We start from the raw sequence: 72,089 nt of genomic DNA on the forward strand, positions 1-72,089 counted from the left end.
GACATCATCGCTAGGTGCAGGCCATGAAGGGCGTGTCCTAGAGACGCATCATGTATGCTCTGGTGGTAACTACACACAGGTGTGTTTAATTAATTTTAGAGGATATATAAGTATGTTTTTGTTGCTTTGCACTTTATGTCTATTTGGGCCTTCACTGAGGAAAGCTCCTGTGCGAAACTGTACGTTTATATATATATATATATATATATATATATATATACAGTATATATATATATATATGTGTGTGTGTGTGTGTATGTGTGCGTGTGTCTGTGTGCTTGTGACCGTGTGTATGTGTATAACTCTGTGTGTGTATGTGTCTTTGACTATGTGTGTGTGTGCCTGTGTATGTGTTTATGCAAGTGTTTTGCAAACCGTAGTGAACATTTACTTTGGAAATGCCTCTGGGGAGTAAGGGGGCCACAGAATTTTGAGCACCTAGGGCAGCACAAAACCTAAATACCCACTGTGCAGTACTGATTTAATTTTGATCTGGCATTTCTAAAGTTAGAATAATTGATGATAATTTTGAAACTTGACATAATACTCTTGGGCTTACATTATCACAATACATATATTTGTAATAATCAGAAAATAACCTGATTTCAATGCATGAAAACACCACTGTTAAATGTATTATACCTTGAAAAACAAAACTTGAAAATCTTTTTTTTTCTTCTAGTTCTATACCCAATAGTTTTGAATATTTTATCATTCTAAACTTTCTACGACAAATATCACACAGTTTCTATTACTCTCTAGGTACTGGAGTTAAAGGGCCACTAAACCCAAAATCTTTCTTTCACGATTCAGATAGAGAATAGAAATTTAAACAACATTACAATTTACTGCCATTATTTATTTTGCTTCATTTTTTAAATATCCGTAGTTGAAGAAAAAGCAATGCACATGGTGAGCCAATCACACGATGCTTCTATGTGCAGCAACCAATCAGCAGCTAGTGAGCATATCTAGATATGCTTTTCATCAAAGAATATCAAGAGAATAAAACAAATTAGATAATATAAATAAATTAGAAAGATGTTTAAAATTGCATTCACTTTCTAAATCATAAAAGAAAAAATGTGGGTGGCATGTCCCTTTAATGATTTGGTGGAATGCTCTGTAAAAACACTGCTAACTTACTCTGTTGGACTAAAAATTTTATAATTTGCAAACATTTCAATTAATATTCCAAATAGTTACATAACCAATGGAGGACCTTCTATGTATCATTATATTGTATCGTCAATCTTACTTTCTTCCTAAAAAAAACAAACAAATAAACTTACACCAGAAAAGCATGCCTAGGGAATGTTCAAACATATTGGTATATGCATAGTAAATGGAAAATAATGTTTTGAAATGTATTGAAAAATACTCATTTGGTACTTTCTAACAATAAAGACCAAAATAAACCAATTTCCAAATTCCCATAAAGCTTTTTAAAAAAACAGTCCTCTTGTGGCACCTTTAGTAACTGAAAATGCTAGCAATTTGAAGTAAATTGGTTAAGCATGTTGTCATTAATCAATGTTGAAAAAATGCACAAAAAAACGGAAAAAAATAGCAAAACCTACATCAGAAACATTTGAACCAGCCTTTATATTCGACATGCAGTAAGATTGTGTTGTCTATTAAATGCTTATTTTGGTAATAAAATCAAGAATAGATGATATATATATATATATATATATTTATATATATATATATATATATATATATATATATATATATATACAGTATATATACATTATATATATATATAAAAGTATATATAGGATTCTAAATTTTTAGGCACACTCAGCAGAATTAAATAGATGAAAAAATAAATGAAGGGGGCGGAGCCTAGCCAAGCAGGGAGATGGCCGCACTCTAGTTAGGCTCTGTAGCTGCATTCCTCCCTAGGGGGTCTTATAGACCAGTTCCCGGCATCAACCCTACCTCATCGGTCATCCTGATCATCTTAGGTGGCCTGGGATCCTTGCTACACAGTTTGCACAGACACGGTGCACAGGAGAGACTAGTCGGGAGATCCACAGATCACTCCTTAACACAGGTCATCTGGGGACATAGCTGTAAAAACAGCCGAAGGCATCGGAGGGACAACACTTGGAGGATCCACACGGAGGACAGCACAGGGACCTTCTACTCCCCCAAAAGATGCACGGGGGTCATGAACAGGGTAATGCCGCAATCCTATCAGGTACGAACTGATGCATAATGGTTATAAGCTAGCAGATAACTGGCTTTTACTTATTATTAAAAATTAGAGACAGAGAGCAGAGGGAGTATTATCCTCATAGTGTTGTAGGTACAGAGCACACAAGAAAGACGGGGGCGGCCTGTTCCAGCTATTGAGCCGGTTGCACATTCTGTTAAGGGGGTATACACGCAGCCATTTGGGAGAGCTGCTGGCAGCACTTGAACCCTTCTGATGCATTTTTTGCACATCCCAAGCAGGAACAACTTATAATTTATTGGGATGCTTTTTAGCCCTGAGGCTAGGGTCCACATAGACTGTATGCTCTTCCTTGATGTGGTGGGGAAGACAGGAAATTACTAGTTAACAAAGCCATTTGCACACCTATTCTAAATCCTGACGCCCCCCATGTCACAAGTAGTGAGATTATCTGGCCCTGCACGTCCACAACAGGATTCCTGACCTTCTACTCCCACAAGGAAGTCACAGTGATAGCTGCTGGGTGCTCTGTGATGCCTTGCAAGAGAGCATCCAAAATGGAGAGACCCTTAAAATCTACAACTCTCAACCAGTATCTGAAAACTGCAGATCCTGCAGATCCTCAGAGGGATATAGGGTCTGATTCCCTTAAAAAGCTGACGCAGACATCGACAAATGAATCACCCCCAGACGCTGGAGCATTCATTACCAGAGAAGACCTTAAAACACTGCCATCTAAAGATGATATACAAGAAGTTCTCAAGGAGGTCAGCGGCCTATTTGGTGAATTGCGCAAAGATATCACAAAGGTTAAGCAAAAAATGTCAAAACTTGAAAGTATGCAAACAATGCTGTGTGATGACGTGCAACAACCAACTAAGCAACTACACAATCATGAAGAAACCATCAGCTTCCTCCTGGACAAGGTTGAAGACCTTGACAACCGTAATAAAAGAAACAATCTGTGTCTGCGGCGTATCCCAGAATCCGTACAACCTTCTGGCTGCCTACAGGACCTGTTCCGCACAATTAAAGGTACCCCAACGGCACCAGAGATGATATTGGAAAGAGCCCACAGGGCCTTGAGGCCAAAACCTACAGCTAAAGTGCCACCCCGAGATGTTATCATCCGTTTCCTAAACTTCCTAGACAAAGAAGAGGTGTTGAAGAACAATAGGGCGAAATCCCCCATTACCCATGCGGGTTTCACCATCCAAATATTCTCAGATATCAGCCCAGCCACCCTTCCCTTCAGAAATGATGGGAACTCAGGTTTATTACTGATGCACTTAGAGCTGCAGGGATCCAATACCACTGGGGCTTCCCGGTGAGCATCATTATCACGAAAAATGGGGAAACCATAATGTACCACTCTCCTGAGGATCTCCACAAGCTTAACGACAAATTGGGCTTAAAAATCACCCTTCCTGATACAGTCCCTGAAAATACAAGACCTACCCTTCAACTCCAGAACAACGGTAACCAGCCCTCCACTTCCACGCCAGGATGAGGTATCGTATAACACCCACTAATTTATCACATTGCTTCTGGCCATTATCTGGGTCCCGCACCAAAGACTCTACCCTGAGGGACTTTTGAACATAGTAAAACTTTGTTCTATTTACATGCTTTCTACCCTTCTAGAGACTGGTTCAAGAGACTCATGATATATGGCACCTGGGTGTAATTTTATGTATGTTACATGTTCATATAAATTTTCCTTAGGCACCTATGTTTGTGGCCTACCAAAAGGTCAGGCTAACTCATGCAACATTGTTATAACATAGTTAAACTATTTAAAATACTTAACCTGTTCTTGAATTTGAATGTTCTATGGTTTCTACATTTATCATTTGTTTATTTGTTCAGTGTGTCAATGTGCAGACCACTAACATAAAAGTGTTAACACCACCCTAAAACTTTGTAGTTTTTGAGGTATATTATCACCTGAACAGCCCCTAGACACTCTGCTGACACACACTCCTGTGCACCAGTTAGTAATATCACCACTTAGCCTAGATTCACAATTAGAGTGATGACTACACTACTTTTACGTTCTCTGGGCCCTCACCAAGGACTCCATTCTGAGGGACTCTTGACAATAGTAAAATTCTGTTCTATTTTTGATCGTAGTAAAACTTTGCTCTACCTACACACTTTCTCCCCTTCTAGAGACTGGCCCAAGAGACTCATGGTATATGGCACATATGTCTAATGTTATGTAGGTTACATACTCATATAGATTTACTTTAGGCTCCTATGTATGTGGCCTACCATAAGGCCAGGCTAACTCAGGCAACAATGTTAAAGCATAGTTAAACTACTCTAACTAATTTACCTGTTCTTGAATTTAAACGTTTCATGGTTCCTACATTCATCATTTGTTCAGTATGCATATGGGCAGACTACTTATATAAAAATGTTAACACTACTCCAAAACTTTGTAGCTTTTGAGGCATATTATCACCTGGATGGCCCCTGCTGACTCGCACTCCTGTGCACCAGTTTGTGATGCAACCACTTAGCCTAGAACCACAACTAAAGTAATGACCACACCACCTTTAATCATTCTATGGGTCCCACACCAGGGAATCTTCCTTGAAGGTCTTTTGACAACAATAGAACTTTTTTCTATGTCCATGCGTTTTCCCCTTCCAGGGGGCGACCTGAGAGACTCATGGGATTTGGCACATGCGTGTAATGTTATGCTTGCTATATATTTCTATGGACTTACCTTAGGCGTCCATGCTCGTGGCCTATCAAAATGGCTAGGTTGAGCCATGTAATACTGCTAAGACGTATCTAAACTAATTAACCCGTTGTTGAATTTAAATGTTTTATGGTTTCTATATTCATTACTTGTTTAGTAAGTATATGTTCGCATAAAAAGGTTAACACTATTCCAAAAATTTGTAGCTTTTTTAACCTCACCACCACCTGGATGGCCCCACGACATATTACTGAAGCGCACTCATGTACTTCAGAGACGGACATGACCACTTAACCTAGATTTACAATTAGAGTAATGTGTAAATGCTTTGCCCTTCACTTGTCCTCCTTTCCTACCCTATAACAGGACATCTTGAATAGTAGACCATGCCCAATATTGATAGGAGTGGAGTAATTTTATTCCATAATGGGGAAAAGGATTAACCATATAGCCTATGGGTGCCGCATCTACCCCCCCCCCCACCCACTCTTACATGCCCTGCCTATGGCTCTCCATATCTACCCAAGTAGCTAGTTACATAACCTACATAAGGGGAAACTATTAGTATCACACCCTGTCCACCCATAATTACAACTACCTAAACCTCAAGAACACAGGGTTAGATCACAGTGTGGTGATTGAGTGCCCATCAATTACCGAATGACACATGTACTATAGATACATATTCCTATATGTCTAGGAACTAGAAATTATTACCCCAATATTTAAATTCAGTTCAAATGACCCCATAGGGATGAAAGGCTCACTCCTCCTTTGTTTTGCAAGCTACCCCACTTGTTCTCTCCTTTCTTGGGTTCCTAATCCCTTCTCTATTCTCCACTCCTTTACTTCCTTCTCTCTCTTCCACTCCTCCACTCCTCTCCCCTCTCCTCTTCTACTTTCTCTCTACTTTCTTCCACTCCCCCCCCTTTTTTTCCCCCCCAATCTCACCCTACCCTCCCACTCATGGCATTCAAAACACTCAAATTTATAACCATAAACGCCAAAGGCTTGAACAGTCCAGCAAAACGCAATATGGTTTTGAAGGACCTTCAGAGACAAGGGGGAGACATAGTCTTTATTCAAGAATCCCATTTCAAAAGAGGACACGAACCAAAAGGGCACTACAGGGAATAGCCACTTGCTTTTTTGGCTCAGCACCAAACAAAACAAATGGGATGGGCGTTCTGTTCAAACACTCCATTCCATTTCAACCAAGTCATATAGATAGGGACCTAGACGGCATATTCTTCATTTTACAGGGGTTACTGTATGGGCACCCCATTACGATTGCCAACAGGCCCCAAAGGCCCTTCATGAAAACGCTATCAAACCACATCCTGGACCATAGAAAAGATTTGTTTATCATGGGCGAAGATTTTAACATCCCTATGGACCCTCGCGTTGGACACCTCGGGGGGTACCTCGATGATACCTAAAAGAGATCTTAAAACCATTAATCCCCTCCTCAGAGACCTAGCCATTTATGACATTTGGCGACTAATTAATCCGACCAGAAGGGACTACACCTTTTTTTCACATCCCCATCGAGTCCACTCCCGCTTAAACTATTTTCTTGTTGACCCCACAAACTTATCTACAATAAAATCTGCCAAGATCTTGCCAATAACTTGGTCAGATCACGCACCGGTAATGTGTACCCTAGAGTGTACCCTAGAGTGGCCGGAGACCCCCCTTTCCAGTGGCGACTAGACGACCACCTTTTGGACGACCCAGTAGTTAAACTGGAAGTGGGGAAAACTGTCACTAAATACTTCCAACTTAATACTGTAGACGAGACCTCAGAGGCGATAGTTTGGGAAGCCCATAAATGTGTGGTCAGAGGCATACTGATTAAGCATAAGGCAAGGCTACATAAAATATACTGGAAAAATATACCAATCTACTACAAACATCCGCGCACGCTCCATAAGCATGCTACATAAGCAACATCCAGAGGACTCTGATCTCACAGACTCACTGACCCACGCTCGTACAGATTTGAGGGACTTCCTGTGCTTAGACCAACAAAAACAGGTTATGGCACTTAAGCAGCACTATTACACGCATGGGAATAAGGCTGGGCGCCTTTTAGCTAGACCACTCATAAGCGTCTGAAGTCTTACATACATTCACTAACAGATAATGAAGGTAACACAAAATCTGACAGTTTCACCATTGCCGAAACCATCAGGAAATATTATGAGACCCTTTATAACATAAAGCACTCAATAGGTGGCACTAACCGAGGTTCGGACCTTCCTGCCCTGCTTGACCCGCTTGCCTACACTTCTGACCTGGACTTGCCCCGTCTTGACACACTTGACTCTTCGGCACTTGACAACCCCATCTCTACGGAAGAGATATCACTTGCTATCAAAAACACCCCTTCCGGGAAGAGCCCGGGCCTGGACGGGTTCGGAATTAAATACTACAAATTGTTCGCCGCAAATTTGATCCCCAATCTTACACAGTTATTTAATACCATTGATGATATTGGCGGTTTCTCCAAACAAATGCTGGAAGCATACATCACTGTCCTTCCTAAACCAGGCAAACCCCCTACAAAGCCTGACAATTTCAGGCCCATATCCTTGCTCAAGGTGGACATAAAATTGTATGCAAAAATCCTCTCAGATAGACTCAATAAAATCCTTACCAAACTAGTGGCTCTGGACCAAGTCGGATTTGTGCCAGGGAGAGAGGCAAAGGATAACACGCTTCGCATCTTGCAATTAATCTCATATGCCCGAAATACCCGAACCCCCATGATATTGGTCTCTACGGACGCCGAGAAGGCCTTTGATAGGGTGAACTGGGACTTTCTCGGCTCTGTACTACGACAGATGGATATTAGTAATGCATTCATCTCTAAAATCTTCGCCCTGTACTCTAACCCCACCGCCAAAGTAAAGGTAAATGATATTCTATCTGAGCCCTTCTCTATTACCAAGGGCTGCCCACTGTCCCCAATTCTTTTTGCCCTGTCTGTCAAAGCACTGGCCCACAAGATCAGACAGAACCCCTAAATCACTGGCATCAAAATAAAAAATTCAGAACATAAATTGGCGCTATATGCCAATTATATCTTATTCACCCTAACAGATCCTGAGCATTCCCTACCAGCCTTACTAAACGAGTTTACAGAATACGGTAGGTTCTCTTGCTTTCACCTAAATGTTTCCAAATCAGAAATTCTAAATATCACAGCATCCCCTGAAACCTTAACAGGGCTGAGAGCTTCTAATTCTCTAGTCATTCAACCCCACAAAATGAAGTATCTGGGACCCCCAAGACTTATTTTTAGCTAATTATAAACATTACTGCTGATTTGTCCATCTGGGGCAACAAACAGATTTCCTGGCTGGGCAGATTGCAGGTCATCAAGATGAACATCCTTCCCTGTATCCTCTACATATTACAGACATTACCCATCCTGCTACCTAGACATTATGTCATGAACCTTCAAAAAACTATAGGGCAATATATTTGGCAAAAGCTCAGGCCACGTATCCCAAAAAGCACAATGTTCCTACCAAGACTCAGGGGGGAATGCGTTTTCTGAATATTGAACTTTACAGACAGGCATCGCTGCTACAGCATTTAGTGGAATTGTGCTACAACTCAGTCGATAAAAAATGGATACAGTTAAATAGGCCAATCACACACTCGGAGAACATGGGTGTTTGGGCATGGGTCTCCCCGGGGTTGCGACCTGTTGAGATCTCTCAGTACCCACTATGGTCTGAGTTCTTCGCAGTTTGGGACAAGATCCTCAAAATGTCTACCCACATATCCACTATACACTCTCCCATGACGCCCTACAGAGGCAACCCCGACCTCCTTCTGTTCATTATATGGACAGAAGGAGAAAAAAGAATTTAGTAAAATAACCAGGTAATATAACAAAAGAAACTTTTTAGTTGCTATTTTATTTTATCAAAAAAATATATACATATACATTTAAAATACACATTAAAACCATATATATGTCTTTACTTCAAAAATGTGGGGTATACGAAAGGCCCTGTATATAGTGTGTAATTATGTTTAGTTGTTGGGTCTTTATGCAGTTTCAATGGTTGTACTATTTATTTCTAGGTTGATATATTTGGCTGATATATTCTGTTCCGTTGTGCGGGGAATCTAAGTGTAAACAGCTAATTTAAGAGTTTGTACCTAGTACATAGAATACCTAGTTCAATTTCCTAAGATAGTCTAGAAACACGAAAGATAATTATGTTAATGCTTGCATTGGGAACGTGTGCGTTTGTCTAGCAGAATTTTGTGTTGTGAGTGTGCTCTGAAGAGCTATGCAGAGCTTTTGGGAGTAAATCAGAGGATAAAATGACAAATATATTTCATACAATAAAGCGATGGAAATGCAAATTAAAATGAAAGGTAGATAATTAAGCCTAAAATAGATAAAAAAAGGCTATAATGATAATATTATGCAGGAATATAGTTGGAGGGTAAAAAATATACTCCTTATACTGGTCGGCCGACACTTTACAAAAAGGTATATTTAAAAGTATTTTTCCCAAACTTTGGGTTTTTTTGAAAAACCACCGGTGGATTTTTGTGATTAAAATGTTCAGGACGATTTTTGACAGTGTTCGTCAATATTTGCAACTTGTATTTATACTTTGTTGAAAAAGATTTGTTGCAAAGAAAACTTGTGTTGCAAAGTCTGTTATTATGTCTTTCTTTTTTTGATGTGGATGTGAGGTCCGTGTATAATTCAAATGTTGCCAGAGCTCTACGGTCTACAGAGGTGTTGCAGTAAGGGGCGGTTTTTTACTTACTGTACTCTTTAGCCGATGGTGGAGCCTGGATGTTGCCGCCCAGGGTGGTCTTCTTTATCCGGTTTTTGAATCTTCTGTTGACGGTGGTTGGAAAAGGTTAATCACCTCTGGAGTTCCAGTCCTCAGTTCAGAGAGCAGTTTTCGGAGGGGGCAAGATAAAACTGCCAATGTATTTTCTTTTCTCTGGTCTTTTCTTCCGCTTAAAGTTAGAAGCGTGTGTAGGATGAACAGTTTAAAATCCAATGTTGCTTATATCGGAAGATTTGAAGTTCTTTTTTTGTCACATTGGGTTTATTTGTGACCCAGTGGTGAATTAAAAGAGTTTTTCACAGTAGTTCGCTACGCGTTTCGGCCGTTACATTGGCCTTTTTCAAGCTGTACTACTGTTAGGGAGTTTGGCGGTCTTTTTATTTGTTTTAGAATTCCAATTTGATTAGGTCAATTATTCAATTTGCCTATAATCCTTGCCTATAATACTTGCACGGATATTTGTGTTCATATATTTTTCTTGTTTTTTATATATTGCAGGCTTTATTGTGTCAATAATAATCAAAATATTAAAACATAAAAGTTTATAAGAGTTCATAGTTCCCAAAGTTTTTCATTTGCAGACAATATTGTTCATAAAAAATTCATAGTACATAGCATAAGTTTATAATAAATATAAGTGAATAAGAAATATGAGTGAAAAACTTCATAAAATGTATTACATAAGAAATATAGCTCAAAAACTTCATAGGATACATTGTATATATGAGAATCAATTTAGGTAGAGAAGTGTAAAATAATGGTGCTAAAAAAATTTGATGGTGCTAAAAAATTGCGATTATGTTTGTTCTTATAAGATCGTTTGTTAACCCGGTTTAGAGATTTTTTAGTACTATATCTACTTGATTTCATTATTTGTGGGATACTACTCTTTGTGTTTAATTTGGGCAAAAACTTCTTGATAGTACATTGTTGGGTAGAAAAAGATAAATAAAATAAAATAAAGTTGTGTTTGTTCTTCTAAGATCGTTTGTTGAAAAAGTTTAGGCGATTTTTGTTTTTTTAATACATCTATTTAGTTTCTATTTTTGGGATGTATATGTCCTCGTGGTTGAGTTTAAAAGAGTGTTTATTTTCTTTTAGTTGCTTTAGGGGATTAATTTTCTAGACAATTTAGTGTTTACTACTTGGGTATAGTGTTCTTAGGGAAGATCTATGAAAAAATTGTAGATATAAAAAAATAAAAAATAGTAGATATAAAAAATAGGAGATATAAAAAATAGTAGATATAAAAATAGTAAATATAAAAAAATATTAGATATTAAAAAATAATAAAAAATAATAATAATCATAATAATAAATAATAAATAAAAATAATAATAATAATAATAATAATAATAATAATATTTTTTATTATTTATTATTTATTATTTATTATTTATTATTATTATTTTTTATGATATTTATTATTTATTATTTATTTATTATTTATTATTTATTATTATGATTATTATTATTTTTTATTATTTTTTAATATCTAATATTTTTTTATATTTTTTTATATTTACTATTTTTATATCTACTATTTTTTATATCTCCTATTTTTTATATCTACTATTTTTTATTTTTTTATATCTACAAAAGCAACTAAAAGAAAATAAACACTCTTTCAAACTCAACCACGAGGACATATACATCCCAAAAATAGAAACTAAATAGATGTATTAAAAAAACAAAAATCGCCTAAACTTTTTCAACAAACGATCTTAGAAGAACAAACACAACTTTATTTTATTTTATTTATCTTTTTCTACCCAACAATGTACTATCAAGAAGTTTTTGCCCAAATTAAACACAAAGAGTAGTATCCCACAAATAATGAAATCAAGTAGATATAGTACTAAAAAATCTCTAAACCGGGTTAACAAACGATCTTATAAGAACAAACATAATCGCAATTTTTTAGCACCATCAAATTTTTTTAGCACCATTATTTTACACTTCTCTACCTAAATTGATTCTCATATATACAATGTATCCTATGAAGTTTTTGAGCTATATTTCTTATGTAATACATTTTATGAAGTTTTTCACTCATATTTCTTATTCACTTATATTTATTATAAACTTATGCTATGTACTATGAATTTTTTATGAACAATATTGTCTGCAAATGAAAAACTTTGGGAACTATGAACTCTTATAAACTTTTATGTTTTAATATTTTGATTATTATTGACACAATAAAGCCTGCAATATATAAAAAACAAGAAAAATATATGAACACAAATATCCGTGCAAGTATTATAGGCAAGGATTATAGGCAAATTGAATAATTGACCTAATCAAATTGGAATTCTAAAACAAATAAAAAGACCGCCAAACTCCCTAACAGTAGTACAGCTTGAAAAAGGCCAATGTAACGGCCGAAACGCGTAGCGAACTACTGTGAAAAACTCTTTTAATTCACCACTGGGTCACAAATAAACCCAATGTGACAAAAAAAGAACTTCAAATCTTCCGATATAAGCAACATTGGATTTTAAACTGTTCATCCTACACACGCTTCTAACTTTAAGCGGAAGAAAAGACCGGAGAAAAGAAAATACATTGGCAGTTTTATCTTGCCCCCTCCGAAAACTGCTCTCTGAACTGAGGACTGGAACTCCAGAGGTGATTAACCTTTTCCAACCACCGTCAACAGAAGATTCAAAAACCGGATAAAGAAGACCACCCTGGGCGGCAACATCCAGGCTCCACCATCGGCTAAAGAGTACAGTAAGTAAAAAACCGCCCCTTACTGCAACACCTCTGTAGACCGTAGAGCTCTGGCAACATTTGAATTATACACGGACCTCACATCCACATCAAAAAAAGAAAGACATAATAACAGACTTTGCAACACAAGTTTTCTTTGCAACAAATCTTTTTCAACAAAGTATAAATACAAGTTGCAAATATTGACGAACACTGTCAAAAATCGTCCTGAACATTTTAATCACAAAAATCCACCGGTGGTTTTTCAAAAAAACCCAAAGTTTGGGAAAAATACTTTTAAATATACCTTTTTGTAAAGTGTCGGCCGACCAGTATAAGGAGTATATTTTTTAACCTCCAACTATATTCCTGCATAATATTATCATTATAGCCTTTTTTTATCTATTTTAGGCTTAATTATCTACCTTTCATTTTAATTTGCATTTCCATCGCTTTATTGTATGAAATATATTTGTCATTTTATCCTCTGATTTACTCCCAAAAGCTCTGCATAGCTCTTCAGAGCACACTCACAACACAAAATTCTGCTAGACAAACGCACACGTTCCCAATGCAAGCATTAACATAATTATCTTTCGTGTTTCTAGACTATCTTAGGAAATTGAACTAGGTATTCTATGTACTAGGTACAAACTCTTAAATTAGCTGTTTACACTTAGATTCCCAGCACAACGGAACAGAATATATCAGCCAAATATATCAACCTAGAAATAAATAGTACAACCATTGAAACTGCATAAAGACCCAACAACTAAACATAATTACACACTATATACAGGGCCTTTCGTATACCCCACATTTTTGAAGTAAAGACATATATATGGTTTTAATGTGTATTTTAAATGTATATGTATATATTTTTTTGATAAAATAAAATAGCAACTAAAAAGTTTCTTTTGTTATATTACCTGGTCATTTTACTAAATTCTATTCTGTAATCATCTCTGTTCAATCAAAAACATAAGGGTATAAGCATTGAATTGCGCCACTCACTCCTTAAACCCACACCCCTCCTGTACACCACAACCAGATATTTTTTGGGGAAAATATCTTAGGAGTTAGGGCATACCCGCAACAAGGCAGCGCAAAAAAGTTTTAAAACTATCCTACACAGAAGGAGAAAAAAACCTTGAACATGTTCATAAATCATTTAATATATTTCATGCATCAATCAAGCTTAAAATGAACTTTTCTAGAGACTGTATCAGCTTCCTGGATACAACAATATCTATCACAAATGGCAACCTGCACTCATCTGTATACAGGAAACCAACAGATAGATGCAGGTACCTCCACAGCTCCAGCTCCCACCACAATCACATTAAAGAATCCATAATCTACAGTCAGGCTACAAGATACCACAGAATTTGCTCAGATACAAAGGACCGTGACAAACACCTTATCACACTGTCCCAATCATTCAGAGAAAAAGGTTACAAAACAAGGATTATAAATTAAAAAAATTAACTCAATACTCCACGTGAACACTTACTACAATACAGGGAGAAGAAAAACATATCACGTATCTCACTAGTAGTCAAATACAACCCTGCTGTGGAAGGGATACAAAAAATCTTAAAAGACTTACAGCCACTACTCCTAGAGGATCCCACACTCAAAAAAATCTTTCCAAAACCACCAATCCTGGCATACAGACAACCACCTAACCTAAAGCAGAAACTGGTACATAGGAAGCTACCCCTTGAGAAAAAGAACACTCAGAATGGAACCAAGTGCTGCTATAAAGCTCTCTGCAAACTGTGTCAACACATTTGTGAAAGCAGCACAGCAAATCACAATAATAAATTATATAACATTAAAGGGGCATATTCATGTATATCTGCAAATGTGGTATACATGATACATTGCACTGCATGTGAAGTGGGATGCTATATTGGAGAAACAAGCCAAAAACTGCACCTTCGGATGATGAACTTACACAGACACTCAATCAAAAACCACTATGAAACAAAATACTGCACCCCTATTGGTCACCATTTCACCCAACCTGACCACTCCATCCAAAACCTCAAAATCAAAATTCTCAGAAGCAACTTCAAAAACACCAGGGAAAGAAAAACCTTTGAAATGAAAATGATAATGCACTTCAACTTGTTTAATTCTGGACTAAATGTGGACTCTGGATTAATGAACACATTATCAAATTTTTTTGTAATGTACTTTCATTTATTACATTGTATATTCCACATTCTTTATACATAGGTAAACAGGTAAGCCTATGTCTACACTTTTGTATTTTTTTAACTTTTGTATTCCCCCTGTATATACAATTTCATATCTTTATAGATATTTATTCAATGTTGATATATAACTTTATGTCAGTATATGTTCTATGTATAGCTATATATTTCCCCTGTCTGTTCTCCTACACTGGACACTGTCTGCCTGTTACCTAAGCCCCCCTCATGATTTTAACAACACCTCCTCCTCTCCCTGCACTTTCTGTCTTCTTAGATATTTTGTGTTTTAAGATATAATCTGTAAATTCCATCGAATTGGTCAGTATTGCTTTAGACTTGATAAAGGAAGGAACTCTTCCGAAAGCTTGTCAACTTATAAATGTATAGTTAGTCCAATAAAAAAGTATCATTGCTCAATGCAATACTCTTGTTATTTTGATATATATATATATATATATATATATATATATATATATATATATATATATATATATATAAATTAAACCTAATTTTGTTTTCTTTCATGATTCAGATAGACCATACAATTTTAAACAATTTTCTAATTTACTTCTATTATATATTTTGCTTAGTTCTTTTGTTATTCTTTGTTTAAAATCATACTCAGATCGGCTCCGAAGATAGAAGCTAGCTGCTGATTGTGGGCTGCTCATATATACCCCTTGCCATTGGCTTACAGTGTGTTCAGCTAGATCCCAGTAGTGCATTACTGCTCCTTTAACAAAGGATACTAACAGAATAAAAAGCAAAATTTAATATAGAAGTAAATTGGGAAGTTGTTTAAAAAAATACATGCTCTATCTGAATCATAAAAGAAACAAATTGTTTTCCATGTCACTTTAACTAAAATGGCCCCCACTGCTGAGGCAATCTTACTTAAAGTCGCCTGCACAACAGCGAATGGTAACCACATAGGGCGCTTCAGATTTTTGTACCTATAGGCACCTGGAATGTAAAACTGACCCTGCAACTCACCAGATCTGGGATGAACCAAAATCTCCATACACACTTCAAGGCTGTGCTACTGAGGGAAGAAGGCAGGGCCAGCAGCAACAGGGCAACAATCTCCTTATCACAGCTGGAAATGCCACATATTATGAGCAGCACTACCAGCAGTAGTCAAGACAGGGGACACGTTATTGATGGAATTCAACAGAATCAGGTAACGCCTACAACATCACGACTTGTTCAGTCCACCCTAAAGGATTTAGGGGGGTTTCATTCCAGGCATAAGGGGAGACTTCCAAGTAGTTGATAAAACTGGTTGCTCCTCACTACCCACTCCCTTCATGCAGCACTTTCAGCAGGAGAATAATCCCCTCACTCTACCATTCATGCATCGCAGTATTGAAGGAGGAGTTGGCAAACACGGCTGGAAAGTCGGTGCATTTTGCCAGTGACTTGTAGCCATCATGTCTTCCTATTCTTGATGGCACACTGATGGCAACGCAGGGCTTGTGATGAGGGTAGTGCTACTGCAAGTGGTGGTGCCGCAGCAGATAGATCTGGTCATGGAGGAGTGGGTCGGGATATCAGCAGGGCTACAATTCATTACTCTTCCATGTTGACATGTTGGATGAGCAGCATACCACTGACAAATACAGTATATGATGGCAGAGTGGACAGGAGAGCCGGTGGGGTCCAAATTTTTCAAAGACTCTCCGTGAGGGTGACTTTATCATTTTGCATTGTTAGGCTCACATCCTCCACCTTGTAGTAAAGGTACTAAAGGCTTCTATTCCTATATCTATTTTAGCAACTTTACTTGAACAGTGGAGAAGGATTGCAGGCCACTTCCACCACAGTGTTGAAGCCATTCAGCTCCTTAGGCTGGAAGTGAAGACAAGTCTTCCCTAGCACCATCTTGGCAAGACATAAATACTAGGTGGAACTTGTCTTCATATGTATCGCAGCAGGCTATTCATGCTATGACTTCCGAGCAATATATTGGCATCGGGAGTCCATTAGGCAGAGATAAGTGGACCATGACTGGTCATTTAGTGGCAGTCCTAAAGCCTTTTAGGGATGTCACTGAGAACTTGAGCCAAAACACTGCCAATCTGGGTTACGTCATACTCTTGTTCACTCACCTATTGAGCAAGATGAATGTCTTTTTAGAACATTGTGAAGTGTTTCTTTGTGGAGTAATTGTCAGGAGGCTAAAGGCACAGCTGAAAGGTTGTGGTCACCTGGATAAATGATCTGAACTTATGCTGGTCACCTTGTATGATCCCAGAATTTAATATTTCTCCAAACTGATTTGCAGGGTATGTGCAGTCCAAGAAAATGGGCATGCTTCATGAGAGAGAAGTGCAGCAGCAGGAGGCAGACATAATTTTTTAATCTCTTATCAGCAGCAGCACAACACAGCTGAGAGGAGCTATTAGGATGAAAAAGTATTGTGGGGTCTGTCCTGGCTACATTAGCTCAGGAGCTCCTCTCTTGTACCCCAAACACTGTGCAAAGTGAGTGAGTGTTTTCATTTACTGGTAATATACTGAACCCTCATTTCTCACAAATGATATTTCTCAAATTTAGCATTCAAAATCTAGATTACTTTGCCCTTCGATTTTGCACAATTGATTTTGTAATGTTTTCCTGCTCTGTGGTTATTATCTGTTATTTTCAAATCCTCAGGGAACTTCTGGTAGCTGTGTCCAAGGGCTCTATGCATAAGATTATCCTCCTCCCTTGGAAGTGTATTTTTGAGGTTTATGTACTGTGAGGCCTACCTAGTTCAGTCACTCTGCTGCCTGCTGCTGCCACTCCTGCTCCATGGTGGTCATCATCCCTCAATGCCAAATTCCCAGGGAATTGCTGGCCATTGTGTCCAAGGGGCTCTAAGTGCATGTTTGTCCTACTAACTTGGAGGTGTACTGTTAGGCCTACCTAGTTCAGTAAGTCTGATGCTGCTCCCAGTCCTTGTCCTTCCCTGCTCAGTTGTGGTTACCATCCTTAAATGCCAAATCATCAGGTAACTGCTAGAAGTTGTGTCCAAGGGGCTCTAGGCATTTTTAAGGTTTATGTACTGTGAGGCCTACCTAGTTAAGTAAGTCTGCTGCCTCTCCTGCTCTTCCTGCTCTGTGGTGGCCATCATCAAATAAAGTAAAAATATCATAGCAAACTGTTGGCCACTGTGTTTGTCCTCCTCATCATGCATTTTGGGGCTCTGTGTACCTGTGGCCTACCTATTTTATCAATTAAGCTTCTTGCTACTTCCTCTTCTGCTCCTGCCCCTCCTGTTCTGTGGTTGTCATCATCAGTTAAAATTAAAAAATCTTAGTAAACTGGCTGCTGTGTCCATGGGTCTCTACCTAGTTCATTAAGTCTGCTGCCTACTGATTCTGCCATTCATGCTTCTGCCCTTCCTGCCCTTCCTACTCTGTGGTGGTCATCATCCCTCAATGTCAAATTGTATGACTGCTATGTTCAAGGGCTTCTAGGCACGTATTTGTCCTCTTCCTCCTCTCTTGGAGGTACATTTTTGAGGTTTATGTTCTGTGAGGCCTACCTACCTTTTTTTAGTAAGTCTGCTGCCTGCTGCTGCTGCTGCCACTTCTCCTACATCTCTTTCTGCTCTCTGGTGGTCATCATCCCTCATTTCCAAATCCTCAGGGAACCGTTGGCTGCTGTGTCCAAGGGGCTCTAGGCACCTGTTTGTTCTCCTCTGTTGTAGGTGTATTTTTTGTGTTTCTGTATCATAGACCTATCTAGTTCAGTAAATCTGCTACCTGCTGCTTTATTATCTCTCAATGCCAAATTCACAGTGAACTGCTGGCGCTGTGTCCAAGAAGCTCTAGGCACATGTTTGTTCTCCTCATCCCTTAGATGTGTATTGTTGAAGTTTATGTACTGTGAGACCTACCTAGTTCAAAAAGTCTGCAGCCAGCTGCCATTCCTGCTCCTGCCCTACCTGCTCTAGTGTTTATCACCACACAATGCCAAATCCTCAGTGAACTGCTGGTTATTGTGTATAAGCAGCACATGTTTGTCCTCATCCCTTGGAGGTGAATATTTTAAGGTTTATTTACTATTATTATCATAAGCCTAATTCAGTGACTCTTCTACCTACAGCCACTGCCTCTACTGATCCTGATCTTCCCTGAATTAAGTCTCCAAGTATACCTAACTACAAACTTATTATGGAGCAGGTGTGTGAGAAAGTGAGCAATGTGGGTACTTTAGCATGAGAGATTTGAAAAAGAATGAGAGAGTTGTAAAAAAAAAAAGTAAGATGGTAAGGAGATGATGGGAAAAGGTAGTACTAGTGAATAATTGATATTACTGTATTAATGAAATGCTTTTAATTTATTGTTTGAACTTGCTTTGTACAAATTGTTTTAGTTACTGTATGTTCTCTTTCCTAGGTAGCATTGAATCTTTCAATTGTTGGCATTTCCTAGCAGTGTAATTTTGCCGCTAAAAGGATTTTTTTGTGGGCTTCCATTGGCGTTAATGCAATTGAACGTATTTTGTTTTGAACTAATTTTAATTCCAAATATTCGGAAGAACCAATTACGACCACAAATATAATTCTGTTGACCCGAATTGGGCGAAAATTCCAAACTGAATCGTTTGCATGAACTGAATGTTTTCTCCGTATGAACAGAAAGACATTTGTAATAATAAAATTAATCAGGGACAAGTACTGATTTAAATGTTGATGTAGTTTCTGTTTGCATTACTCTGCAAACCTTAAAATTTATTTTTAATTGTATTATGTCTCTGTAATATTGTACCACAGTCTATAACACAAATCTGATTTTATTGTAATACTGTCTGCCATTTGCAGCTGGTGAAATTTTAAGATGGGGAGGTTGCTAGACTCTGCCCCTTGAAATTGACCCCACCCATACACATGTAAGCCACACCGCTTGAAAAATTTAACTTCACTAACTTAAATCCATTAAAAGAACATTCCAGATATTACACTGTATATAAGTCACAGACAATGTGTTATGTTTATAGATAATCTACATATAATTCTCCAACAATGTCTTCTCTTGGTAGGTAATCTAGATTTCTTTCATGCAATTGGCAAGAGTCCATGAGCTAGTGACATATGGGATACACAATCCCACCAGGAGGGGCAAAGTTTCCCAAACCCCAAAATGCCCACAAACACACCCCTCACCACACCCACAACTCAGTTTTACAAACTTTGCCTCCTATGAAGGTGGTGAAGTAATTTTGTGCTAAGATTTCTATGTTGATATGCGCTTCTCAGCATTGTTAAAGCCCGATTCCTCTCAGAGTACAGCGAATGTCAGAGGGACGTGAAGGGAGTATCACCTATTGAATACGATGATTTCTCTAACGGGGGTCTTTTTCATGGGTTCTCTGTTATCGGTCGTAGAGATTCATCTCCTGCCTCCCTTTTCAGATCGATGATATACTCTCAAATTTACCATTACCTCTACTAAGAACTGTTTTAGTACTGGTTTGGCTATCTGCTATATGTGGATGGGTGTCTTTTGGTAAGTATGTTTTCATTTACTTAAGACACTCTCAGCTATGGTTTGGCACTTTATGCAATTATATAAAGTTCTAAATATGTAAATGTATTGTACTTATATTTGCCATGAGTCAGGTTCATGTATTTCCTTCTGCAGACTGTCAGTTTCATATTTGGGAATATAAACACTTTAAGAAATGTATTTCTTACCTTGGGTTTAGTCTTTTTCAGTTTGACTACTTTTTGCATTTGCGGGTATTAGGCCCGTGGGTGCGTCAAATGTTAGACTTTATTGCGTCATTTTTGGCACAAACTTTTTTGGCGCGGAAAAATACGTTTTTGACGCAACTTCATCATTTCCGGCGTCATATGTGATGCCGAGACCTTTCACATGGCGGCGTCATTAGTGACGCAAGTGTGTCATTTCCGGTCATTTTTGGCGCCAAAAAAGTTTACGTTACGTTGTGCGTCATACTTGCCGCCAATTTTTCTTCATTATTTCAATACCCCATTGTTGTTTGCCTCCTGCTTTCATTTCTATCAAGAGGCATATGCTTTTGCATTTTTTCCCATTCCTGAAACTGTCATTTAAGGAAATAGATAATTTTGCTTTATATGTTGTTTTTTCTCTTACATTGAGCAAGATGTCCCAATCTGATCCTGCCTCTGAAGTTTCTGCTGGAACATTGCTGCCTGACATCGGCTCTACCAAAGCTAAGTGCATTTGTTGTAAAATTGTAGAAATTATTCCACCGATTGTCATTTGTAATAGTTGTCATGATAAACTTTTACATGCAGATAGTGTTTCTATCAGTAATAGTACATTGCCAGTTGCAGTTCCTTCAACTTCTAATGTGCATGATATACCTGTAAATTTTAAAGAATTTGTTTCTGATTCTATTATGAAGGCTTTGTCTGCATTTCCACCTTCTAATAAACGTAAAAGGTCTTTTAAAACTTCTCATTTAGCTGATGAAATTTCAAATGACCAACAACATAATAATTCATCCTCTTCTGATGAGGATCTATCTGAAACAGAAGATCCTTCCTCAGATATTGACACTGACAAATCTACTTATTTATTTAAAATAGAGTATATGCGTTCTTTATTAAAAGAAGTGTTAATTACTTTGGATATTGAGGTAACCAGTCCTCTTGACGTTCAGTCTAATATACATTTAAATGCTGTTTTTAAACCTCCTGTGGTTTCCCCAGGTGTTTTCCCCATTCCTGAGGATATTTCTGATATGATTTCTAGGGAATGGAATAAGCCAGGTACTTCCTTTATTCCTTCTTCAAGGTTTAAAAGATTGTATCCTTTACCAGCAAAATCTATAGAGATTTGGGAAAAGGTCCCCAAAGTTGATGGGGCTATTTCTACTCTTGCTAAACGTACCACTATTCCTATGGAAGATAGCACTTCCTTTAGGGATCCTTTAGATAGGAAACTTGAATCTTATCTAAGGAAGGCCTATTTATATTCAGGTCATCTTCTCAGACCTGCTATTTGTTTGGGTGATGTTGCGGCTGCATCAACTTTCTGGTTGGAAAATTTAGCGCAACATGAATTGGATTCTGGCATATCTAGCATTGTTCACTTACTGCAACATGCTAATCATTTTATTTGTGATGCAATTTTTGATATTATCAAAATTGATATTAGATCCATGTCTTTAGCTGTATTAGCTAGAAGAGCTTTGTGGCTTAAATCTTGGAATGCTGATATGACATCTAAATCTAGATTACTATCTCTTTCTTTCCAAGGTAATAATTTATTTGGTTCTCAGTTGGATTCTATTATTTCAACTATCACTGGAGGAAAAGGAGTTTTTTGCCTCAGGATAAAAAACCTAAGGGTAAATCTAAGGCTTCTCACCGTTTTCGTTCCTTTCATCAGAATAAGGAATAAAAACTCAATCCTCCTCCCAAGGAATCTGCTTCCAGTTGGAAGCCTTCCTCAAATTGGAATAAATCCAAGCCATTTAGGAAACCAAAGTCTGCCCCTAAGTCCGCATGAAGGTGCGGCCCTCATTCCAGCTCAGCTGGTAGGGGCAGATTAAGGTTTTTCAAGGATTGTTGGATAAAATCTGTCCAAAATCATTGGATTCAGAGCATTGTCTCTCAAGGGTATCGAATAGGATTCAAAGTAAGACCTCCTGTGAGAAGATTTTTTTCTCTCACGCATCCCTGTAAATCCAGTAAAAGCTCAGGCTTTTCTGAAATGTATTTCAGACCTGGAGTCTTCAGGGGTAATCATGCCAGTTCCTCTTCAGGAACAAGGTTTGGGGTTTTATTCAAACCTATTCATTGTACCAAAGAAAGAAAATTTGTTCAGACCAGTTCTGTATCTGAAAATTTTGAATCGTTATGTAAGAGTACCAACTTTCAAGATGGTGACTATAAGGACTATTCTGCCTTTTGTTCAGCAAGGACTTTATATGTCCACAATAGACTTGCAGGATGCATACCTTCATATTCCGATTCATCCAGAACACTTTCAGTTTCTGAGATTCTCTTTTCTAAACAAGCACTACCAATTTGTTGCTCTTCCATTTGGCCTAGCAACAGCTCCAAGAATCTTTTCAAAGGTTCTGGGTGCCCTACTATCTGTAATCAGAGAACAGGGTATTGCAGTGTTTCCTTATTTGGACGATATCTTGGTACTAGCTCAGTCTTTACATACTGCAGAATCTCACACGAATCAACTAGTGTTGTTTCTTCGGAAACATGGTTGGAGTATCAATTTACCAAAAAGTTTCTTGATACCTCAGACAAGGGTCACCTTTTTAGACTTCCAGATAGATTCATTGTCCATGACTCTGTCTCTAACAGACAAGAGACGTTTAAAATTGGTTGCAGCCTGCCGGCACCTTCAGTCTCCGTCATTCCCTTCAGAGACCTCTACAGCTTTGTATGCTGAATCAATGGTGCAGGGATTATACAAAGATATCACAATTAATATCCTTGAATCCCAATGTACGACACTCTCTGACATGGTGGATAGATCACCATCGTTTGGTTGAAGGGGCTTCTTTTGTTCGCCCAATCTGGACTGTGATCACAACAGATGCGAGTCTTTCAGGTTGGGGAGCTGTTTGGGTATCTCTGACAGCACAAGGGGTTTGGAAATCTCAAGAGGCGAGATTACCAATAAATATTTTAGAACTCCGTACAATTCTCAGGGCTCTTCAATTCTGGCCTCTACTAAAGAGAGAACCGTTCATTTGTTTTCAGACGGACAATATCACAACTGTGGCTTATGTCAATCATCAGGGTGGGACTCACAGTCCCCAAGCTATGAAAGAAGTATCTTGGATACTTGCCTGGGTGGAATCCAGCTCCTGTCTAATCTCTGCGGTGCATATCCCAGGCGTAGACAATTGGGAGGTGGATTATCTCAGCCGCCAGACTTTACATCCAGGGGAGTGGTCTCTCCATCCAGATGTGTTTTCTCAGATTGTTAAGATGTGGGGGCTTCCAGAGATAGATCTCATGGCCTCTCATCTAAACAAGAAACTTCCCAGATACCTGTCCAGGTTCAGGGATATTCAGGCGGAAGCAGTGGATGCGCTGACACTTCCTTGGTGTTATCAACCTGCTTACATCTTTCCGCTTCTAGTTCTCCTTCCAAGAGTGATCTCCAAAATCATCATGGAACAGTCTTTTGTGTTGCTGGTGGTTCCAGCATGGCCACACAGGTTTTGGTATGCGGATCTGGTTCGGATGTCCAGTTGCCCGCCTTGGCCACTTCCGTTACGGCCGGACCTACTATCTCAAGGTCCGTTTTTCCATCAGGATCTCAAATTATTAAATTTGAAGGTATGGAAATTGAACGCTTAGTTCTAAGTCATAGAGGTTTCTCTGACTCAGAGATTAATACTATGTTACAAGCTCGTAAATCTGTTTCTAGAAAGATTTATTATAGAGTTTGGAAGACTTACATTTCATGGTGTTCTTCTCATAAATTCTCCTGGCATTCTTTTAGAATTCCTAGAATTTTACAGTTTCTTCAGGATGGTTTGGATAAGGGTTTGTCTGCAAGTTCCTTGAAAGGACAAATCTCCGCTCTTTCTGTTTTATTTCACAGAAAGATTGCTATTCTTCCTGATATTCACTGTTTTGTACAGGCTTTAGTTCGTATTAAGCCTGTCATTAAATCAATTTCTCCTCCTTGGAGTCTTAATTTGGTTCTGAAGGCTTTACAGGCTCCTCCATTTGAGCCTATGCATTCTTTGGACATTAAACTACTTTCCTGGAAAGTGTTGTTCCTTTTGGCTATTTCTTCTGCTAGAAGAGTTTCTGAGCTATCTGCTCTTTCTTGTGAGTCTCCTATTCTGATTTTTCATCAGGGTAAGGCAATTTTGTGGACTTCTTTTCAATTTTTACCTAAGATTGTGAATTCTAACAACATTAATAGAGAAATTGTTGTTCCTTCCTTGTGTCCTAATCCTAAGAATTCTTTGGAGAGATCCTTACATTCTTTGGATGTGGTAAGAGCTTTGAAATATTATTCGGAAGCTACTAAAAATTTCAGGAAGACTTCCAGTTTATTTGTTTTATTTTCTGGTCCTAGGAAAGGTCAGAAAGCTTCTGCTATTTCCTTGGCTTCTTGGTTGAAACTTTTGATTCATCAAGCTTATTTGGAGTCGGGTCAAACCCCGCCTCAGAGAATTACAGCTCATTCTACTAGATCAGTCTCCACTTCGTGGGCTTTTAAGAATGAAGCTTCAGTTGATCAGATTTGCAAAGCAGCAACTTGGTCCATTTTGCATACATTTACTAAATTCTACCATTTTTATGTATTTGCTTCTTCTGAAACAGTTTTTGGTAGAAAAGTTCTTCAAGCAGCTGTTTCAGTTAGATTCTTCTGCTTTTTGATTTAAGTTTTTTTCTTTCAAAGTGAAAATAACTTATTTTTTGGGTTGTGGATTATTTTTTCAGCGGAATATGGCTGTTTTTATTTTATTCCCTCCCTCTCTAGTGACTCTTGAGTGGAAGACTCCACATCTTGGGTATTGATATACCATATGTCACTAGCACATGGACTCTTGCCAATTACATGAAAGAAAACATAATTTATGTAAGAACTTACCTGATAAATTCATTTCTTTCATATTGAGTCCATGAGGCCCACCCTTTTTATGGTGGTTATGATTTTTTGTATAAAGCACAATTATTTCCAAATTTCCTTTGTTGATGCTTTCTACTCCTTTCTTTATCACCCCACTGCTTGGCTATTCGTTGAACTGAGTTGTGGGTGTGGTGAGGGGTGTGTTTGTGGGCATTTTGGTGTTTGGGAAACTTTGCCCCTCCTGGTGGGATTGTGTATCCCATATGTCACTAGCTCATGGACTCTTGCCAATATGAAAGAAATTAATTTATCAGGTAAGTTCTTACATAAATTATGTTATCACACTGTATATAAATCTCAAACATTTCATTCTGTTGATTCAATAATCCAGATATCACACTATTTTTAAATCTCCAACAATACATTCTATTTATAGATAATCAAGATATCACACTATTTTTAAATCTCCAACAATACATTCTATTTATAGATAATCAAGATATCACACTGTATATAAATTTCTAAAAATAAATTTTATTTATAGATAATCCAGAAATCACATTGTATATACATTATCAGCACTGCATACTATTCACATATAATCCTGTTTAGCTGGGTGTCTGTGTCTGATGTTAGTATGTAGAGTTGTATGTGTTTGATGTGAGTGTTTGCAGAAAGAGGCGCAGATAGATTCCTAGTCCAGGAAATTTACTCATTAAAACTGTAAATTCATTAAAAAAAATGTAAAAAATCTGACCCTGCATCACCACACCAATTACTGTTTAAATGGCTGTTAGTGCTGTTATAATATAAATTAAGGACTTTTATAATGTCCAACAGGAGGTACATTTCTGTTTATAATTGGATGAAGACTTCTCCCCGCTTCGTTGAGGACTTCTTGCTGCTTCGATGAGGACTTCTCCCGGCTTCGTTGAGGATGGATGTCGGATCTTCAAAACTGTAAATGGATCTTCAGGGGTTAGTGTTAGGTTTTTTTAAGGGTTTATTGGGTGGGTTTTATTTTTAGGTTAGGGCTTTGGGCTGCAATTGAGCTAAATGCCCTTTTAAAGGCAATGCCCATCCAAATGCCCTTTTCAGGGCAATGGGGAGCTTGTTTTTTTTTTTAGTTAGGGTTTTATTTGGGGGGTTGGTTGTGTGGGTGGTGGGTTTTACTGTTGGGCGGGTTGTTTGTATTTTGTTTTTCAGGTAAAAGAACTGATTTCTTTGGGGCAATGCCCTGCAAAAGGCCCTTTTAAGGGCTATTGGTAGTTTAGTTTAGGCTAGGGTTTTTTTTTAATTTTGGGGGGGCTTTTTTATTTTGATAGGGCTATTAGATTAGGTGTAATTAGTTTAAATATCTTGTAATTTGTTTTTTATTTTGTGTAATTTAGTGGGGGGTTTTTGTAATTTAGGTAATTGTATTTAATTTATTTAATTGTAGTGTAGTGTTAGGTGTTAGTGTAACTTAGGTTAGGTTTTATTTTACAGGTCAATTTGTATTTATTTTAGCTAGGTAGTTAGTAAATAGTTAATACCCCCTAATAACTGTTACTGTTACTATTCTACCTAGTTAAAATAAATACAAACTTGCTTGTAAAATAAAAATATACCCTAAGCTAGATACAATGTAACTGTTAGTTATATTTTAGATAGCTTAGGGTTTATTTTACAGGTAAATATTTAGTTTTAAATCGGAATTATTTAGTTATTAATTGTAGGTTTTCTTTAGATTTATTTGAATTATATTTAAGTTAGGGGGTGTTAGGGTTAGGGTTATACTTAGGTTTAGGGGTTAATAAATTTAGTATAGTGGCGGCAACGTTGGGGGCAGCAGATTTTGGGTTAATAAATGTAGATAGGTGGCGGCAATATTAGGGACAGCAGATTAGGGGTTAATATTATTTAACTAATGTTTTCAAGGTGGGAGTATGGCAGTTTAGGGGTTAATATGTTTATTATAGTGGCGGCGATGTTGAGAGCGGCAGATTAGGGGTTAATAATTTTATTATAGTGTTTGCAATGAGGGAGGGCCTCGGTGTAGGGGTTAATAGGTAGTTTATGGGTGATAGTGTTAGCACTTTAGTTATGAGTTACAGTGTTGTAGTGTAAAACTCATAGCTACTGACTTTAGAATGCGTTATGAATCTTGACGGGATAGGCTGTACCGCTCACTTTTTGGCCTCCCAAGACAAGCTTGTAATACCGGCGCTATGGAAGTCCCATTGAAAAAAGACTATACGCAATTTGCGTAAGTTGATTTGTAGTAAGGCCAAAAAAGTGTGCGGTGCCCCTAAATCTGCAAGACTCGTAATACCAGCGGTAGTAAAAAAAAGCAGCGTTATGAAGCTTAACGCTGCTTTTTTACTCATAACGCAAGACTTGTAATATAGCCATTTGTATTTATTTTAACTAGGTAGTTAGTAAATAGTTAGTAAATAGTTAATAACTATTTACTAACTACTTTACCTAGTTAAAATAAATACAAACTTACCTGTGAAATAAAAATAAAACCTAAGCTAGCTACAATGTAACTATTAGTTATTTTGTAGCTAGCATAGGTTTTATTTTACAGGTAAGTTTGTATTTAGTTTTAAATAGTTTATTTAGGTAATAATTGTAAGTTTTATTTAGATTTATTTTAATTATATTAAAGTTAGAGGGTGTTAGTATTAGGGTAACGTTAGGGTTAGGGTTAGATTTAGGCTTAGGGTTACATTAGGGTTAGGGTTAGGTTTAGGGGTTAATATTTTGATGTATTGATGCAGAAGGGCAGTGGTTATGGGTTAATAGGTTTATTATAGTGGCGACGATGTCGGGGAGCGGTGGAATAGGGGTTAATACATTTTTTAAGTGGCGGCGATGTCCAGAGCAGCAGATTAGGGGTTAATCATTTTATTTTAGTGTTTGCGATGTGGGAGGGCCTCAGTTTAGGGGTTAATAGGTAGTTTATGGGTGTTTAGTGTAATTTTGTAACAGTTTCGTTATGAGTTTTATGGTACAGCTTTGTAACGTAAAACTCATAACTACTGACTTTAGATGGAAGTAAGGATCTTGTGGTTATAGGGTGTACCACTCACTTTTTGGCCTCCCAGGCAAACTCGTAATACCAGCGCTATGGAAGTCCCATTGAAAAAGGACTTTTTTAAAAAGTGCAGGTCTGACGTTGCGTGATGGCCAAAAAGGTGTGCAGTACACCTATACCTGCAAGACTTGTAATAGCTGCGTTAGGGAAAAAGCATCGTTATGAAGCATAACGATGCTTTTTCACTCATAACGCCAAACTCGTAATCTAGGTGTATGTGTTTTTGGGGTTTTTTTGGCCACAAAACTTTATGGGGCACTGCCCCGACTGTCCTTTGGACAAACCTCAATTGTTGCCTGCTGTTAAAACATAATGGAATTGTAGTTCTAATAATTCTACAAAACACACAAATCCACACATTGAAAATAATATGCACATGAAATTGAAAAAGATAAAACAAAGTGTTCTTATGCACAATATAGTATTAAGAATGCTGAGAATAATGAGACAGATAGTTAATTCTAAAGCAATTTAACATATTCTAAAGATTTCATGAACATTGTTTATAGAAATAATTGAATTACATTAAATTTAACAATAATCTTTATTCTGTTCAAAGTCATGTATCAATGAGATTTTATCAAGGACATAAAGGGAAAAATGTTTTCAAATATATATATATATATATATATATATATATATATATATATATATAAAAGGGGCACAAAACCGAGAATTTTTCTTCCATGATTCAGACAGAGCATGTAATTTTAAACATCTTTCAAATTTACTTCTAATATCTAATTTGTTTTATTTTATTTGAATCTTTTTTTGAACAGCATCCCTTGGTAGGTTAAGGAGCAAAAATGTATTTCTGGGTGCTAGCTGCTGATTGGTGGTGGCACACATCTGCCTCACACCATTTGCACACCTGTTCTGTTCAGCTAGATCTCAGTAGGGCATTGCTGCTCCTTCAATAAAGGACACCAAGAGACTGAAGCACATTTTATAATAGAAGTAAAAAAAGAATTTTTTTAAAATGGTATGCTTTGTCTGAATCAAAACAGAAAACAATTAGATTTTATGTCCCTTTAATACTTTTCACGTTCTGAATACCTGTGTCCCATATACATGCTATATGAATCAATTAGATGTTCGTTTTACAAATGCCTACAATAAATGTGCTTAAAAAAATCATTTTTTAAAATGCAATATACACAGGCATAGATTCAATAAAATTTGTTCCTGAAACTAATATCTATCAGAAAAACAACTGCAACATTACAACTAAAAAGCTATGCAATTAAAGGAAATGTGTGCCCATTTTCTTGTCACAACTCCATTTAAAAGCTGCAAATGCTGCTCAGAGTGCCTTCGACTGCAGGCTTGCATGGGTGAGCCTGCAGATGAGAGTTAAGAAGCAGCGGTCATCAGACTACTGTTCTTCATATACTACACCAACTGTAAAGAGGCATTTCTCAATCCCCACAGACTTCTCCATCTGGGGATTTGGACAGCCGCTGCTTGTGTGCAAATAGCTGCTCTCAATCAGGGGACTGCATTGTAGACACAGTGAATTGAAAAATGATAAATGTGGGTAGCGTATTGCTGTCTGCTAGCTGCAATGCCAGGCAGATAATGGCGGAGATGTCTTTCTCTGTCTGTCTGGCCCTTCTTAAATGGAGCTTGTAATAATAAAATTATTTATCTTGGAACTGGGAACATGGCACAATCACCACTGTGAACAATACTAGCATCACAAGAATACCTTTAAAAGATTACACAACTAACGGATTTATATTGGAAAATACTCCCTCAATAACAGTCCTCTCTAATATATGTTTGAAACAGTAGAGACGTTATGAATTCTACATGGTTGGTGTTAATGTAGGTGAAAAATCATGACACCCCCACACAGAAAGTTCTGCAATGCATGCATGCCAGCCCCTCATTGATGTCTCCAAGACACCTCTTGTTCTATTCAGTGGAAAACTACTTTTATATCACAAAAGATATAGTTTGCACTTACAAGCATTAACATTTACTGTAGTGTGCTGATATCTATAAAACATGAAGACAGTATAACACATCTAAACAACTTCCAAAAATAAAAATGCTCAGGCTCTATATGCCTATGCTGGGCTATTATTGGTTCCCAGGCTTAATCAACTTTCTTCATCAGATGCATGATTCATTTGGCATCTATGAATCTAGATGATAAACTGAACCTTAATACAGCAAAATGTATTTATTGCATGTTTATTTTATTGCCTAGGCTGAGTGAGGGAAACTTGTGGGCAGAGCCAATGATGTTGTGGTTGGAGTCAAAACTATAAAGTTTGGAGTCAAGGGTGTTTCAATAGCAGAATTTGGCATGTTATAGACAGGATTGGGCATGAAAGAAGTGTATGTGGTCCCTGGTCTAGCATTGATAACTGGGGTATTATTGTAAAGGGAAATCTACTGAAGAGACAGCTGACCAGACCTTCAAAACCAAAACAATCTCACAGTATTTGGAGCAATTAAGAGATCTGGTCTTAAACCAGTTAGATTAGAAGTGATAGCAAAAGCATTAAATAAATATTTTAATCTAAATTCCGTAAAGTGTCATCTGGTCTGTGATTATGACAGTTATTGATTCTCTCTGAGATTTAAACTCATCATTACTCTTAAATTCACAAAGAAAACTGACTAAACCCGAGAGCGACAATTAGTAATAGGCCAGATATTCTTCATGACGAAGTGCAGCTGGTGCAACACACCTTAAACCACTTAATTGGTTGTTGTCATCTGCACAATGTTTTAAGTGTGGATGACAACCAAATGTTATCACCACAGGTGAGGGTGCTTTTGGGGATCATCAAGCCCCCCCCACACACATTTTTGATGACCAAGTAAATTGCCAGGGGAATTCATGGATGTTAGTGACATCACCATGTATGGACTTGGTAACATCACCAAGCCACACACATCCTGGAATTGCTGGAAGCTACACAGAGGAATCTGAATGGGTGTAAGTATTTTAATTCCCTCAATCTTAGCTCCCTTAAGCTGTAGGAGCCCCCAAGACCCATATACAATTGTGTGCAATTATACAGTACAGCACTAACATTTTGTGTAGAGTGTTGTGCTTATTACAGTATCAATGTTCATTGTCATCACTATACAGTGACACATCCACAATAAGTGTGAGTTGTACTGGTCCCCTGGCCAAAACTTGCAAGTACTCCACTAGAAGCTAATGTTATCTATTGTAGGGCTTTACAAATAAAATGGGAACATTTATGAAGATGCATTCACAGCTTCTAAAAATGTGTGAATCAGGCTTGCAAAATTGAGTTTGCAACCACAAATTTAAAAACATTCTTTTCTTCTTATCCTGGTAGGCTGAGCTAAATCACCTCAAACTTATTTGTTTGGGGTAATTGACAGGCCCTGCTCTCACGCAATTGGTTACTCAAAAACAGGGGGCAGGATTGAAAAACAGACCTCTTCTGCAGTCTTAAATTGTGCCATGTGGAGATTGTAAGTAGACAAGTTCTCTTCTAGAGAACTTGTCCATCTGCAGCTTGATAAAATTTCCTGTTAAACATGCTAGTATCAGTCTAGGTATAATTGGGAAAAAGAAAATGGGTAATCCTTCCTTCAGGTTTATGTGTTTTATATATTCACCACTATTTGGTTCATTATTTAGAGCCACCACTGATTTGCCATGTTGCGCAGCCGCCACTTTGGTACATTATGTCATGCAGAAATCATACATTATAGCTATTATAGCTTTAATAAATCAGATTAACAGTTAATAATTTTATGTGATAACATAAATCTATTTTCTCTATCATTATAGATAAAATGGCTATAGCTGCTTAACACTTCACTAGAACATTTTGCTATGAAACAGTAATGGCAGGGTATATACTTTTTTTGGGGGTGGCAAAATGTGTCCACCTGTGTAACCAAAAATCATAAAACCAGCTCTGCATACAATTCATTATATAAAGATAATAAAAGATTCAGAAGATGTCCACATAATTAGTTACTTTTGATATTTTAGTGCTAATTTTTTATGATTATTTTTTATGTATTTGTTTACTTATTGATTTATGTTTTATTTATTACAATTAAAAATAACTTTTTTTAGCAAGTCTGAGAAATTCAATATTATTCATTACTGAATAAAGATTTTCTCAAGTGTTAACATAATAGATGAAAAATCAACCACACAAGGCTTAGAATAATACTAATTATTGGATATGTTATGGATTTAAATAAAGTGTACATTAATTCCATGAAAATGAAATCCATAAAATTACTTTTGCAAATTGCTTATGTTAATTCAAAACATTTAAATCCCTTTCATGCATGAATTCCATATCATCTTCCTAGTTTTAATTATTCATTATGTTAACTCATTCACTGATAATTCAATGTCAGATTCAACCAAAACCTATATATAGTAACACAATTTTAGTTTTCCCATTTTTATAATTTAGAAAAAATATTAAGAAAATGTTTTTAGGATTTGTTAGCTAAGATTTGTTTTTATATTTTTTTTAAAATAGAATGTTCATACATCTTATGGTTTATGCACACACAGCTGTTTTAGTATAATTTTTTTCATGTTGTTTGTATATAAAAATGGAAAGTTATTTATTTGATTAGCCTTAGGCCATTCATGCCAATTTCCTTTATTAGAAGGATTAGATATCCTTATGTTACTATTATCTATTTTTAAATAAAGTTGTTATATGAGAGAGAATTTTTTTTTTAAATATTGTTTTAAAGTAAAAAAAAAAAATATATAAACTGCATATTCCAATTATTTAGACTATGCAATAGAAAAATTAAATTCTAATTCAAGGTGGTTTTGGGATTTATTTTCTATTGCTTTCAATCCATAAGAAGCATAGGCCTAGATTTAGAGTTTGGCGGTAGCCGTGAAAACCAGCGTTAGAGGCTCCTAACGCTGGTTTTAGGCTACCGCCGGTATTTGGAGTCAGTCAGGAAAGGGTCTAACGCTCACTTTTCAGCCGCAACTTTTCCATACCGCAGATCCCCCTACGCCATTTGCGTATCCTATCTTTTCAATGGGATCTTTCTAACTCCGGTATTTAGAGTCGTGTCTGAAGTGAGCGTTAGAATTCTAACGACAAAACTCCAGCCGCAGAAAAAAGTCAGTAGTTAAGAGCTTTCTGGGCTAACGCCAGTTTATAAAGCTCTACTGTGCTCTAAAGTACACTAACACCCATAAACTACCTATGTACCCCTAAACCGAGGTCCCCCCACATCGCCGCCACTCGATTCAATTTTTTAACCCATAATCTGCCGACCGCCACCTACGTTATACTTATGTACCCCTAATCTGCTGCCCCTAACACCGCCGAACCCTATATTATATTTATTAACCCCTAACCTGCCCCCACAACGTCGCCACCACCTGCTTACACTTATTAACCCCTAATCTGCCGACCGCAAAGAGCCGCCACCTACATTATAGCTCCTAATGCAGCCCCATTGTTTGCTATGGGGAAACACTTCCTACGTCTGCACCTAACACTCTAACATGTACCCCGAGTCTAAACACCCCTAATCTTACACTTATTAACCCCTATTCTGCCGCCCCCACTATCGCTGACCCCTGCATATTATTATTAACCCCTAATCTGCCGCTCCGTAAACCGCTGCTACTTACATTATCCCTATGTACCCCTAATCTGCTGCCCCTAACACCGCCGACCCCTATATTATATTTATTAACCCCTAATCTGCCGCCCTCAACGTCGCCTCCACCTGTGCCTACACTTATTAACCCCTAATCTGCCGAGCGGATCTCACCGCTACTATAATAAAGTTATTAACCCCTAATCCGCCTCACTCCCGCCTCAATAACCCTATAATAAATAGTATTAACCCCTAATCTGCCCTCCCTAACATCGCAGACACCTAACTTCAATTATTAACCCCTAATCTGCCGACCGAATCTCGCTGCTATTCTAATAAATGTATTAACCCCTAAAGCTAAGTCTAACCCTAACAGTAACACCCCCCTAAGTAAAATATAATTTTAATCTAACAAAATAAATTAACTCTTATTAAATAAATTATTCCTATTTAAAGCTAAATACTTACCTGTAAAATAAACCCCAATATAGCTACAATATAAATTATAATTATATTATAGCTATTTTAGGATTAATATTTATTTTACAGGTAACTTTGTATTTATTTTAACCAGGTACAATAGCTATTAAATAGTTAAGAACTATTTAATAGCTACCTAGTTAAAATAATTACAAAATTACCTGTAAAATAAATCCTAACCTAAGTTACAATTAAACCTAACACTACACTATCAATAAATAAATTAAATAAAATACCTACAATTACCTACAATTAAACCTAACACTACACTATCAATAAATTAATTAAATACAATACCTACAAATAACTACAATGAAATAAACTAACTAAAGTACAAAAAATTAAAAAGAACTAAGTTACAAAAAATAAAAAAATATTTACAAACATAAGAAAAATATTACAACAATTTTAAACTAATTACACCTACTCTAAGCCCCCTAATAAAATAATAAAGCCCCCCAAAATAAAAAATGCTTTACCCTATTCTAAATTACAAAAGTTCAAAGCTCTTTTACCTTACCAGCCCTTAACAGGGCCCTTTGCGGGGCATGCCCCAAGAAATTCAGCTCTTTTTCCTGTAAAAAAACACATACAATACCCCCCCCCCCAACATTACAACCCACCACCCACATACCCCTAATCTAACCCAAACCCCCCTTAAATAAACCTAACACTAAGCCCCTGAAGATCTTCCTACCTTGTCTTCACCATGCCAGGTATCACCGATCGTTCCAGGCTCCGAAATCTTCATCTAAGCCCAAGCGGGGGCTAGACATCCATCATCCGACGGCTGAAGAAGTCCAGAAGAGGCTCCAAAGTCTTCATTCTATGCGGGAAGAAGAGTAGATCCGGACCAGCAACCATCTTCTTCCAAGCGGCATCTTCTATCTTCATCCGATGAGGACCGGCTCCATCTTGAAGACCTCCACCGCGGACCCATCTTCTTCCGACGACGACTTCCCGACGAATGACGGTTCCTTTAAGGGACGTCATCCAAGATGGCGTCCCTCGAATTCCGATTGGCTGATAGGATTCTATCAGCCAATCGGAATTAAGGTAGGAAAATTCTGATTGGCTGATGGAATCAGCCAATCAGAATCAAGTTCAATCCGATTGGCTGATCCGATCAGCCAATCAGATTGAGCTCGCATTCTATTGGCTGATCGGAACAGCCAATAGAATGTGAGCTCAATCTGATTGGCTGATTGAATCAGCCAATCGGATTGAACTTGATTCTGATTGGCTGATTCCATCAGCCAATCAGAATTTTCCTACCTTAATTCCGATTGGCTGATAGAATCCTATCAGCCAATCGGAATTCGAGGGACGCCATCTTGGATGACGTCCCTTAAAGGAACCGTCATTCGTCGGGAAGTCGTCGTCGGAAGAAGATGGGTCCGCGGTGGAGGTCTTCAAGATGGAGCCGGTCCTCATCGGATGAAGATAGAAGATGCCGCTTGGAAGAAGATGGTTGCCGGTCCGGATCTACTCTTCTTCCCGGATAGGATGAAGACTTTGGAGCCTCTTCTGGACTTCTTCAGCCGTCAGATGATGGATGTCTAGCCCCCGCTTGGGTTGGATGAAGATATCGGAGCCAGGACGGATCGGTGTGATACCCGGTGAGGTGAAGACAAGGTAGGAAGATCTTCAGGGGCTTAGTGTTAGGTTTATTTAAGGGGGGTTTGGGTTAAATTAGGGGTATGTGGGTGGTGGGTTGTAATGTTGGGGGTGAGGTATTGTATGTGTTTTTTTACAGGAAAAAGAGCTGAATTTCTTGGGGCATGACCCGCAAAGGGCCCTGTTCAGGGCTGGTAAGGTAAAAGAGCTTTGAACTTTTGTAATTTAGAATAGGGTAGGGCATTTTTTATTTTGGGGGGGCTTTGTTATTTTATTAGGTGGCTTACAGTAGGTGTAATTAGTTTAAAATTGTTGTAATATTTTTCTTATGTTTGTAAAAAAAAAAAATTTTTTGTAACTTAGTTCTTTTTTATTTTTTGTACTTTAGTTTGTTTATTTCATTGTAGTTATTTGTAGGTATTGTATTTAATTAATTTATTGATAGTGTAGTGTTAGGTTTAATTGTAACTTAGGTTAGGATTTATTTTACAGGTAATTTTGTAATTATTTTAACTATTTTAGCTATTAAATAGTTCTTAACTATTTAATAGCTATTGTACCTGGTTAAAATAAATACAAAGTTACCTGTAAAATAAATATTAATCCTAAAATAGCTATAATATAATTATAATTTATATTGTAGCTATATTAGGATTTATTTTACAGGTAAGTATTTAGCTTTAAATAGGAATCATTTATTTAATAAGAGTTAATTAATTTCGTTAGATTAAAATTATATTTAATTTAGGGGGGTGTTAGTGTTAGGGTTAGACTTAGCTTTAGGGGTTAATACATTTATTAGAATAGCGGTGAGCTCCAGTCGGCAGATTAGGGGTTAATGTTTGAAGTTAGGTGTCGGCGATGTTAGGGAGGGCAGATTAGGGGTTAATACTATTTATTATAGGGTTAGTGAGGCGGATTAGGGGTTAATAACTTTATTATAATAGCGGTGCGGTCCTGTCGGCAGATTAGGGGTTAATAAGTGTAGGCAGGTGGAGGCGATGTTGTGGGCGGCAGATTAGGGTTAATAAATATAATATAGAGGTCGGCAGTGTTAGGGACAGCAGATTAGGGGTACATAGGGATAATGTAAGTAGCAGCGGTTTACGGAGCGGCAGATTAGGGGTTAATAATAATATGCAGGGGTCAGCGATAGCGGGGGCGGCAGAATAGGGGTTAATAAGTGTAAGATTAGGGGTGTTTAGACTCGGGGTACATGTTAGAGTGTTAGGTGCAGACGTAGGAAGTGTTTCCCCATAGCAAACAATGGGGCTGCATTAGGAGCTGAACGCGGCTTTTTTGCAGGTGTTAGGTTTTTTTTTCAGCTCAAACAGCCCCATTGTTTCCTATGGGGGAATCGTGCACGAGCACGTTTTTGAAGCTGGCCGCGTCCGTAAGCAACTCTGGTATCGAGAGTTGAAGTTGCGTTAAATATGCTCTACGCTCCTTTTTTGGAGCCTAACGCAGCCATTCTGTGAACTCTCAATACCAGAGTTATTTAAAAGGTGCGGCCCGAAAAAAGCCAGCGTTAGCTACGCGGGTCGTTACCGACAAAACTCTAAATCTAGCCGATATACTTTTGAACTAGTTATGTATGCAATATATTCAGACCCCCAAAAATATGTTCATGCTTTATAATTTCACTGTGTAAAGTATTTTGTACTAGGTAATAGCTGGAAGAAATGCATTAAAACAACATAAAACCCAACATTTACCTAAGTTTTACCTCTAGTGGCACAAAATGGAGGTTAAAGGGACAGTATACACTCATTTTCATATAACTGCATGTAATAGACACTACTATAAAGAATAAGATGCACAGATACTGATATAAATATCCAGTATAAAACTGATTACAAGTTTTGTGTTATGAGTAAAAAAAGCAGTGTTAAGGCTCATAATGCTGCTTTTTCACTACCGCTGCTATTACGAGTCTTGTAGGTACAGCTGTCCCGCACACTTTTTTGGCCGTACCGCAAATTAACTTACGCAATTTTCGTAAAGTCATTTTTCAATGGGACTTCCATTGCACCGGTATTACAAGTTTTTTTTTGGAGGCCAAAAAGTGAGCGGTACACCCTATCCCGCAAGATTCGTAACGCATTCTAAAGTCAGTAGTTATGAGTTTTACACTACAAAGCTGTAGCATAAAACTCATAACTAAAGTGCTAAAAAGTACACTAACACCCATAAACTACCTATTAACCCCTACACCGAGGCCCTCCCGCATTGCAAACACTAAAATACAATTATTAACCCCTAATCTGCCGCTCCTGACATCGCCGCCACTATAATAAACATATTAACCCCTAAACCGCCGCACTCCCACCTTGCAAACACTAGTTAAATATTATTAACCCCTAATCTGCTGTCCCTAACATCACCGCAACCTACCTACATTTATTAACCCCTAATCTGCCAACCCCATCGTCACCGCCACTATACTAAATGTATTAACCCCTAAACCTGTCTAACCCTAACCCTAACACCCCCTAACTTAAATATAATTGAAATAAATCTAACTAAAAAATCCTATCATTAACTAAATAATTCCTATTTAAAACTCAATACTTACCTATAAAATAAACCCTAAGGTAGCTACAATATAACTTATAGTTACATTGTATCTAGCTTAGGGTTTATTTTTATTTTACAGGCAAGTTTGTATTTATTTTAACTATGTAGAATAGTTACTAAATAGTTATTAACAATTTACTAACTACCTAGCTAAAATAAATACAAATTTACCTGTAAAATAAAACCTAACCAGAGTTACACTAACAACTAACCTTACACTACCATTAAAAAATGACCTAAATTAAATACAATTAACTAATTTAAATACAAATACCTAAATTACAAAAAAAAACAAACAATAAATTACACAAAATAAAAAACAAATTACAAGATATTTAAACTAATTACACCTAATCTAATAGCCCTATCGTTGAGGACTTCTTGCCGCTTCGTTGAGGACTTCTCCCGGCTTCGTTGAGGATGGATGTCGGCTCTTCAAAACTGTAAGTGGATCTTCAGGGTGTTAGTGTTAGGTTTTTTTTTAGGGTTTATTGGATGAGTTTTATTTTTTGGTTAGGGTTTGGGCCGCAATAGAGCTAAATGCCCTTTTAAGGGCAATCCCCATCTAAATGCCCTTTTCAGGGCAATGGGGAGCTTAGGTTTTTTAGATAGAGTTTTATTTGGGGGGTTGGTTGTGTGGGTGGTGGGTTTTACTGTTAGGGGGGTTGTTTGTATTTTTTTACAGGTAAAAGAGTTGATTTATTTGGGGCAATGCCCTGCAAAAGGCCCTTTTAAGGGCTATTGATAGTTTAGGCTAGGTTTTTTTTTATTTGGGGGGGGGATTTTTTATTTTGATAGGGCTATTAAATTAGGTGTAATTAGTTTAAATATCTTATCTAATATGTTTTTTATTTTGTTTAATTTAGTGGGGTTTTTTGTAATTTAGCTAATTTTATTTAATTATATTTAATTTAGGTAATTTATTTAATTGTAGTGTAGTGATAGGTGTTAGTGTAACTTAGGTTAGGTTTTATTTTACAGGTACTTTTGTCGGCGATTAGGGGTTAATAAATATAATGTAGGTGTCGGGGGTGGCAGATTAGGGGTTAATAAGTGTAAGATTAGGAGTGTTTAGACTCAGGGTTCATGTTAGGGTGTTAGGTGTAAACATACTGTAAATTAAGTTTCCCCATAGGAATCAATGGGGCTGTGTTACGGAGCTTTACGCTGCTTTATTGCAGGTGTTAGGCTTTTTTTCAGCCGGCTCTCCCCATTGATGTCTATTGGGAAATTGTACACGAGCACGTATAACCAGCTAAACGCTGACTTAAGCAGCGCTGGTATTGAAGTGCGTTATGGAGCACAATTTTGCTCTATGCTCACTTCTTGTCTTTTAACGCAGGGTTTATAAAAACCCGTAATACCAGCGCTGTAGGAAAGTGTGCGGTGACAATAATGTGCAAGTTAGCACCGCACCCCTCATAACGCAAAACTCGTAATCTAGCTTTCAGTTTAGCACTGTTGAAAAGGTAGATGGAAAGCCCACTGCAAGTGGGAAATAAGACACTCCCCCCCTCCCCCTTCTTTTGCATATGAAAAGACCCTTTACACAAACAGGAGCAAGCTGGAGATGATAGCTGACTTATTCTCATAAAACTTTGGGGCTTGGTTAAACGTCTGAAAATTAGAGCAATGTTATTTAAAAATAAGCAAAACTAAATAATTTCTTTCATATTGGCAAGAGCCAATGAGCTAGTGACGTATGGGCTATACAATCCTACCAGGAGGGTCAAAGTATCCCAAAGCTCAAAATGCCTATAAACACCCCTCATGACACCCACAATTCAGCTTAATGAATAGCCAAGTAGTGGGGTGATAGAAAAAAGGAGTAAAAAGCATCAAAAAAGGAACTGGAAATATAATTGTGCTTTATACAAAAAACATAACCACCATAAAAAGAGTGGGTCTCATGGACTCTTGCCAATATGAAAGAAATTAATTTATCAGGTAAGTGGCAAGAGTCCATGAGCTAGTGACGTATGGGATAGTAATACCCAAGATGTGGAACTCCACAGAAGAGTCACTAGAGAGGAAGGGATAAAATAAAAACAGCCATTTTCCACTGAAAAAATTAAATCCACAGCCAAAAAAATAAGTTTTTCTCATAATTGAAAAGAAAAAACTTAAAACATAAGCAGAGGAATCAAACTGAAACAGCTGCTTCGAAGAACTTTACTACCAAAAACTGCTTCTGAAGAAGCAAATACATCAAAACGGTAGAATTTAGTAAATGTAGACAAAGAAGAAAAAGTCGCTGCTTTGCAAATCTGATCAACTGAAGCTTTATTCTTAAAAGCCCACAAAGTGGAGACTGATCTAGTAGAATGAGCTGTGATTCTCTGAGACGGGGCCTGGCCCGACTCCAAATAAGCCTGATTAATCAAAAGCTTTAACCAAGATGCCAAGGAAATGGCAGAATCTTTCTGCCCTTTCCTAGAACCAGAAAATACAACAAATAGATTAGAAGTCTTCCTGAAATCTTTAGTAGCTTCAACATAATATTTAAATGAAGTCCGCAAAACTGCCTTATCTTGATGAAAAATCAGAAAAGGTGACTCACAGGAGAGAGCAGATAATTCAGAAACTCTTCTAGCAGAAGAGATAGCCAAAATGAACAACACTTTCCAAGAAAGTAGTTTAATATCCAAAGAATGCATAGGCTCAAAAGGAGGAGCCTGTAAAGCTTTCAAAACCAAATTAAGACTCCAAGGAGGAGAGATTGATTCAATGACAGGCTTGACATGGACCAAAGCCTGAGAAAAACATTGAATATCAGGAAGCTTAGCAATCTTTCTGTGAAATAAAATAGAAAGAGCAGAGATTTGTCCTTACAAGGAACTTGCAGACAAACCTTTATCCAAACCATCCTGAATAAACTGTAAAATTCTGGGAATTCTAAAAGAATGCTGGAAGAATTTATGAGAACACCATGAAATTTAAGTCTTCCAAACTCGAAAATAATCTTCCTAGAAACAGATTACGAGCATGTAACATAATATCAATCACTGCGTCAGAGAAACCTCTATGACTAAGCACTAAGCGTTCAATTTCCATACCTTCAAATTTAATGATTTGAGATCCTGATGGAAAAACGGTCCTTGAGACAGAAGGTCTGGTCTTAAGGGAAGTGGCCAAGGTTGAAAACTGGACATCCGGACAAGGTCCGCATACCAGAACCTGTGAGGCCATGCTGGTGCTACCAGGAACACAAATAAATGTTCCATGATGATCTTGGAGATCACTCTTGGAAGAACTAGAGGCGGGAAGATATAAGCAGGTTGGTAAAACCAAGGAACTGCTAACGCATCCACCGAATCCGCCTGATGATCCCTGGACCGGAACAGGTACCTGGGAAGTTTTTTGTTTAGATGGGAAGCCATCAGATCTATTTCTGGAAGTCCCCACATCTGAACAATCTAAATAAACACATCTGGATGGAGCGACCACTCCCCCGGATGTAAAGTCTGACGGCTGAGATAATCCGCTTCCCAATTGTCTATACCTGGGATATGTACAGCAGAAATTAGACACTAAGCAAGTATCCACAATACTTCTTTCATAGCTAGGGGACTGTGAGTCCCACCCTGATGATTGACATATGCCACAGTTGTGACATTGTCTGGAAACAAATTAATGGTTCTCTCTTCAACAGAGGCCAAACCTGAAGATTTCTAAGATATTGATTGGTAACCTCGTCTCTTGAGATTTCCAAACCCCTTGTGCTGTCAGAGATCCCCAGACAGCTTCCCAACCTGAAAGACTTTCATCTGTTGTTATAACAGTCCAGATTGGATGAACAAAAGAGGCCCCTTGAATTATACAGTGGTGAACTAACCACCAAGTCAGAGAAAGTTGAACATTGTGATTTAAGGATATTAATTGTGATATCTTTGTATAATCCATGCACCATTGATTCAGCATACAAAGCTGGAGAGGTCTCATATGAAAACGAGCAAAGGGTATCACGTCCGATGCTGCAGTCATGAGACCTAAAACCTCCATGCACATAGCCACTGAAGGGAATGATTGAGATTGAAGGTTCTGACAGACTGAAACCAATTTAATTAATCTCTTTTCTGTTAGAAACTGAGTTATGGACACTGAATCTATCTGGAAACCTAAAAAGGTGACCCTTGTCTGAGGAATCAAGGAAATTTTTTGGTAAATTGATCCTCCAACCATGTCTTTGAAGAAACAACACTAGTTGATTTGTGTGAGATTCGACAAAATGTAAAGACTGAGCTAGTACCAAGATATCGTGCAAATAAGGAAACACTGCAATATCCTGTTCTCTGATTATAGAGAGTAGGGAACCGAGAACTTTTGAAAAAATTATTGGAGCTGTCACTAGGCCAAATGAAAGAGCAACAAATTGATAATGCTTGTCTAGAAAAGAGAATCTCAGAAACCGATAGTGGTCTGGATGAATCGGAATATGAAGCTATGCATCCTGTAGATCTATCGTGGACAAATAATGACCTTGCTGAAAAAAAGGCAGAATTGTCCTAATAGTCACCATTTTAAAGGTTGACACTCTTATAAAACGGTTCAAAATTTTCAGATCCAGAACTGGCCTAAATGAATTTTCTTTCTTTGGGACAATGAGGCCAATTTATCAAGCTCTGAACGGAGCTTGTGGGCCCGTGTTTCTGGCAAGTTTACAGATTTGCCAAAAAGACAAAAAAGACAGCTGCTCCATAACCCTGTCTGCCTGCTCTGATGAGGCAGATAGGAATCGCCACAATTCAACCCGATCAAGTACCATCGGGTTGATTGACACCTCCCTGCTGGTGGCCCATTGGCCGTGAGTCTGCAGGGGCGGCGTTGCACAAGAGCTGCTGGTGCAATGCTGAATACAGAGAGCATATTGCTCTCCGCATTCAGCAATGTCTGTCGGACCTGATCCGTACTGTCTGATCAGGTCCCACAGACATTTGATCATTCGGCCTCAAGGAATAGATTTGAATAAAACCCCAGACCCTGTTCCTGAAACGAAACTGGTATAATTACCCCTGAAAGCTCTAGATCTGAAACACACTTCAGAAAAGTCTGAGCCTTCACTGGATTTGCTAGAACATGTGAGAGAAAATATCTTCTCACAGGAGGTCTTACTCTGAATCCTATTCAATACCCTTAAGAGACAATGCTCTGAATCCATTAATTTTGGACAGAATCTGGCCAAATATTTTGGAAATGTTTTTATCTGCCCCCACCAGCTGAGCTGGAATGAGGGCTGCACCTTCATGCAGACTTGGGAGCTGGCTTTGGTTTCTTGAAAAGCTTGGATTTATTCCAACTTGAAGAGGGTTTCCAATTGGAACCAGATTCTTTGAGGGTATGGATTGGCTTTCTGTTCCTTATTCTGTCGAAAAGAACGAAAACTATTAGAAGCTTTAGATTTACCCTTAGATCATTTATCCTGAGATAAAAAAACTCCCTTCCCCCAAGTAACAGTTGAAATAATTGAATCCAACTGAGAACCAAATAAATTGTTACCTTGGAAAGAAAGAGATAGTAATCTAGACTTAGATACCATTCCAATATTTGAGCCACAAAGCTCTTCTAGCTAAAATAGCTAAAGGCATAGATTTAATATCAATTTTGATGATATCAAAAATGGCATCACAGATAAAATGATTAGCATGTTGAAGCAATCAAACAATGCTAGACAAATCAGGATCTATTTCCTGTTGCGCTAAACTTTCCAACCAAAAGTTGATGCAGCTGCAACATTAGCCATAGAAATGGCAGGCCTGAGAAGATAGCCAGAATATAAATAAGCTTTCCTTAGATAAGATTCAAGTTTCCTATCTAAAGGGTCCTTAAAGTAAGTACTATCTTCCATAGGGATAGCAGTAGTACGTTTGGCAAGAGTAGAGATAGCCCCATCAACTTTGGGTATTTTTTCCCAAAACTCCAATTTAATTGTTGGCAAAGGATACAACTTTTTAAACCTAGCAGAAGGAATAAAAGAAGTACCAGGCCTATTTCATTCCTTAGAAATCATATCAGGAACTGGAAAAACCTCTGGAGTAACCACAGGAGGCTTAAAAACAGAATTTAAACATTTACTAGTTTTAATATCAAGAGGACTAGTTTCCTCAATTTCCAAAATAATCAACACCTCTTTAAACAAGGAACGAATATACTCCATCTTAAAGAGATAAATAGATTTGTCAGTGTTACTATCTGAGGTAGGATCTTCTGAACCAGATAGATCCTCATCAGAGAAGGATAAATCAGTATGTTGTCGGTCATTTGAAATTTCATCACCTTTATGTGAAGTTTTAAAGACCTTTTACGTTTATTAGAAGGCGGAATAGCAGACACAGCCTTCTGAATCGCATCAGCAATAAAATCTTGTATATTCACAGGGGTATCATGTACATTAGATGTTGAAGGAACAACAGGCATTGTACTAGTACTGAATGATACATTCTCTGCATGTAAAAGCTTATCCTGACAACTGTTACATACTACCGCTGGAGATATAATCTCCACTAATTTACAACAGATACACTTATCTTTGGTAGAACTGTTATCAGACAGCAGGAATCACACAGTGGTTTCTGAGACAGGATCAGATTGAGACATCTTGCAAATGTAAGAGAAAAAACAACATATAAAGCAAAATTATCAATTTCCTTATATGGCAGTCTCAGGAATAGGGAGAAAAATGCAAACAGTATAGCCCTCTGAGCATAGAAAAAAGTAAGAAGCATATAGGAGGCTCTGAAATATGGCCAAACTGGTGGCAAGTGGCATCTTGGCAGCTGCACGCTTGACTTTTCTCAGTTCATGGGCAGTTATTTTGTGCCTTGGTTTTTCCACACGCTTCTTGCGACCCTGTTGACTATTTTGAATTAAACGCTTGATTGTTCGATGATCACGCTTCAGAAGCTTTGCAATTTAAAGAGTGCTGCATCCCTCTGCAAGATATCTCACTATTTTTGACTTTTCTGAGCCTGTCAAGTCCTTCTTTTGACCCATTTTGCCAAAGGAAAGGAAGTTGCCTAATAATTATGCACACCTGATATAGGGTGTTGATGTCATTAGACCACACCCCTTCTCATTACAGAGATGCACATCACCTAATATGCTTAATTGGTAGTAGGCTTTCGAGCCTATACAGCTTGGAGTAAGACAACATGCATAAAGAGGATGATGTGGTCAAAATACTAATTTGCCTAATAATTCTGCACTCCCTGTATATATATATATATATATATATATATATATATATATATATTATATATATATATATATATATATATTTATATATATATATATATATATATATATAGCAAATAGAGGATGGCACTCACTGGTCTTTTTAAGTGTACTTTTATTAGAAAAGGCGTGACCCCAAAACGTCACACTTTTTCTAATAAAAGTACAATTGAAAAAAGACCAGTGGGTGCCGTCCTCTATTTGCTATATTCAATTGTTGGCACCCTGGCAGCTGTTTGTAAGGTGAGAGTGCTCTTTCTCTGATTTGTATCTATCTACAGTATCTATATATATATATATTCATATATATATTGCAATATCTATTTAAAATACATAGAATAGAGAGGCGGAGCCTGACTGAGCCCAGAGATGGCTGTGTAATCTCTGAGCTCCGTGCTGCACTAAACAAAAAGTCAGCATAACATTAATCAAGAGCACTAACTTATCCTCCTAACATGACCCAAAGGAAGCTGAGCTATTGAAGAGGAGTTTATTTTATTTTTACACGCCGTGGTGCTATCCTAAGCCGGTCACCCAGCCAGAAGAACATTTTCGCGCCACACAAGAAGAGAGGCCTAGGCTGGGGTACGGTCACGGCGCAACCCTCACCAAAACACCGGAGCTGCCTAACTTGTAATAGGACCGGACCGCGGTCAATAAAGGTGAACAACCCCCACCGGAGTTACAGCTTACACTGCGCACACGACAACCGACACGCAGCTCTATACCCTGACCTCATTTACCAGCTCAGCGGTAATAAGGTAGGCCGCGGCAGCGGATACACTTAAAGAGGCAATGTTAGGGAGCGCTACAAATAAAACATGACACAAAAGAAGTATTGAAAGCGTGGCAATCCCACAGAATGGAGATCTTGTCCAGTCCATATAATACTGGATTTTAAAAGGGACTTATTTAATGACGGATCTAGCACCAAAAACTGAGGATGTGTTAAAGGGGGTGAGAGAACAGGAACACATACACGCTCCCATGTAAATCAAGCAAGGTAGTCAGAGGGAGACAGCATCTAGTTGGCTCCTAGGGATACAAAGGAATCTGTGAAAGGGCTATTCAGAGAGATAGTCTATCTTAATTACAGGACTTATATACTGCATAAAGGGACAGAAGTTACATCATAACAACCACTACTGATACTAAAGGGTTTCTGCAGTGAGTACATAAAACATAAAAACATTAACAAGCAGAAAAAATTCTCCCGCCGCTGCTGTCACTAAGGTTAACAGAAACTGGGGAAAACAATATAGGATCCACTATAGACGCAAACAGCGCCATATTGCCTCTACCTCACCCGTCATTTTTTGCTGACATAGCAGACCTTTTCTACACTATCTCGGCTACACAACAGAATCTAGTACTACACACCGGGCCCCGGGCTGTTCAGGTTCATTACATGCTAGCTATTATGTCAGCCAGAAAACCTACAAGGGGAGACAAATCAAGCAAATCTTCCCAGTCAGCACTTTCTTTAAGCCCTCTAAGTTAAGTAAAAATACAGAACTGTCAGTAATGGAGGCGGGAGGGAGACTCAGACCTTGAACTACACCTCTTACAGTTGAGGAGGACAAAAACCCTGTAACCAAAGCTGATTTAAGAGACTTGGTCTCTAAACAAGATATTACTAATAACTTCGAAAAACTTTGGGAAAAGATTGACTCCATGCACTCAGCGGTTACAGCTAGTCTCACGGACATACGATCTGACATTGCTGATTTAGGTGGCAGACTGAATACTCGAAGAAATAGAGACACGGTTTCAGAAGAACTAGCAGCATCCTCCCATACCATTCAACTCCAACAACAATCTATCACAGAACTACAGGATAAAGTTGATGATCTGGAAAACAGATCCCGCAGAAACAATATCAGACTAAAGGGAGTTCCAGAGATCATTGCTAATTCGGACCTTCAGACATATTTGCAACAAGTGTTTCGCAACATTACTGGAGACTCTGATGAATCGAATTATGAAATTGAAAGAGCACATAGAGCGCTGCGACCAAAACCCAAAGAGGATGCTCAACCTAGGGATGTTATTGTCAAGCTATCATTTTTCCAAGACAAAGAAAAAATACTCCAAGCTTCTAGGTCCAAACCAACATACAAATTTCAAGGTACCGTAATACAATTTTTTCAGGATCTTAGTCTCTGAACACTTCAAAGAAGGAGTTCTCTTCGCCCCTTGACTACCCTCCTACGAAAAAGCCAAATTAAATACAAATGGGGTTTTCCCTTTGCCCTGTACATCCTTAAAGACAACAAATCCTATACACTTTGTGACCAGGAGGACATAGGACCGACCTGTAAACTCTTGGGACTAGAGACTCCACATATACCTACTGAGGATCAGCCACAGAGATCATCTGGTCCCCCTAAACAGCCCAGATGGACAAAAGTGACCCATAAAGGATCCAAGAAATAAGACAAACCTACATTTCTCTAACCTCTCATCCTGATTGGGATACCCCCCATGACCGGGAGTCTCCTACTCCAGGACTCAGCTTGCTCCGCTGAGATACCAGTATCCTTTTTTGATATGACACCTTTCAAGGGATTTACCATCCCACACCCCCCTGTAGGGGGTAATACTGTTGTTTTACTTTCCAGTTAAACGCTCAGATGCAGACATTATAGAAAAGTTTATAGTTATGGCCATGTTTATCGTTTCATGAAAAGTTCATATTTTGCTGACTTAATAATTTTAGCTATATTAAAGTTTAGGCAGCGATCACCTCTATAAGGTAACGCTAATGCATATGTTATCTGTTGTCCCACCTAAGGGGCTCAAGTTATGTTATTATGTATATTGTTGTTTTTCTTGTTATTTTTTCTCTGTAATCTTATCCTTCTTTTTCTTCAGGGGCGCCGGGGGCCGCTCTCCTCTCCGGAACTAAATCACTGTACCCTTCACCAGTCGACTGTCTTTTTGACTCCTCCCAGAACCGTATGTATTAAAATACCCCAAACCAGACTCATTATTACCAAGACCACCAACCACAAAGACTCTATGACCCCTCAGATACATCTTGTCTCTCATAATGTGAGAGGACTAAACACTAATGTCAAACGACGTACAGCCATGTCTCAATACCAACATTTAGGGGGGCCAACATTATATTCTCCAGGAAACCTCATTTTACCCAAGATATAATCCTCAAATATTGGGCTAAACAATTCACACAACACTACCATGCATCCACTACCACCAAGAAGAGAGGTGTATCAATACTGATCCATTCCAGTTTACCCTTTGAACACGAGTCTACAATAGCAGACAAAGAAGGAAGATACCTCATCGTTAAAGGCCGTCTACTAGATTCCAATATTATCCTATGTAATATTTATGCCCCTACCTGATAAACCAGCACACTTTTTTCAATAAAATTTCCAATTTAATTACTAACTGGTCACAACATAAAATATATTAGCGGGGGACTTCAACATTACTATGACTAAACATACGGATAGGTAATATCAAATTAACTCCCAAAAAACTTAGACACAGCAGAATAGTAAATTCTATCCAAGAACATTTAGCCCCACATGATTTGGTCGACTCCTGGTACTCAATGTATGGTCAAACTACGGATACAACTTTCTACTCTTCTGCTCATAAACATTACACGAGACTTGACTACATATACACAAGTCAGATACTATTACCTCTTTTTAGAAACTCGACAATCCACCCTTGTGTATGGTCCGACCACTCTGTTCTCACATTGCACCTGGATGGAGTTGTAGACACACTCAGATCTAGGACTTGGACTTATGACCCCACATACTTAAAGGACCCCCTAGTTAAAGATAGACTTAGCAAACAACTTACTGAATTTTGGGGACATTAATAGAGGCTCCACACTTAACCCATTGTCTCCATGGGCAGCACATAAGACATACATTAGAGGTCTGCTTATACGGGAGAAATCGCTTCGGAATAGACAATATAAATCCATGATATCAAACCTCCACGCAGAAATCCGAAAACTTGAAACCCAACATAGATTAACCAGCAGAGCTGATATCCTATCCACCTTAGAAACTAAAAGATCATACCTAGCTAACCTCTTAAACAATCAATCACTTAGAGCGATCCAGAAACTCAACACACAATACTACTTATACGCAAACAAACCGGATAGGTTCCTAGCACATAAACTAAGAGAAAGGTGTAGGGCATCCACTATAGGGTCCATCCTAGCCCCGAGCGGTGCTCTCGTGTCACACCCACAACACATAGTGGGGACGCTTTTGCAGACTTTATGGGAGGCTTTATGATGGCAACAAAGTAACACACACACAAGAGATAGAGTCCCAAACTACATTATTCCTAAAGGAAGCAGAAGCTGAACTCCCTCTCGAAGGAAGGACGGCGATAGCTGTAAATGCCCCAGTTACAAAAATGGGAAATATTGGGTATTATAAAAGACCTTAAGACAGGGGAAAGCAGCAGGGCCGGATGGATTCGCGAGCGAATACTATAAACATTTAAAGGAAATTTTAGTGCCCCATCTCACTGATTTTTGTAATTATATATTGGGAAGGTCACAAAATCCCGAATGACCTTCTACAAGCTAGAATTGTAGTATACCTAAACCTGGTAAAAATTATAAGCTTTGTTCTAGTTACTCGGCCCCATCTCTCTCATTAATCATGGACTTGAAGATCCTCACAAAGGGTTTTGGTTAATCGCCTAAAACATATCCTTCCATAATTGATCCACTTGGATCATGTGGGCTTCATTAAAGACAGAGAAGCACCGGATAATGTATGAAGGAGTACTGAATTTAATAGACTATGTTGGAAAACGGGAATGCCTTCTCTGCTCCTTTAGTTGGACGCGGAGAAGGCATTTGATAGAATAGATTGGGGATATATGAAGCAGTCCCTACTCCAGATGGGATTTGAAGGGCTTTCATTAAAGCTTTGAATGTGATATATTCGTGACTTCCCTCAGCTCAGGTTTCCGTGTCGGGATATAAATCTAGATCCTTCCCTATATTAAATGGTACGAGACAGGGGTGCCCACTCTCCCCCCCCTTATCTTTGCACTTTGCATAGAACCCCTAGCAGCAAAAATGAAGAAAGACACAGATGGTCTCATGAGTTACAATTAAAGATCAGGAATACAAATTAACACACTTTGCAGACGATATCCTGCTGACGTTGACTAAGCCCCTTATCTCACTACCCAACTTATATAAAATCTCTAGATCATTCTCCCAAATTTCAGGGTATAAGGTTAATTGGGATAAATGTGAAGCGCTATCACTAGGACTACCCCAAACAAAACTAAAAAACTCATAGAAATCAATTTTGACCTAAAGTGGGCCACTCGCTCCCTTAAATATCTGGGGGATTTACCCTGACACCCCAAATTAAACCACCTTCACAGAGCGCAATTATGAACCTGTATGTTTCAAAGGAAAATTAGAAGGAGCCTCAAAAGTGAGAGACATTCACTTTCCTCATGGATGGGTAGGCTTGCAGCAGTAAAGATGACTATTCTACCACCCACCTTACTGTATCTATTCCGGAACACTCCCCATAGAAGTTCCGATCGCGGATCTGAAAACACGCCAAACAGAACTAATAACATTTATAAGAGGGAAGGAAAATGGCTAGGAATTTCTTCAATAATTATTACAAAGCATAGGGTCTTGGGAGGGATAGGAGCACCTAACCTGTTGGAATATTACAGAGCAGCAAGATTAGCCCAAACGGTACTTATAGGGGGGAGAAGGGGAGACGTACTTTGGACCAAAATAGAAGCTGACCTTAGGGGGTCCGCCCATGTAGATTACATTTTGTGGAATAGACACCTTACAAAAAACACACCCGACAAATTCAGATCACACATTTCCGACAACACCACTCACCTATGGTCATTACTTTCCAAACAACAAAAATTATTACCTACCCAAACACTTATGTATCCAATCAGATATCTCCTTTCCAGCGAGATACAGACTATAACCGACAAATGGGCTAACAAAGGACTATATAGGGTGGCAGACTGGCTGGTGGGAGGAAAATCTAAAACATTCACTCAAATACAGACCCAATTAGATACAATAAAGCTCCAGTGGTTCCAGTATCTCCAGGTTAACTCAGCAATTCAAAAATATGTTAGAACTTCTAACCATAGCACACTCTCAACCTTGGAAAACTTCTTGAACTCCACACATAGACCCAAACGGGCGATATCTGGAATATACTTAGACCTATATTTGGAGTTTGGCGGTAGCCGTGAAAACCAGCGTTAGAGGCTCCTAACGCTGGTTTTAGGCTACCGCGGTATTTGGAGTCACTCAAAATAGGTCTAACGCTCACTTTTCAGCCGCGGCCTTTTCCATACCGCAGATCCCCTTACGTAAATTGTGTATCCTATCTTTCAATGGGATTTTTATAACTCCGGTATTTAGAGTCGTTTGCTGAAGTGAGCGTTAGACATCTAACGACAAAACTCCAGCCGCAGGAAAAAAGTCAGTAGTTAAGAGCTTTCTGGGCTAACGCCGGTTTCTAAAGCTCTTAACTACTGTACTCTAAAGTACACTAACACCCATAAACTAACCTATGAACCCCTAAACCGAGGTCCCCCACATCGCCGACACTCGAATAATTTTTTTTAACCCCTAATCTGCCGACCGCCACCTACGTTAATCCTTATGTACCCCTAATCTGCTGCCCCTAACACCGCCGACCCCTATATTATATTTATTAACCCCTAATCTGCCCCCACAACGTCCCCTCCACCTGCCTACACTTATTAACCCCTAATCTGCCGAGCGGAGCTCACCGCTATTCTAATAAATGTATTAACCCCTAAAGCTAAGTCTAACCCTAACACTAACACCCCCCTAAGTTAAATATAATTTACATCTAACGAAATTAATTAACTCTTATTAAATTAATTATTCCGATTTAAAGATAAATACTTACCTGTAAAATAAATCCTAATATAGCTACAATATAAATTATAATTATATTGTAGCTATTTTAGGATTAATATTTATTTTACAGGCAACTTTGTAATTATTTTAACCAGGTACAATAGCTATTAAATAGTTAAAAACTATTTAATAGCTAAAATAGTTAAAATAATTACAAAATTACCTGTAAAATAAATACTAACCTAAGTTACAATTAAACCTAACACTACACTATCAATAAATTAATTAAATAAACTACCTACAATTACCTACAATTAACCTAACACTACACTATCAATAAATTAATTAAATACAATTCCTACAAATAAATACAATTAAACTAGCTGAAGTACAAAAAATAAAAAAGAACTAAGTTACAAAAAATAAAAAAATATTTACAAACATAAGAAAAATATTACAACAATTTTAAACTAATTACACCTACTCTAAGCCCCCTAATAAAACAACAAAGCCCCCCCAAAATAAAAAATGGCCCTACCTATTCTAAATTACTAAAGTTAAAAGCTCTTTACCTTACCAGCCCTCAACAGGGCCCTTTGCGGGGCATGCCCCAAGAAGTTCAGCTCTTTTGCCTGTAAAAAAAAACCATACAATACCCCCCCCCAATATTACAACCCACCACCCACATACCCCTAATCTAACCCAAACCCCCCTTAAATAAACCTAACACTAAGCCCCTGAAGATCTTCCTACCTTGTCTTCACCTCACCGGTATCACCGATCGGTCCTGGCTCCGATATCTTCATCCAACCCAAGCGGGGGCTAGACATCCACTGAAGAAGTCCAGAAGAGGGTCCAAAGTCTTCATCCTATCCGGGAAGAAGAGGCGATCCGGACCGGCAACCATCTTGATCCAAGCGGCATCTTCTATCTTCATCCGATGACGACCGGCTCCATCCTGAAGACCTCCACCGCGGACCCATCTTCTTCCGGCGACGTCCAACTGAAGAATGACGGTTCCTTTAAGGGACGTCATCCAAGATGGCGTCCCTCGAATTCCGATTGGCTGATAGGATTCTATCAGCCAATCAGAATTAAGGTAGGAATATTCTGATTGGCTGATGGAATCAGCCAATCAGAATCAAGTTCAATCCAATTGGCTGATCCAATCAGCCAATCACCAATCAGATTGAGCTCGAATTCTATTGGCTGATCGGAACAGCCAATAGAATGCGAGCTCAATCTGATTGGCTGATTGGATCAGCCAATCGGATTGAACTTGATTCTGATTGGCTGATTCCATCAGCCAATCAGAATATTCCTACGTTAATTCCGATTGGCTGATAGAATCCTATCAGCCAATCGGAAATCGAGAGACGCCATCTTGGATGATGTCCCTTAAAGGAACCGTCATTCTTCAGTTGGACGTCGCCGGAAGAAGATGGGTCCGCGGTGGAGGTCTTCAGGATGGAGCCGGTTGTCATCGGATGAAGATAGAAGATGCCGCTTGGATCAAGATGGTTGCCGGTCTGGATCGCCTCTTCTTCCCGGATAGGATGAAGACTTTGGACCCTCTTCTGGACTTCTTCAGTGAATGTCTAGCCCCCGCTTGGGTTGGATGAAGATATCGGAGCCAGGACCGATCGGTGATACCCGGTGAGGTGAAGACAAGGTAGGAAGATCTTCAGGGGCTTAGTGTTAGGTTTATTTAAGGGGGGTTTGGGTTAGATTAGGGGTATGTGGGTGGTGGGTTGTAATGTTGGGGGGGGTATTGTATGTTTTTTTTTACAGGCAAAAGAGCTGAACTTCTTGGGGCATGCCCCGCAAAGGGCCCTGTTCAGGGCTGGTAAGGTAAAAGAGCTTTTAACTTAGTAATTTAGAATAGGGTAGGGCATTTTTTATTTTGGGGGGCTTTGTTGTTTTATTAGGGGGCTTAGAGTAGGTGTAATTAGTTTAAAATTGTTGTAATATTTTTCTTATGTTTGTAAATATTTTTTTATTTTTTGTAACTTAGGTCTTTTTTATTTTTTGTACTTTAGCTAGTTTATTTAATTGTATTTATTTGTAGGAATTGTATTTAATTAATTTATTGATAGTGTAGTGTTAGGTTTAATTGTAGATAATTGTAGGCAGTTTATTTAATTAATTTATTGATAGTGTAGTGTTAGGTTTAATTGTAACTTAGGTTAGTATTTATTTTACAGGTAATTTTGTAATTATTTTAACTTTTTTAGCTATTAAATAGTTATTAACTATTTAATAGCTATTGTACATGGTTAAAATAATTACAAAGTTGCCTGTAAAATAAATATTAATCCTAAAATAGCTACAATATAATTATAATTTATATTGTAGCTATATTGGGGTTTATTTTACATGTAAGTATTTATCTTTAAATAGGAATAATTTATTTAATAAGAGTTAATTAATTTCGTTAGATGTACATTATATTTAACTTAGGGGGGTGTTAGTGTTAGGGTTAGACTTAGCTTTAGGGGTTAATACATTTATTAGAATAGCGGTGAGCTCCGGTCGGTAGATTAGGGGTTAATAAGTGTAGGCAGGTGGAGGCGATGTTGTGGGGGGCAGATTAGGGGTTAATAAATATAATACAGGGGTCGGCGGTGTTAAGGGCAGCAGATTAGGGGTACATAAGGATAATGTAGGTGGCGGCGCTTTGCGGTCGGCAGATTAGGGGTTAATTATTGTAGGTAGCTGGCTGCGACGTTGTGGGGGGCAGATTAGGGGTTAATAAATATAATATAGGGGTCGGCGGTGTTAGGGGCAGCAGATTAGGGGTACATAGGGATAATGTAAGTAGCGGCGGTTTACGGAGCGGCAGATTAGGGGTTAAAAATAAAATGCAGGTGTCAGCGATAGCGGGGGCAGCAGATTAGGGGTTAATAAGTGTAAGGTTAGGGGTGTTTAGACTCGGGGTACATGTTAGGGTGTTAGGTGCAGACGTAGGAAGTGTTTCCCCATAGCAAACAATGGGGCTGCGTTAAGAGCTGAACGCGGCTTTTTTGCAGGTGTTAGGTTTTTTTTCAGCTCAAACAGCCCCATTGTTTCCTATGGGGGAATCGTGCACAAGCACGTTTTTGAGGCTGGCCGCTTGCGTAAGCAACTCTGGTATTGAGAGTTGAAGCTGCGTTAAAAATGCTCTACGCTCCTTTTTTGGAGCCTAACGCAGCCTTTATGTGGACTCTCAATACCAGAGTTATTTTTTATGGTGCGGCCAGAAAAAAGCCGGAGTTAGTTTTTCGGGTCGTTACCGACAAAACTCCAAATCTAGCGGTTAGAGATCCAATCGCTAAAAAAACTGACTAAACCCACAATACTCTTACACTGGGAAAGAGACCTAGATATGGTAAAAGATAAAAAGAGATGGGATGAAATTTTCCACTCAGCCTGCACAGGACTTCTGAGTGCGGACCTGAGAGAAAACATGATCAAAACTATGTATAGATGGTATCTAACCCCGACTAAAACCCACCATATGTCCCTCTCTAATAATAAATTATGCTATAGGGGATGTGGGGAAATAGGATCATACTACCACATGTGGTGGGACTGTGCTATAATACAGCCAATATGGGCTCAATTATCCTCTCATCTCAAGTCGGTCCTCGAGGAACGTATCCAACTAACTCCTTTTCAAGCCCTGCTTAATGGACCTATACATAGATTTAACAAACACATAAACACATTCATCAAGATAACATGCACGGTCACCAGAATGAGTATTGCAAAATATTGGAAAAATAAAGCCCCCCCATGGGAGGAAGTATTGAATAGATTAATACTGACTTATCGCATGTATGAATCCGCCTCTAAGATCCTAGACACACAATCACAGTTCGAGAAAATTTGGTTTTACTGGACACTTAATCAGACCACAGACACATAAGATCCCTTAAAGACCTTCTCAGATAAGGAAATAAATGGTTCGGTTGCTTGGGGGGGGGGGCGACGCCCTTCTATTCTTAACCTAATTTCTCTATTCTTTCCTCTACCTATCTGTTCAATAAGCTTCACTGACAGCTCGCAGAATAACAACTGATAGGCTATCCTCTATCTAAACCCTTACTCTTTTCCCTTTCCTTTCTTCTTTACCCCTTATTCCCTTTTTTTTTCTCTGGTTGAAGATCTCTAACGTTGCTCTGGTTTTACACTGTGCCAATGAGGATAGCAAAACCATGCCACCTACTTAGACGAACCTGATCATTGTCATTTCTTATTTCACTCACATTATCCTACTAAAGAATTTGTATTTATAGCTAACTAACGGAGTTCGCCCCGATGGCTGAATGAATGGAAATCAACATAGGATATCAGGATTCTGCATTGACAAATATATAATGAACTCTAAGAGACTTTAGTAGGTGGCAGGAGATTTAGATTTAGAATTGTAGCACCTTTGCTCTCTTTATACTTTCTATCCCATCTGCGAGTTATACAGAAATGATGTATCACCACTGTTGTAACGAACTTATCTCTGTTCATACCAATAAAAAGATTTAAACATAAAATACATAGAATATTTTCCCCTATATGAAGAATACTGGAATGTGAAATATTTACAGAATATATTCATATATACACATTAAAAACATTATTAAATATAAAAAAAAATATATATATATATATATATATATTTTTATTTTCAGGTAATTGAGTGAAAAAAGCTCCAAAGTATGTATTTGTGAAAAAAGTAAGACTGAATAAAAATCACAGCAAAACAGAATTGTGTAAAAACAAATAAAAATGTGATATATGTGACATAAGTGAACAACAGTGTCTGAAAGCAATAAATCATAGATGTCATAAATGATACTTCCACCACTGTAGTGAATAATAGCGTCCCTTCTCCTTTAAAGATCTGTTATTCAGCTGTTTAGCAAACGAGAAAAAAGAAAAAGAGTTCATATAGCATAATACCCTTAATCACAATAGCTGTACTCACACTTCACTGAGCTACGTTAGTTGTAAGGATAGCTTTCAAATCAGTAAATATCCCTGGATGACAGGAACATCTTCTTTCTTTCAGAATTTATTAGCACATAAAAACTTTAACTATAAAAGCTGTTAAAAACAATTAAAAACAAGCAATGTCACATGGGGTTACCAGCATATCTGTAATTACAAACACTGCAATGGGAACTAAGCTGTCTGTATATCATCTGAGACGCTGTATCCAGCAGCTGCAACTTTGTAACAGACTATAGTCCCTAGTGCTGTATTCCAGTCTGTGTAACCCTTCCCTGTGACACAATCTCCAACACACATTTCTCTGCACCCGGCAGTTTTTTCAAGGATACATATATACAAATATTAACACATAAAAACACATATATGCACATATATACATATGTATTTATACATATATATATATATACGCATGTATATGTATGTATACAGATACTCGTCGACTTACAACCTATGCGACTTATGACCATCCATACTTACGACCATGTGTCGTACTGCAGACAGCAGTGCTTGTGTGCAGGCCATACGAGAGTGACTGTCGTAAGCAGCAGCAGCAGCCTTCGCATGTGTCGCAGCCTCTCACCATGTTGCAGTCCAAAATACCTGTGATGTGTAGCAGCAGACCTATCTGCCTAAACCCTACATTAGACCATTTTATTTACATGCCGTAGATATATCGTCCGACTTACGTCCAAATCGTCTTACGACCGGACGGTCAGAACGTAATGCGGTCGTAAGTCGACGACTACCTGTATATATATATTATAGCCATTTCCATTCAAATACCTTGTCATATACCATATACCTTGACATTTTTGTTGTCTACATTTTTGTTGATAAATGGCGAAATATCAAACATAGTAACACAATTAAGAAACAACGAGATCTCAAACTAGGCAAACAACCTGGATAATTAGAATTTAAATCTTACATGTTTCTGCTTTTAGCTTGGTATTTTTACATTTTCCATAACCAGTAATAAGCTTACAAAAAGGAAGATATAAACTTTTAACCGTGTGACAGGTAATAAGAAGAGATATGAAGTAGAAAAGTACAAAGAGAAAGAAAGTGTAAGGAAAAAAAAAAGGAAAGGGGGTCTCATTCTATCTAGTCCATAACCATTTTTAGTGAGCATGTAGATAGGGTTTTACTATTTAGAGGGGAATGTCTCTCCAGATGGCCAGCATCATTTCATGAATACCAATTTGGTTGGTTTTGTAATAATTAAATATATCTAGTATTAAGAGTTCATCAACCGAGGAGATCCATTCCTCGATTGTTGGTACCTCTCTTGCTTTCCATTTTTTGGGAATGAGCTTTTTAGCTCCTGTAAACATGATCAGGAAAAGAGCCCGCACATGTACTTCTCTGACTTTAGGAATATGGAGGAAGAGTATTGTTTCTGGCGTGTTTGGGATAAGTATTTGTAATTTATCGGATATAAGACCTAACATTTCCGAACAAAAACCCTGTAGTCTAGGGCATGTCCACCAAATATGAATAAGTGTGCCAGGTTCACTGCAGCCTCTCCAACATAGAAGGCTTGCTGTTGGAAAATATTTATGTAGTCTTACTGGAAAAGATACCACCTGCTTAGCAGTTTGAGCTGTATTTCTTGTACAGCTGCTGATATTGAGGAATGCTTAGCTAGTGTAAATGATCTAAGCCAGTCCTCACGTCCTATATAATTATGAAGGTCTCTATTCCATGTTACGTTGTAAGTTGGTAATTGTGAGTCTGGTGGTAAGAGTAAAAGCTTGTATACTATGGATATCAGTCGTCTCTGTAGTTTAGTCCTTGTGCATAATACTTTGAATGGAGTGAGTGCCCTTGTAAAATTATCTTTGTTTACATGGTGTGTCAAGTAGTGGGTTAGTTGATTGTATCTCATCCATGATGAAAATATGTTCCCATAAGTTTCCATCATATGTTGCTGTGTACGCAAGCACCCGTTTTCGATCGCAAAATGCAAAGTACCTGCTCTCAGGCTGTAAGGTTTGCTCATACTCGTTCCCAGTCTATGATATGGTAGTTTGGGGTTTTCTATGATAGGCGATTGTTTGGGAGATATGTGTGTACTAGTGGCTAACAGTTTGTCCCATTCATGCATTATTTCTAGGGACATGTGATAATTATGTAGTGATTTGGGGTGTAAAGAGGCTGGAATCCATGCTAATCTGCCGACGTTGCATAGTTTGAATATTTGACCATCTAGTCAGACCCACACTTCATGTGTGGTGTTGTGTGATCATTCTATCAATCTTTGTAGTAAAATTGCACGCCTATAAGTAGCTAGTTCCAGAAATCCTAGCCCTCCCCTGTCTCTGGGTAGATACATTGTTTTTCTGGAGACCCTTGGTTTTGTGTCCATCCAAATAAACTGTTCTATGATTTTTTTTGTAGTTGAGGTAGGTAGTCTCTGGGTAAGGGAAATGAGACCGTCTGTAGAATATATAGGATACATGGTAAAATGTTCATTTTAATAACCCCTATTTTCCTCAGCCATAATAATGGCATATTTCCATGAGGAAAGATCCCTGACTATCTCCTCCCTCAGTTTTAAGTAATTGTTCTTGTATAAATCTTGTGGGTTTGCCGAGAGGTAAATACCCAAATATCTTTTGTTTGTACTAATTTACATGTTCATGCGGTGCATTGATATTTAGGAGCTCAGACTTTGTAAGATTAAGGTGAAAATTGAAGGGTTCTGCATATGTTTCTATTTCTTTAAGAAGTTCTGTAACAGAAGTAGTTATATTTGTGAGAGTGTAAAGAATGTCATCTGCATGTTTATGCTCTGTGTCTCCAACTCTAATACCAGTGATTTTAGGGCAGTTCCTAACTTTGTATGCTAATGCTTCAATAGATAGGTCAAATAATAAGGGGGTTAGGGGACACCGTTGCCTAGTGCCTTTCGCTATGTTAAAGGAGTTTGACAATGTTTGATTTATTCTAACCCGAGCATTTGGAGCAGTATATAAGACAAATGTCATGTTTATAAAAGAATCTCCAAAGTTCATGGTTTTCATAACTTAATGCAGAAAACGCGTCAACATGGTCGAAGGCCTTTTCCGCGTCTGTTGAGAAAAGGGCTAAAGGTATTTATGTAGTGTTTAATGCAACTTTTTTTAGTGTAATCCATTGCACTAACTATACAAGTGAAAATTTAGTTTGCGCTTATGCATTTGCGTTTACTTTCAATTTGTAATATATTCTCTAAAGGGACACTGAACCCACATTTTTTCTTTTGTGAATCAGATAGAGCATGCAATTTTAAGCAACTTTCTAATTGACTGACTCCTAACCAAGTCACAAAGTATTAGATGTACACTTAGGTCTACAGACTCCTGTTTATGTAATCAGTCTTTTCAAATGCAGGGAAGGGGGAAGTGTTTACTGTTCCTGCTTTCCCAGCCCCTTTTACTTGGTGTAACAGCCTAACCTCATCAACATAGCTAAACTGGGAGCTTCTAAGAACATTTTTAAATGGTTTTATACTACATTTTTAGATCAGTATCTGTGCATATTCTTCTTTATATTAGTGTCTATTACATGCAGTTTTATGAAAATTGGTGTAAACAGTCCATTTGAGCTCCCTGGGATAAATTCTCAGTTTGCAGCAAATAAGAATTAAATTCAAATATTTTCACAATAATTTAGCTTATATTTGTTTTTTTGTTTAGTATCATTACTTTTTTTGTCAGGTAAATACCTGTATTATGAACTTCGAATAAACATTACCTACATACAGCTTGCAAGTTAAAGGTACAGTAAACACATTGAGATTTTTTTTATATAAAATGTTATGTGTAATTAAAAAACTTTGCAATATAGTTTCATTACTTGTTTTGCACTCTCTTTATGAAATTTAGCTCTAACAATTTAACAATTTCTAGTTCTCAGAACATAAAATGCACCCTGCTGAATTATCAAGGCTAACTCTGCTACGCATATGTCCCTAAGTGTCAGAGAACAACTGCAAAACAATACATTATATACTAACTTATTGTCTGTGGCCTAAAGCCCATATTGATTCCTCCAAATAATGGCAGGTGGAGGTTGATTATTGAAAACTAATTGCAGTAAAAGCAATGTTAATTTGTTTTAAAATGTTAAAATTTGTCTGAAATGTTATTATATAATAACAGCAGAATTGCATTATAATTACACAGTGTTTACTGTTTCTTTAAATCATTGAGATCAGCAGATGTAAAATGCTTAGAAAATATACACCTAGATTAAACGTTTTGCGTTATGGTTTTAATGCTGAAAAAAGTAATGCAGCCATTACGAGTCGTGTCGGCATGGCTATACCGCAAGCATTTTAGCATATATAACGCAACGTCAATCCCGCACTCAAAAAATTATGTTTTTGCGTGGGCTTTCCATAGCGCCGGTATTACAGGTTGTGTGGTGAGGCTAAAATGCTTGTGTTACAACCTATACCGACACAATTCATACTGCCATCTGAAAGCAGTAGTTATGGATTTTGTCTAACAAAAATGTTTCACAAAACTCATAACTAAAGTATTACAAAGTACACTAACATCCGTAAACTACCTATTAACCCTTAAACTGCCGCCCTCCTGCATCGCAAACACTATTTAAAAATTATTAACCCCTAATCTGGTGCCCACTTACATCCCCACCACTATAATAAAGTTATTAACCCCCTATTCCGCCACTCCCCGACACCGCCGCCACTAAACCTATTAACCCCTAAACCAACAGCCGCCCACATCGACACCGCTAAATAAACCTGATAATCCCTAAACCACCACCCCCGGGCCCCCACATCGCAACTAATAAATTAAACTATTAAACCCCTAAACCTATCAACCTCTAACTTTAAATTAAAATTACAATATCCCTATCTTAAAATAAATAAAAACTTACCTGTGAATTTAAAAAAAAACTAAGTTTAAACTAACAATTAAACTAACATAACTATTATACTAAAATTAAAATAACTACCAATTAAAAAAACTTAATTACACATTAAAAAAACCCTAACACTACTAAAAAAATTGAAGTCTAAAATAAATAAAAAATACTAAATTATGAAAAATAACATACACTAAGTTACGAAAAAGCAACAAGCGAAATTATCAAAAATAAAAAAATATACCTAATCTAATAGCCCTATAAAAATACCCCCCCCCCGAAATAAAAAAAAACCTAGCCTACAATAAACTACCAATAGCCCTTATACGTAATATGCCCTAAAGAAATAAGCTCTTTTACCTGGAAAAAAACTACAAAAACCCCAAAACAGTAAAACCCACCACCCAACCATCCACCCAAACTTAAACATAACTCTAACAAAAACCTAAGCTACCCATTGCCCTGAAAAGGGCATTTTTATGGGTATTGCCCTGAAAAGGGCATTCAGCTCTTTTACATTTACCGGAAAAGGGCATTCAGCTCTTTTAGGTAAAGCTTAAAACCCTTATCTAAAAAAACACCCAAAAAGATTTAAAAACAACCTAACGCTAACCCCCGAAGATCCACTCACAGTTTCTGAAGTCTGGACATCCATACTCATCCAGGCAGCGAGAAGTCTTCATCCAGGTGGGGAAAAGTCTTCATCCAGGCGGCATCTCCTATCTTCATCCAGATGGCATCTTCTATCTTCATCCCAACGGCGTCTTTTATCTTTATCCTGGCGGTGCAGAGCAGATCCATCCTTGAAGACATCCGGCGCGGAGTGTTTTCTTCATAGGGTCACCACCGTACACTGGATCTTCAATGCAAGGGAGCATTTTTTTAAAATGGCATCCCTGGCATTCCTATTGGCTGATTTGATTCTTGAAATTCAAATCAGCCAATAGGATAAAAGCTAATGAAATCCTATTGGCTGTTCAAATCAGCCAATAGGATGAGAGCTAACAAAATTCTATTGGCTGATTTGAATAGGCTTTTTTTTTTTTTTTTTTTTATAATATTATTTTATTGAGGGTAAAACAATATATTCACTTGTAGTGCATATTACAAACAGATAAATATTATCATCATAACAGAACATATAGAGTGTACATAAAGAACTAGCAGCCCTCATTTTTTCTTTTTCTTTGTCCCCTATTGTTTGTAGATGTAGATCACTCTTGGACCTGTGATATTGTAATAAATTGTAATAAGGGATAAACAATGAACAAAATAAACAGAACAAAACAAATTGCATCTTAGAGAGAAGGCATCAACAAAAAGAAAAAGAAGATGCAAGTAGCCAAAACTGGAAACAGCAAGGTTAATTATAACCATTCAACATAATGCAAATTGTCACTTTGTAAATGTACAATCAAATGGGTTCTATGTAAGAACTGGGGATACCATAGCTATGGTTTAAGGGGGTGGCAATTATGATATATATCTTTAAATTATTTATTTGGAGAATTGGGTGCTGGGAAATTTTATCTGTATTTGCTGATCTCGTTTCCTGTGCTACACTGAGAGGCCATCTGGTGGTCAAAAATATAAAAGTGACTCAGAATGTGCCCGCACTAGATAACCATTGTGTATATATAGTAAAATGATTTAATGCATCACTTAGCTAAAGCAAATATATTCTTCAGTCATGCCATTGAATCTGCTGTCTAGAGGTGCTAACAGTACTTGATACCTGGTCGCTACCCCGGGTTTTTTTTTATTTTTATAGGGCTATTAGATTAGGTGTAATAGGTTTAGCAGTTACTAGCTTTATTTAGTGGCGGTGATGCGGGAGGCCAGAGGTCTAGAGGTTAATACATTTATTATAGTGGCGGGGTTGTCACAGAGTGGCGGAATAGGGGTTAATAACTTTTATTACTGGCGGCGATGTCTAGGAGCGGCGAAATAGGGGTTAATAACTTTATTTAGGTGTTGGTGATGTCGGGGGCAGCGGATTAGGGGTGTTTAGACTTGGGATTTATGTTAGGGTGTTAGGTTTAAACACAACTTTTTTTCTCCATAGACATCAATGGTGTTGCGTTACGGCGATTGCCATTCCGCACGACAGGTGTTATTTTTTTTCTAACACCTTTTCCACATTGATGTCTATGGCATGTCAAAGCAGACCTTGGATTTTTGTGCGGTATGGAGCTTAATCGCCACCATATCGCACGCACAAGGAGAGTTCTAAGAGAGCTTCAGACACTCTCAGGGAATTCTCTTTTCCTCCTACTTTGGACAAGATTAGTGGCATGCTTACTGTTGCGCACAAGTGATATTGGGTTTATCACAGCTGTTTGCATGCGTTGGAAGCAGCGCGTGTATTACAGGTTGTAAGTAAACGCGATCCCCTTAGCACACTAAAATTTAATGTGCGTCATTATAGCGTGACTTTAGTGCTCTGGTTAACATTTATGGGAGACAAAATGTGTAACAAAAGACAATAAAAATACATTTGGAAGTACAGTTACACTCATAGTAACACTGTCTAATAAAAACTATTTTAAAAAAAGTGCATAAAAATCTTATAATGGCTCTAAGATGTAAGAAAAAATTTAATGCAAAGGGCTTGAACATAGAGCTACATACATATTCATGTCTAAATATTTATATATATATATATTGATATATAGATAGATAGATATTATTTTGCAAAAAAAAACATCAGCAATATTTAGAAATATATATTTATGAATAAATAGAACACATTCTTCTACGTGAAGAGCATTGAAATGTGAAATATTCATATATTGATGTTGGGCTAGCAGATTGAGAAAATGCCCCTTCTTGCAAATATTTGTTATTAATATAAATTTTGGAAGGAAATAAAAAATAAATTCTTACACATTTTTATTTCTAAAACACATATATAGATAATATTATACATGCTTTAATTTCTTATGGAAAATCAATGAAATTATTTGGCAAAAAAATTATGTTGATGCTAGAGTCTAGTTTTTCATCACACATTTGAAATGGCAAAGAGATTGGTTACTTAAACTGCCTCCGCTGCCCCCACATGATAGAAAAGTAATATGTCAGGTTTTGTTATTCTCAACCAAGATCAACACTCTAAAGTGGAATTCAGTGATAATTTCCTATAAAATTATATAAAACCTAAATATATGGGTGGATGTGACAGTGAAGTTAACCCCAAAATAGAGTAAGCCAGGGTAACCAAACTGACTTATTATAGTCCTTACGTGCAAGCAACAATTTCAAGTAGATAAACAGTCTAACACTTAAAGGCAGGAAAATGAGAGACGTACCTGTTTTCTAGAGCAGACTCCGGAAAACAGAGGATAGCAGTACAAGAGATCAGGCTCTCCTGGAAGTAGCAGACTGAGAGCAGATGTTACACAGTCCTGATCACAAATAGTAGTTCAGGAGCAGCCAGGGTGATTTTGCAGTTTGTAATGCTGACAGGCAGACGAAACTTGTCTTGGGCCATAGCTGATGACGTCATTGGCCAGCCGGGAACACTGTGTGAATGAAAAGATGTGGCTAGGATGAAGAGATTAGATTTTACCTCTGATAGATGCGAGCAAGGCTATTCACAGCACAATGAGGACTGCAGACTGGAGCAAGAGGTAATCCAATAGGAGTAGTAATACCCACGGTAGCAAGACAATGAATAAGGCTAGTGAGAGAGAGTAGCTATAGCACAAAGTTACAGCTTAAATAAACCAGAAAGGTCTGGTAGAAGGAGGAGCCCTTTTATTACAGAGGAAGAGGAATAGGTAGGAAAGGCTTAAAGGAATAGCAGTCCATACACAGTTTCCTTATTTAGTCCCCCCCCCCCACAAGGAACCACTGCAAGATTTTTGGATGAGGCCGGTCAGGATGGCATCGGTTAAATAAGAAGGCTAGTCTTGGCACAGAAAGATTAGCAGCTGGCTCCCAAGAGTCCTCCTCATGACTGTAACCAGCCCAATGAAGAAGGCAGTATAGGTTGCCATATCGACTTCTGGAATCCAAGATGCTGTGCACCTCATACTGCAGGCTGGGTCCATCTCGGGAGCTTGGTCGATATAGTGAGTGATATCAAAGAAGGAAGGACAAGGTTTAATCAACGAGACATGGCAAGTCGGGTGTATTTTGAACAGATGTAGGGTTGAAGGGTTGGTTATGGCAGTAATGGGGTAGGGACCTATGTAGAATCTTCCAAGTTTTTAGAGGGAGTGTGGAGTTTGAGGATGTTAGTAAATAACCAGACCATTTGTCCAATTTTATATACTGGTTGCTCATGATGACACAGGTCATAGTATTTCTTTTGAGATTATTGGGCATCCTTAATGTTATATCGTACAATGGAGAAAGTCAACTAATGGAATTATTGTAGGCAAATTCGGCCAACAGGAGGTAAGAAGCCCAGGAATCCTGCTGATGGTAACAGTAACATCTGAGGTACTGTTCCAACCACTGGTTCATCCTCTCAGTCTGTCCATTTGTCTGTGGGTGATAAGAAGTACTGAGCCTTTGTAGTATGTGTAAGGCCTTACATAACTCTCTCCAGAACTTAGAGCTGAACTGCGTATCCCTATCACTAAGCACTGAGGTGGGTAGACCATGTAAACAAAGTATGTCCTTTATAAAGATTTCTGCCAGTTTGGATGATGGAAGAGTATGGAAAATAATGAAATTAGCCATTTTCGAGAATAAATTCACCACAACAAAAATAATCATGAATGTGGAAGATGTGGGGGGATCAACAATAAAATCCAAGTAGAGGTTGCAGAAGGCAGACTGGAAGTTGGTGAGAGGACTTAGAAGTATGCAAATGGAACAAGAGGTGACATACTGGTTTATTGAATGATACATTGACGGCCACCAGAAGAAACATTCTCTATTTTCTTAATATGTTGTAAGATGTTAGTTGTAATACCAAGGAAGTTTTGCTTAGGTATAACTGTTGAAGGTAAGTTGTGCTTTAGAGGTCAGCCTTGCCATTTTTATTACCAGGGCAATAAGTGATGATGAACTGGAAACGGGAGAAGTAGGGACTCCAACGGAGTTGTCTGGTAGAAAGAGTCTGTAAGTACTAGAGGTTTTTATGGTCGGAGTAGATTAGTATAGGATGAATGGTACCCTCAAGTAGATGACGCCAGTGGTCAAAGTTGCACTTTATGGCCAGAAATTCCTTTTCTCCAACTGGATAATTAATTTCCTCATAAGTCATGACACTTAAAAAGAATGCTACAGGGTGTAAAGATTCTTTGAAGCATCTTCTCTGTGAAAGTACTGCTCTGATGGCGTAATCTGACGCATCAACTTCCAAGATGAACTGTAGGTTGGTGTCTGGGAATTGCAGGATAGGAGCAGTAGTGAACAGATGCTTGAGATGATCAAATACGTTTTGTGTTTGAGCAGTCAATTTGAATGGGATATGTATCTTGGTTAGTTCAGTTAAAGGTTTTGCATAAGTTGGGAAGTTATGAATGAATTTCCAATAGAAATTTACGAATCCTAGAAAGTGTTGGATATCTTTCCTTGTCTTGGGTATTGGCCAGTTTTTAATGTTGATTACTTTATTGTCCTTCATTCATATACCATTTTGTGAAATGTGGTATCCTATAAATGATATGTCATGGGAATCAAATGTACATTTCTCTAACTTGGCATAAAGTCTGTGCTCCCTTAATCTAGATAAGACTGTTCTAACATGTTCAATGTGTTCATGCAGGGTGTGTGAAAAGATAAGGATATTGTCAAGGTATACAACTAAATACATGTCAAGTATGTCACATAAGATGTCATTGATCAAACATTGAAATGTTGCCGGGGCATTACATAACTGGAATGGCATAACAGTCAATTCGAAAAGACCATATCTGGTCCTAAATGCAGTAAGCCATTCATCCCCGGCTCTCATTTGAATCAAGTTATAGGCACCTCTAAGGTCCAATTTAGTGAAGACCGCCGCACCCTGCAACCTTTCTATAAGCTCAGGTATTAAGGATAGTGGATACCTGTTTTTTGCATATGTCTGTTTAACTCTCTGTAGTCTATAATTGGCCATAGGGAGCCATCTTTGTTTTTAACAACAAAAATCCCAGTACCTGCTGGAGAGGTAGACAGTCTAATAAAACCCTTCTTAAGGTTATCATCAAGATAGGTCTGAAGGTGATCTAATTCTGGTTTAGATAAAGGGTAAATATGACCGTAAGGGATAGATAACCCAGGAAGAAGGTCAATGGGGCAGTCATAGTCCCTGTGAGGGGGGAGTGACTCTGCCTCAATCTTATCAAAGACATCAAAAAATTATTGATAGTGTGTGGGGATAGTATCAGTTGTAAGGGGTAGAACAGATAGAACAGGGAAACAGGTCTCTGAGCAATACTGAGAAATAAGAGAAATATTAAGGTTCTTCCAGTTGATAACTGGTTGATGTAATGTGAGCCACTTAATACCAAGCACTATTGGAAAAATGGGTAATGGAATAATATCAAAACTTATTGTCTCACTATGTCCAGAATCTGAGATAAGTCTTAAGGGAATAGTGTGGTGTAAAACAGGACCTGTAGACAAATGAGAACCATCAATAACAGTTACAGAAACCAGATTTTGCTTAGTAAGGTATGGTATTTTATTTTTTTTAACACATTCTATGTCAATAAAATTACCACAAGCACTGTAAAGAGAAAGGTAATGTAATGTAAGATGTTGAAGGAAATTTTTTTGTTAGACATGGTAAAGTATTGATAGAATCATGGATCTTCTGTTTTTTTTTTCTAGTGGGGTAAGAGGGCCTCTGATGAAACCTATCTCCATAGGCTGAACCAAAGAGACAGATTCTTTGCATGTAGTAGTCAGAGTTGGCTAAAGTTTCCTGAAAGTACCCCTCTTGTTGCTCCTTTCCCGAAGTTGACTGTATATGCTAATAGAGAGGGTAAAGAGTTCCTCCAGGGTGTCAGATAAAGAAATTCTAGAGAGTTAATCTTTGATTTCTTCCAAGAGAGTCTAAACTGTCTTTTTAGCAACACGTCATTCCATAAGGAATCCTTCGCATTGATTTTAATCTGGGCTATATAATCCTCCACAGGATGTTTTAGTTGTTTCAATGATCTAATGGTGGTCTCAACGGTTATCTGTTTAAACGGATTATCATATAATGCAGACATGGCATTGAGAAAGGAGTCTAAGGAATTCATAATAGGATCTTGGGACTCATAAAATGTATCTGACCAAGACATGGATTCTCCCCTGAGATATGAGATTATTGTTAGAACATTTAGTCTATCTGTAGGGTAAGTTTTAGGTTTCAATTCAAACAGCAAAAGACAAGCATTTCTAAATTGCCTGAAAAGGGCACGGTTACAAGAGAATTACTATGACTTTTCTGATGTCTTCGATAAAAAAAGAGTCCGAAAATCTTCCACCACACCGGAAGTATGACTGTCCTATAGAGCTCTTAGAGGGGTCAGATATTCCTTGTGGTCATGTATTTTCGTTATCTTAACCAGAATTATAACATTTAAAAACATATATCCAACATATACCAACAATTTAAAAAAGGATTCATAAGACCTTCCACATCTCCAGCAGGAGCAGGCATATTTTTTGTGTGTAACAAAGATAACAGTTTAAGACCCATAGTGGACTACAGAGAGTTAAATAAATGGACAAAAAAAAGATATAGCTACCCACTTCCACTTATTCCTGAATTAATGAAAGACTTCAAGGTGCTGTTTATTTCACTAAATTGGATCTCAGAGGGGCTTACAATCTTATCCAAATTAAATCAGGACATGAATGGCTCACTGCTTTCCGTACATGTTATGGATTATATGAGTATAAAGTGATGCCATTTGGATTGTCTAATGCCCCTGCCACATTTCAATATCTAATAAATAATATTTTCAAAGATCTTCTAGATGTATTTTTAGTTATATATCTAGATGATATATTGATTTATTAAAAAACCATGTCTGATCACATTAAACATGTACAAACCGTACTTGCAAGACTCAGAGAAAATTCTTTATACACAAAACCAGAAAAGTGTATTTTTTTATTTAATTTATTTTTTTTAGTTTTCAAAAAAGCTTTATTGAAGTTGTCATCAATACAGGTACATAAATAAACAGTAGGGAGGCACAATCTTCCCCCATTACAGCATAAACTTGTACAGTGAAAGGAAAAAAAAACTCTGTAAATATTGGTAACAAGGACTCACAAAACAAGAGAAAGAAAGAAAAGGGAAAAAGTCAAGAAAGAAGTTAGAGGGATGGAAAAAAGGGGAGGGGAGGAACAGAATTTGTCATATGAGGGTGAGGCGCGAAAGCCATCAAATATCATGTGTGCTAGACCTAGTACTTATCCACCATTCACATATGTCTAGCTAATTGGAGGACAGGACATTAGGTTTCCAGGTTGTGTCATATGAGTCTTTCCAGTCAGCCCAGGTGAGCTCAAAGAGGTCAGAGTTAACCAGTTTGTAGAAGATATCTTTTTCCATGGTTTATAGATAGGCCATTTAAGAGCAAACCCTAGCCCAGCTAGGTGGGGACTCTTTTTTCCAGTCACATGCTATCAAATGTTTTATGGACATAAAAAGGTAAATGCTTATGTATGCGTGATGCTTAGGAATGGTATGAACACCTATATGAAGTAGGGCAACTGTCGGCGAGCTACGTAGAGATACTCCCACTTTGGGGAGAACCTTAAAGCATCTGCACCATAAGGAGCGGATTTTCGGACACTCCCACCAAATATGTAAGGAATCACCCCTCTGGCCACAACCTCTCCAACAGTAAGGAGACATGCTAGGGAATATTTTAGCCAACCTGGTGGGGACGTAATACCAATGAGCCAACAGTTTATAAGTCTCAAACAAGGTTATGCAATGTATGGCCTTTTGGGTGGGTTCCAAAGTGTGCCCCCATGTATCCCCTGTAAAAGCATTACCGAGCAGAGATTCCCACTTTGAAAGGTGGGGCACAGTTTCCGATTGTAGATTGAGGCCCAGAAGAGTATAATGCCTGGAAAGAGGTCTACAGAGCCTGTTTCCTTGGCTCCATGTGGACTCCCAAGGGGTTAATGGGCAGGCTAACACAGGTTTGAAGCCTTAACTAGTCAGGAAGCTTTTAATTATGTGATACTCGAATTTCAGGTAGTGAGGTAAAAACACATTCGCGCCTATCTGAGATACGGGTCTAAACCCATTTTTCGGTGATGGGAGCCAAAGGTCCGAGACCACATGACTCCAAGCTGGGCCCATTTCAATGGGTGGGTGTCCTGCAGACCCGCCGCCAATAGACCAGGTAGAGAGGTGATAGGAGATGGGTGAGGAGCAATATGTCCAGAGTGGCAGATTTTATCCCAGAATTTCAAGCATTCCCGGACAATAGGATTCAGCAGGGACAGTTCCCTACAACAATGTGAGGGCATCCAGATCAAGTCGCGTAAGGCAAGATTATAGGGCAACGAGGCCTGTTCTATGGAGCGCCATTTGCAGGTAGTCTGTCTGACTCCC

This window comes from Bombina bombina, chromosome 2 (genome assembly GCF_027579735.1).
Source record: "Bombina bombina isolate aBomBom1 chromosome 2, aBomBom1.pri, whole genome shotgun sequence".
NCBI classification, from domain to species: Eukaryota; Metazoa; Chordata; class Amphibia; order Anura; family Bombinatoridae; genus Bombina; species Bombina bombina.